This window comes from Prionailurus viverrinus, chromosome A2 (genome assembly GCF_022837055.1).
Source record: "Prionailurus viverrinus isolate Anna chromosome A2, UM_Priviv_1.0, whole genome shotgun sequence".
Classification (NCBI taxonomy): Eukaryota; Metazoa; Chordata; class Mammalia; order Carnivora; family Felidae; genus Prionailurus; species Prionailurus viverrinus.
In genome coordinates, this window is record NC_062562.1 from 34,442,507 (window position 1) to 34,507,875 (window position 65,369).

General features: G+C 40.1%; 1 pseudogene; it reads right to left on the reverse strand.

Annotated features, from left to right (window-relative positions):
* Positions 1 to 18,109: 18,109 nt before the first annotated feature.
* LOC125153108 (60S ribosomal protein L21-like) lies at positions 18,110 to 43,460 on the reverse strand (annotated as a pseudogene).
* Between the last annotated feature and the right edge of the window lie 21,909 nt (positions 43,461 to 65,369).

Below are 65,369 nucleotides of genomic sequence, written 5' to 3' on the forward strand. Positions count from 1 at the left end.
GTCCTCATTATTCAAGATGTTATAAGTGGGTAACATATCATGATTGATACATTGTGCACTTGAAGGGAAAAGCCCTTCCATTTGCTTCTATTCCTTTTCCTTCCTGAAGTGTTGTTACTCAAAGAAGCTCTGTAGAATGCAAGAAATCTGTGGGTTGTGTTTTTTAAAAAACCAATGGATAAAACCAAACCACTGTGGAAATTTTTGAAATAAACTGTGAGAAGTTCATGGTACAAGCAGAAGATATGTTTCCTTATAGACTATATCTAAATGCAGACAAATGAATACATTCCAACCAATGTAAAGTATCTAGAACTCCAAAAAAGCTGAATTCCACTGTCAGAGGGGTGGAGAAGTGAATGAGCAATCTGCTTACCAGGATTTCATTGTTTTCATTATTCCCAATGAGAATTCAGTTCCATAATATTTGTGGTAATTCTGCAGGGCAGGTGCTGAGTGTTATTCACTGTCATATCCCCAGTGCCTCAACTCAACACGTGCCACTTAATCATGTTCAATAAATATCAGAGGGATAAATAAATGATGGAGTAAGTGAATAAAGGAGAGGATGTTTTCATGAAAGGGGAGCGGTACAGATGGAAGTGGATAAATAGTACGAAAAGGAAACAATTAAAAGAGAAGAAGAAATAAAATTTGGCTACAAATAGATGCCTTAAATGAAGAAACAAAACGATTTATAAGAAGTAAGACAGCTGAATTATATGATTTTCTTCTGGTTTAAGGAGACAGAATTCTAATGTTTTGTGAGTTCCGATATTCTCTGAATCTTTAAACTTGGTTCCAGACTGCATTAAGAGTAGTTCATTGATAGAGATTTGGAATTCAGGAGGGAATGCCCATTTGGGAGAGGATAAAAATATATACTTTGGGGCCTATGGTATATGAAGATTGGATGTTGAAGCAGAGCTATCTGATAGAAATCTTGAGATGTGGGATAAACTAGAATAGATAGGGATTAAATGTGTGGTTCTCAAGTCCATTTTCTCTAGGCAAATACACTATTGTGGCAAGAGGTGATTGACTAGCTGAGTATTTTTGGTATGCCCTGACCATCAGTCATTATGTTATACACAAGGAATAGAGAGCACTGGTTAATTGGGTGAATTGATTACATGGAAGTCAGTGAACAGAGATTCTAAAATAATGACGATGATAATAGCTCACATTTACTGAGCATTTATAATGTGTCAGGCACATTAGTGTTTTCTTCTCATGTACTTTTATATTTAATTCTTCTAGCACTTCTGTGAGATAGATCAGGGATTGGCAAAAAATTTTCTGTAAGGGCTAAATAATAAATATTTCAGGCTTTGTGGGCCATATAATCCCTGTCATAACTACCCAACTCTGCCATTACAGCAGGAAAACAATCATTGACAACATGTAAATGAGTGGGAGTGGCTTAATTCCAATAAAAGGTTATTACACCAATAGGCGACAGGCCAGATTTGCTAACTATGGACATAGATCATCACTCCCATTTAATATCTTCTAATCTGCAGAGCCAAGACTCCAAGTCTGTGCCAGCTCTTGTTCTCTTAATCTCTCCATTATATTGCTTGGAATTAAGCCTCAGAAAGGTGCTCTAGGCAGAGGAAAGATGACTGGATTGGATAGGAAAAATTTGCAGCAGAAGACAGAGAGACAAAGTGGCAAAAATCTGAATATGATCCACCCACATCCAAAACCAGGGAGGTAAAGGTTGTAATGGATGGAAGAGAATGGGTGGAAGTCTACTGTTGGGATACAAGCCCCATGGTTTTGCAACGAATGGGAAAGATGATGTGCTAGAATTGGGAATGCATATAGAAGAGGTGCCAAAACATTATGTGAAATCAGCTCCTGATCTTGTGGTCGTATGTTGTGGCTATTAAAGAAGAGAAAACATCACTGTGTCAAGATGAGCCATCCCTGCCTTTGTAAATCAAAAAGCTGCTTCTTCCCAAGCATGAAGAAAATACATGGAGTATGAAAATCAGTTGAAATCTCCCAAACTCCTTGTCTTGCCAGAGCTTCAACACTGTGTCAATTACAGGGCCATCTTTCCTACATGAACCAGCCCTGACCTTGCAGTTAATCAGGGACTCACTTGGGGCACTGCTTGGCACTTGCCCGGAGGAGCTCCTTGTAAATCCGTGACAGACTGTTGCTCGCACAAATGCTCTCACAGCTATAGATTGTTTGAAGGGTCTAAAAGTACTTTTTGCATGTTTTCAGATTAGTGCTTAGGTTTTTGCTAGTCTTGTTGCTTATCACTGAGAGATGCCAGAGTCTGCAAATGGTGAAACGCTAAAGTTTTTTATTCTCACTGGAAACAAATCTTTCCTTTTCCCAGTTTCCTGACTTCGGTACCTATATTATAGCATTAGCCAGGGTCCTTGAATCAGAGCTATGTATGTGTATGATTGCTTCCATAACTAGATAGCAGACAAGTTAAGGACCAAAGGCAGTGACTCATTTGTTCTTCTAGGCTTTGGGTTAACACAAAGGGAGTCTGCTGGTTGAATCTAATAACAGACCAAACAGGCCATGGAAATCTCATGAGGATCCAGGAGGGAGCTGTGGTGCAATGAAGACTTATAAACAGATTTTTAGAACCACCACTGTAAAGATAAAAACGATGTTCACATTTTTACAAGATATTTACATGCCAGAGGAATATGAAGCTAGGTGTACTTTCTTCTGTTGATAAAAGAAATACTGAATAGGAGACATTTTTTAATTTTTTAGTATATATATATATATACTAAAAAGTATATATATATATATACTAAAAAGTATATATATATACTAAAAAGTATATATATATATATATATATACTAAAAAGTATATATATATATATATATATATATACACTAAAAAGTATATATATATATATATATATATACTAAAAAGTATATATATATATATATATATATACTAAAAAGACTTCACTTGCTTGGAGAATATAGAAAATAAGGATACTACGGAGGCAGAACTGAGAGGATTCGTCTCACTGGAAGCCGAAATGTCAGGCACCCAGGTTTCCAGTCTGCCTTACAGCTAAAGGATGGGCTAATGACAGCCTTAGTGAATTAGGCACACCTACCTCAAACTTTGTATGGTTTCGTAGTTTGGGATTTCCCAAGAGCACACCTTGAGATGTGGTTTTTGGCTTATTTGCTTATTTGGGAAGTAAACCTGGAAGTTCAAGTGAAGGAATGGGAAAAGTGAGGGAGAGGATAGATGAAAGCCCATTAAAAGGAACGTTAATGAGCAGGTTACAAATATAAACAAATGAATTTCAATATTCTTGACCATCATGTAAGGAGTCCTCTAGATGGCAGGTTAGAAGTGTCTCAAAGAGAAGTTTGGTGTCTACCAGCTTCTATACGACATTGGTTGAAATTTTCCCCAAGGCATGGGCTAAGTGAGCACCTGGGACACCAAAGGAATCCCAGATGGCAAAGTAAAAAGACACTCAAGATACAACGTGGCCAGGAACTGTCCACTGTAGCTGCAGGTCAGCTTAGACCCGGACTGCGGGGATATGGGGCAGGGAGGCACATCAACAGCCGCTGCGCCATGTTGGAACCTAGATGCAAAAGGAACACAACAGTCTGTGGTGGTAAAGCCCTAGTTGAAACACTCAGGGACTAGAGGCAGTGTGGGGCGGAGTGCAAAAGTCATCAGTGCTATGCTCCCAGGCTATTTCACTTGATCCCCACAACTATGTCTTCATATCAGCTGGGGAGGAAACAAAGCCTTCGAGAGGAGAGCATAACGTGTCCAAGATCATACAACTACCATGGCAAGTAACGATGTTTTCATGCAAAGAGAGCATAACAAGAGTCAACACGTGGTTGCCATTCTTCATACTTAGGGCAGATTAAGAATGTTATAATAATAGCAACAGTAAGGACAGTTCTTTGACTTTGTAGAGCACATGTCAATGTGCTTCCTCAAACATCTTGTTTATCCGCACGCATGCTTAGGTATCCCTACGCTCCTTTCACAGATGGGGAATCTGAGGCTTCAACATGCAATCGTTTGCCCAGGAAGCCATGGAATTAATTGCAGACCAAGTGCACATTGAGTCTGTCCAGCGCGCTTTCTGCGCCTCCCTGTAGGCAGCAGCAGACAAGCGTGCCATGCAGTTCATTTTCCTTGTAGGTATATGCCTCCCCCTATTCAATTCTCAGGAAACATTTCATGAGGTTAAAGGATCTGCTTGCAGAAGTTCTGGAAAACCCCACTGTTGCAAAGGTAAACACATAGTCTTAATACGTTTTCTAGTCTCCCTAGTTGCAGGATGGAATTAGCAAACAGTTAATGCAATCATCTGCCGTTCTCCGGAGGGAAGAAAAATTTAGAGGGCATGTGAGATCTGGAGAAAGGGTTCCATGGAGAATGAAGACACTTTGAAAGGAAGTCTCTCGTTGTTACAACCGGATGTGTACGAGTTTTTCCTCAGGGTTTAAAAGAGAACAGATACGATTTTACAAATATTTACGTAGTGACAGTTTGCTGATCTGTGCATTTGGATTTTGTGTGCTTTCTCTCATTTGGAAAAGACCAGTGGTAGACTTCTGAATGGTGTTACAGATGAACTGTTAGAAATTTTGACTCTGCGTAGTTGTCCCCATAACCTAGAGAAACGTGTAGCTCTACCAAGGCAGGTAATATAAGGCCAGAGGATGGAATGGGTCACAGACCCCAAAGCACTGAAGTACATTCAGTTTTAAATGCACATGAAACCATCAGCTTAAGCAGGTCATCACCTTTGTGTACTTGACAATTCCATTTTTTCTGATGCTTTTATGATAACAAGGGATGAGAAGTAATTAAATGCCAGGCCTAGATTATTTGACTGTCAGAACGGCATAAAAAACCAAAACCAAAACAAAACGAAAAACTCTTCTTGGGTTCTTCCCGACGTAAAAACCAAAACAAAAGGGGTGAGAACAAAATGGTAAAAGAAAATTGTTGTCAGAAACGAGTATCAAATAATGCATGTGTAATTTTTCACTTGGAATCGATATGGTTTACAAAGCACCAGATAAAAGATTGTGGGCTAGTTAAGGCTGTATCAGGACGAATGTTTCCACAGTCTGCATACGCGGAGCAGGGCTGGGCTATGCTTGGAGTTAGCTCTTTTGGTTATCTGTTGTTGCCTAATGAAATACACCAAACTCGGAGGCTTATACAAAAACTATTTTATTTATGTGTTCCCAAATCACAGTTCGGCTGCTCCAGGGGGGCTGAAGTCTCTACATTCAAGATGGCCTCATTCACATGGCTGGCAGGCCGGTGCAGGCTGTCGGCTGGGAATCCCTCCGGGGCTCCTGGCTTGGGGTCCTCTTCCACATGCCCCTCTCTACATGACTAGTTTGGACTTCTCATGGCATGGCAGTTTTACGGTGGTCATATCTTACCTGATAGCAGGCTTCCCCCACAGAACAAAAGCAGAAGCCATAGGCTTTCTTACCACTGAAGCACATCATCATTTCTGCTGCATTTTGTTGGTCACAGAGCTGGTCTAGATTCAAGGGGAGGGGCAACAAATGGGCGCAAATACCTGTAGTGTCCTTCATTAGGGGCCAGTAAAGTAAATTAGCTCTGTGTGTTATAACTTAGGATGAGTTTTTGTAGTTACCTTCGGGAATTCAATTTGTGCGCAAAGATGTAAAACTGATGCCCTGCCATAGTGATCGGGGATAGGGTGTGCACCCAGCCTCGTAGGTTGGAGAAGGATGCAGTCTGGGGAGAGGTGCAGGACTGGTCATGAACGAGCTGCTGAGCTAGCACTCAAGCACTTTTTAAAAATCCATAGCATTACCTGTTCATGTCCATAAAGTGCCATGAACAACATGAAGCCTATTAACTACTTGAAAGGAACATTAGTATAAATTATCTGAATCATTCCCCCCCCTATGCCTTCGAAGGGGCCAGCAATGGGATTTTAGGTGATCTGATTTAAACACACAGTACCATCTCCTCCATTGCTCCGGAGGAATTGTGGAAACCTGGGCAAAAATTTTAGCATGTCATTATCATGCAGCACATACACAGCATCCTTTCTTCTAGGTGGGGAACAAGTGTAGCCTAGGAACAGAGGAAAATCTCCTTCATTAAAATTCAGAGCTCAGCATTACCGCAGATACCTCCACCAAACATAGTTATTCTCACCAGCGTCATGAACATTGATAATTTGTTATTTAAGTCTCTGGAAACGTATCAAAGTTAGGGTCTCTACCCTTGCTCACAGAACTTGTAAAGCAAGTCTTGGAAGTCTGTATCCTAAAGCGATATACCCGTTGATCAAAGTTTCAGGACCTATGAGTTTAATGGTCATTCTCATAATTAAGATTTCTGCCTGATGTTAATTTCCCTGGGGACTGCCCAACTTCTTAGAAGGGATATTTCCTAATTTATGATACCTTGTTAGTGAGAGCTCTGTAGCACCAAGGAAGATTGCTAAGTGTGTGTGGTCTGAGTCATGACAAAATGAGGGTAACCAACAATTATGGAGCACTCTTTCTCTGCCATACACTGTTAAAGCTATTATCATAATCTCCGGTTTTTCCAAAGAAAAAATAGAAGTATGAAAGAATTAAGTAAACTTGAAGAGCCAGGACGCAAGCCCGTAACAGCTTTACTTCCAGATCTGAGTGCTGGATTCCCGTAGGACCGTCTGTAACAGAAGGGTGGTTCTGAACTGTTGGCCATGGGCCACGACTTGTGAGACTGCAAGATCTTGATCTACTCCAGATCTATTGGATCAGAAATTCTGAGGGTGGGGGCCAACGATGTGTGTTTTCTCCCTCCTGCTGATGCTCATGGATGCTCAGGTTTGAGAATCACTTATTTTGACTTTTACTTCAAGAAAAATGCTATAAATCACAGGGTTCACTGATTAATGGTATGACACCACGGACTTCTTGAGGCATCTAGTACTCAAGAAAGATCAATGGACTTCAGGGAAATGATCCACATCCAGTGAACATTCCAGCTATAGTGTGACTTAATGATCATGTCTTTCCCTTTTGGCTTGGAATCTGAATTGGCGGTATTTCCCGACTATCTAGTTGATTCTATGCTTCAGTTTCCTTCTCATATTAAAATATAGATAATGATGCTTGCTTTCTTTCCTTACAGAAATGGTCCAAGAATTAATGAGCTATATTAAACTCTTTCAGTTCCTGGAAGAAAGGCAGTATATAAACAGTATATTAATATTTTAAACAGGTTAACTTTGTCTATGTGAATAAAAGTCTTTTTTTTCTTTTGATGATCAAACATGTTGCCTTTTCCCAAAAGAATTTTTTGATTTTTAAATTTCTTCTTAAAAGGCACCAACGAGATTTCTTTCTCAACCCCAGAGGAAAGAGTAGCAAGATAAGAAAGCACTTTTTCTGAAAAGAGCTGAAGGTTTTGAATCCTGGTTTTACAAGTGCTAAGAGGCAGTGTGGTCCTATACCAGGAACACCAAGTTAGAGATCCAGTAATGCCAAGTTTGGGCTTTCTTTGCCGCGTTTTAGCATGAAAATTAGGGTGACCTCTTCCTCTTTCCTGGCTTCAGCTTACTGAACTGTAAAAAGTGACAATATAGCACAGAATTAAAAAGTACCGGCCCTGGTCTCAAAGCACTGGTTGCAAATCCTGACTTGGCCATTCACCAGTTGTGTGCCCTTAGGTTACTCTTTACCTGTTTACTCTGATCTGATACCCTCTGTGATTTTCATCGCCTCATGTATAAAATGAGGATTGGGGGGCGCCTGGGTGGCTCAGTCAGTTAAGCGGCCGACTTCGGCTCAGGTCACGATCTCACGGTCCGTGAGTTCGAGCCCCGCGTCGGGCTCTGTGCTGATGGCTCAGAGCCTGGAGCCTGTTTCGGATTCTGTGTCTCCCTCTCTCTGACCCTCCCCCGTTCATGCTTTGTCTCTCGATGTCTCAAAAATAAATAAACGTTAAAAAAAAATAAAAAATAAATAAAAAAAAATAAAATGAGGATTGGGATAGGATTAAATAAGGCAATAAATTTTAAATGCTCAGTTGAGTGCCCGGCACTCAACAATAAGTGCTGGCTGTTGTTACCATTAATGAAATTTGAGGGGTAGACTAGATGGTCCCAAAGAGGTCCTGCCACTTTGGAATTTTAGGACTCCTTCTGGAAGTTTCTCCCAGAATCTCCAGTTGCTTTCTTTCCTAAGGATTCCACATTCATCGTGTGTTTATTGAGGACCTACTATGTGTTGGGACCATTCAGAGCACTATGGCTACATTGAGCACAGCTAAAAAGTCTTTGCCCTTCAGGACTGTACATGCGAGAGAGGGCTGGCCTTTCTTGAACCATTTCAGGTACAGAGACGTACTCAATACATTTTGGTTCCATTGAGTGGAATTCTTTTTTTGGACTGAAAAATTTCCAGCACAGAGAGGACACTGTTTTTCTTAGCCATCAGCTATTCAACGAGATAAAGATTTCCCTTTGACGAATGCTCTGCTTATTTATTTACTTGTTTTTTATGACGTGATGGCTTACTGCTCCATACAGGTATAAAGAATGATGCGAAAGAGATAGGTGTCTCCATTTCATCTTGCGTTCCTTGGGGGGAGACTTGAAAAATTAGGGTAGACTGGGAAGGAGAGCATGGCAGCTTGTTTAGCAGGAAGCCAAAGGCATTTGGAAATCCATCTCTTCAGTTGCCGATGCCTGTTCGAAGGTTAAGAAGAAAGGGGTTTTGAAATTCAGCTACCTGGGTAAGGAGGGATTTATCTAGAGGTTTGGGACATCTGAAATGATGCGGCTCCAACCTGGTGGGAGGAGGGAGTTGTTGAACCTTTCTGGATTCAGACAGAATCTTCCTCCCGATACTTTGCCTCCATCGTACAGGAACAACGCTGGAGATCTCAGCGGATGTAAAGATTTTAAGCAGGAAGGAGTACGCTTCTTTCATTTCTTACAGCATAAATTAAACATCACAGCAGACATCAGGCTGGGAAAAGTTACAGGAAACCAAGGTCCTTCCAGCACTCTATTAATGCAGTCTGGCCAATGGGTTCTGAGGGGTGGTGAGATCACCAGCAGGTATGGGGCCCCGGGGCGATTCGCAGCCAGCCCCGCAGACAGGCTGGGGCTCGGGAGGCCAATTGTTCTGGCTCCGGATGCTGTATCATATCCAGTCCACTTAGGTCTGGAGACAGGAATCAGAAACATAGGCAGAAAGACGGGACCAAAGAGCTTCATCAGCAACTTGCAGCAGTACCAAGGCCTGGTCTAGACAAGCTGGGGAGCGTGAGGACCAGAAGCCAGGCTGGGCTGGAGAGGGAAGTGGCCCAAACAGTGTGCGGACTGGGAGTTGAGGTCATGCCGGCATGCTTGTCCACGTGCAAAAGGGGGTGTAGTTATGACGAGGCCAGTTGAAAAACTAAGGTCAAGTCCAGACAGCTAGGACAAACTGGAGACAACTTTGGTGTCCAAGGAGATGTATGTTTCCTAGGGCACCCATAAAAAAATCACCTGAAACCTGATAGGCAACAATAGATATTTACTCTCTCCCAGCCTGGAGGCTTACAGTCTGAAATGGGGTGTTGGCAGGGTTGGTTCCTCTGGAGGCTCTGAGGGATGGTATGTTCCATGCCTCTCTCCCAGGTTCTGGTGGCTGCATGGCAGTCCTTGGTGTTCCTTGGCTCGTGGATACATACATCTCTGCCTGTAATCTCTGCCACCCTCTTCCTATCAGTCACCTTCTCCTCTTCTGACAAGTACACTTGTCACTGGATTTAGGCGTCCCTACATTCAGCATGATCTCATCTTCAGATTCTTAATTATATCCACAAAAAAGCCCTTTACCAAACAAAGTCACCTTTATAGGTCATGGGGTCAAGACTTCCTCATATCTTTTGTGAGGTCAGTATTCAACCCACTATAGTAGATAGTCAGAAACCTGGGCTTTAATCCCAGTTGATAATACAACAATAACTGTACTTTTTTACCGTTTGTCAAGCACTCATTTATGATCAACAAACACTTATTGATCACCTACTGTATGCCCGGCACTACTCTAGATTCTGGGACTTCAGTAATAAACAAAAATGGCAGAAATCTCTGTCCTCATGGAGACTACACTCTAGTGGAGGTGGGTGGAGCAAAGATAACCAAATACTAAATAAGCTGAAGAATACGGTATATCTGATGGTGATGAGCACTAAAGAGACTATAAATGAGGCGAGGTGGGTAGGAAGTTCTGGGGGTGTTAAGAACAGTTGCCATTTTAAATAGGATGGTCCCGGAAAGCCTCAGTAAGAGCTACCATGTGAGCAAAATCTTGAAGGAGGGGAGGGAGTGAGCCTGGTAGACATCCACAGAAAAAGTCTTCCAGGTAGAGGGAATGGCAAAGTGCAAAGGACTCAGGGCTGCAGGCTGGAGAGTGAGTAAATGGCCAGCCAGGCAGAAGGGAAGTGGGCGGGGTGGAAGGGTTGAAGTAGATGAGGTGGAAGAGATAAGAGCAGTGAGACTGTGCACATTCCGCTGGCTCTCTAATGGAAGGACTGTGGCATTTGCTTGGAGCAGAGTGAGGAGCCACTGGGAATTCTGAGAAGAGATGTGACACGACGTGGTGTTCTGACTGGAGGGTCACTTCTGCATCTGTATTGAAAAGAGACTCCTGGGAAGGTGAGTGCAGAGCTGAGAGACCATTGGAACTACTGCCCTAATCCGGGAGGATAGCTGGAGCTTGGACCAGTAGGAACTGGGAAACATTGTGAAGTTCTGCATATATTCTGGGGCTGGAATGCTAGAATATGCTTGGTTGAATGTGACAAATGAAGGAAGGAGTCAAGGATCCCTCCAAGGTTTGGAGCCTGAAAAGTAGAAGCATTTACTGAGATTGGCCCATGGTAATCACTGCACATGCATTAGACAACCCACTGCTCAGCTCGGTTAGGCTGGGAATATCATTCTACCCAGTTTATAGATGAAGAAACTGAGTTTTTCAAAACTTAACTCTTAGGACCGTAAGTACCTGAAGTAGGACTTGGACCCAGATGTCTGATACTAATTATCCCAGAGTCCAAACTCCCAAAGCCCCAGTTTTTTCCCCTCTAAAGAGGCTCTTATGATCTTAACTACACCCACAGAATTGTAACGATTGTATGAAAGGGAACATAAAAATGCTTCATAAACTGTAATGTGCTATACAATTCTGTTTGTTATCTATTGCCAAGGAACAAAATATCCCAAACTTTGTGATATGAGATAACAACTTATTATTATTTCTTTTGGTTCCAGAGGTGAGTAGGGCTCAACAGGGTGGTTCTTGCTTGGATGCCTTGGATAATCGTGGTCAGGAGTGCTGGGGCCAGGGTCCTCTCAAAGGCTTCCTCACTTACATGGCTGCTGGGTGATAGTGACTGTTGGTTAGGAGCTCAGCTTGGATTGTCAACTACAACACTAACACACGGCCTCTTCATGTGGCCTGGACTTCCTCAAAGCATGGTGGTTGCATCCCAACAGCAAACGTCCTGAAGAAGAAGAATCAGGTAGAATCTGTATGTTTTTTTTCATGATGGAGCTTGGGAGGTTACATAGAATCACTTGTGCCTTCCTGTATTGATTAAGGCAGTCACAGGCTTCCATTAGGTTCTAAGGAAGGGATGTAGACACCATCTCTTTTTTTTTCTTCATTTTTGAAAAATGTTTATTTATTTTTGAGTGGGGGGAGGGCAGAGAGAGAGGGAGACACAGAATCTGATGCAGGCTCCAGGCTCAGAGCTGTCAGCACGAAGCCCGACGTGGGACTTGAACTCGTGAACCGCGAGATCGTGACCTGAACCGAAGTCAGACGCTCAACTGACTGAGCCACCCAGACGCCCGTAGACACCATCTTTTGATGGGGGAATAGCAAGATCACAGACAAGTCCTATATGAAGAAAAGCATGTGGCGCGAGAGAAATGCCAAATGACCTTTGGCAAATACGACCTACAACAAAGTGGAAGATATTATAAGGGAAGTTCGGCAAGAGGTTTGACAACATTAGACACACTGGGTTTCAGCCAGGCACATGTACCCAGAGAAAATCAGAGCAGGTCCCTAGAAACAGCCTCCCAGGGCGGCCGCAGAGTAGACAGACAGCATCACACAGACGATGGTGGATGTCTGTGCCCAGATCAGGAGAATTCTGCTCCTTGTTGCGTTTTTTTCCTTTTTTTTTTTTTTTTTTTTAATGATTCGTTCCTAAATTTATATAAGGAGCCCCAGGTATTAGTGTTATAGAAAAAAATAAAAGCTATAGGGAAACATATCAGGAATACAAGTACTCATCTTCCCATCATACAGTCAGAACCAGTGTTAAGACTGGCGTTGGGGCTGATTGTCTGCCTGGATAGAGACCCAGGGCAGAGCACAAGGGCTTTGGGCCTAGAAATCCCACAGACGTAGGTTTCAATTTTCTTTTAGCTGGAAGATATTGGGCAAGTGACTGAACTTCTCTGTGCCTCAACTTCCCAATCTGGACAATGCTGATAATTATGAAATAATCATGATGTGGCCCAGGCACTAGAAACTAGTAAGTTCTCAATTGAGATCAGCTTGTAAAATCAGTATTAAATATATATATATATATATATTTTTTTTTTTTTTTTTTTTTTTTACAAAATATCTCACAAAAACAGCCTGCATGCTCTTTTGTATCTGCTTTTTTCATGTAACAATTTTATTTTGCACATATGGCTTCACGACTCTGGAAACAGGCACCTATATCGTTCATTGTCTTTATGAGATGCACACCTCCCCATTGTATACATGAACTGCAATTCATTTAGCAGTGTCTTTTTTTTTTAAATTTTTTAATGTTTATTTTTGAGAGAGAAAGAGAGAGAGAGACAGAGCGCTAGTGGGGGAGGGGCAGAGAGAGAGGGAGGCACAGAATCTGAAGCAGGTTCCAGGCTCTGAACCGTTAGCAAACCGTAGGGCTTGAACTCACGAACTGTAAGATCATGACCTGAGCCGAAGTCAGATGCTTAGCCGACTGAGCCACCCAGGCCCCCCACCGTTCAGCAGTATCTAATTGTTGGACATTTAGCTTTTCAAAAAATTATTTTTTGGGGGGCACCTGGGTGGCTCAGTCAGTTAAGTGTCTGACTCTTGATTTTGGCTCAGGTCACAATCCTGCAGTATGTGAGATCAAGCCTCATGATCAGGCTCTGTGCTCGCAGTGCAGAGCCTGCTTGGGATTCTCTTTCTCCCTCTCTCTTTGCCTCTTCCCTACTCATGTTTTCTCTCTCTCTCAAAATAAATAAATAAACTTAAAAATTTTTTCAAAAGAAAAAATTAGTTTTTATCTATTACACATAACACTGCAAAACTCAACTTAAATACTTACCTAATTATTTTCTTACTGCTTGGCACATTTGTTTAATAAACACATAAATATCGACAAATTTCTAGAAGTGGATTTGTCGGGCTCAAAGTGTCCAATTCAAGGTTTTTTTATTTGCTTTTTGTTGTGTAAAGTTGCAAAACAAGAAAGCCTTAAAATGGATTGTATAATGAATATCATTGTATGACTAGCATCTACATTTAGCCTGTTTATGTTTAGCCAAATATACTTAATCTATATTTTTCTTAAGCATTTAAAAATAAAACTTTCATCCTGACATTTTGGCCTAACACTACATCATATGTTTTTCATAAACATGAGGACATTTCCCTATATAACCATCAAATTATCATACATAACTAAATTAAATATAATTTGCTAATATTACCTAATACTAAGTTTAGTCGGAAATTTCTCAATTGTGCAAAATGCTTTCATATTCTTATATAGTGTTTTTTTTTTCAAATCAGACCCCGAGCAAGAGGCTGAATCACCTATGGCTGTTACTTATCTCTTAAGTGTCTTTTATTTATTTTTTTTTTTTTTAAATTTTTTTTTTTCAACGTTTATTTATTTTTGGAACAGAGAGAGACAGAGCATGAACGGGGGAGGGGCAGAGAGAGAGGGAGACACAGAATCGGAAAGAGGCTCCAGGCTCTGAGCCATCAGCCCAGAGCCCGACGCGGGGCTCGAACTCACGGACCGCGAGATCGTGACCTGGCTGAAGTCGGACGCTTAACCGACTGCGCCACCCAGGCGCCCCAAGTGTCTTTTAATCTAAAGTAGTCCCTACCCCCTCTATTTCCCCCCTTTAACATTGACTTGTTGAAGAGCTCAGGCTGGTTGACCTTGTCCCCTTCTGACCATTAAACCCCCATCTAAAGAAAAATCTCAGAAGTGATATGGTTGGACCAAAAGGCCATCCTGGTTGCAGGCAGTGTTCCTGGTGTGAGCTCTTAACAGCCTTCAGCTCTTAACTACGGCTCCAAAGTGAGGTCTTACATGCTAGACAGATGCTTTCAATTAGAAACGTTGGCTTTGGCAGGCCCCACCCACCCTTCTAACAGACACCCAAGGGTCTGCCCTTCAGCACAAAACTTCCTTAGGATAAAGGGGACCACCACAAATTAGTGCCAGAAATGATGCTCTGGTTTAATGGAAAAGGTGGCCTGACGTCCAACACGAGTGACGAAGATGTTCTGAGAGATTTCATTCCACTCCATTTAGAGGCAGGTGAGTTTCTCCCGGGTACATTTTTATTCCTGCTGGTGGGGTGGCTGAAGCAGGCCTTAAGAGTCACAGACATGCATTGAAATTCTGGTTCTATTATTAGGACGACTTGTTAGCTTGAAAAGAACCACTTAAAATTCCATTTTTTTTGGCACTCTGCTATATGCCAGGGACTGAGTTCTTTCTGGAGGACCCACCTGTCTTTCATCTGCTGGTCGGCGAAGATACTACCACTGAGAGATGAGCAGGTCTCTTCTCCAAGACAGGGCTTCTCAAACATTTATGTACATAAGAATCACCTGAAAGGCAAGGAGGTCTCGTAATAACCAGAGATTCTCCTGAGATTCTTTTTTTTTCTAATATGAAATTTATTGTCAAATTGGCTTCCATATAACACCCAGTGCTCATCCCAACAGGTGTCCTCCTCAATACCCATCACCCACCCTCCCCCACCTCCCACCCCCCATCAACCCTCAGTTTATTCTCAGTTTTTAAGAGTCTCTTATGGTTTGGCTCCCTCCCTCTCTAACTTTTTTTTCCCCCTCCCCCGTGGTCTTCTGTTAAGTTTCTCAGGATACACATAACAGTGAAAACATAAAGTATCTGTCTTTCTCTGTATGACTTATCTCACTTAGGATAGCACTCTCCAGTTCCATCCATGTTGCTACAAAAGGCCATATTTCATTCTTTCTCATTGCTACGTGGCAATGTTTCTCCTGAGATTCTGATTCAGTAGATAGGCGACCCAGGAATCGCCTTTTTTAACAACTACCCTAAGAGATTTTGACTCAGGTGGTCCAGGCACCATCTTTGAAGAAATCTGATCTTGGAGCCTCAGTTTACTTTCACTGATAGGTAGCACTTTATAGTGATTGCGAACCAGACATCCTTCTAGCTACTTGAAAACCATTGGCTATCAATCCTCATGGCCACCCTATTAGCTTGATATTCTTTGTACCAGTACTTTACAGATAAGGAAATTGAGGCCCAGAGCGGTTAAAAAATGTTCCCAAGGTTCACACTGATACTAGGAAGCAGAGCCTAATATGCTAATACGTGTGGAATATGCTGTTATAAATCTTAATTGGTTTGTAAATTCAAAAATTCGTAGAGTAAAAGGTGACTACCACTTGGTGGTGTGCGAAGAATATTTCCCACGATGATTAAAGAAGAATATCTGAGGTACTCTGTTATTCTATTGAAACTGAGGTCGGCTCTCCAGAGAGTGGATGAATGCTTGGCAAATAGAGAGCACTCAATACTGGCTTGTTGAACGAATGAATAAATATGCTCTAATATGTTCCGATACTCTGCAAATGTTAGCCCTTGAGCCCTTACACAGATGCTATGTTTCTATGTGTCCTTTCTTGATTTTTTTTTTCTTGGTCCAGTCCTGCTATAGCCATGCAATACTATGAAAGTCCAGTTGGTCAATCATGGCAACCGTGGCTTGTCACGTGACCTACCTGGATGCCTTTGTTTTCTCCTACCCAGCTGCCATGTGCAGAGGGTGGGAACATTTTTGAACTGAAGCTCTTCAGGGTAGAGTCCTGATACTGACTGAGTCACTGGTCATTATGAGACCATAGCCTGGTCCTTTAGCCACGTAAGTTCTCTACTTTGCTCACACAAAGGATAGTTCTCAAAATCACAGGTTTTTATTTAAATTTCAGCTCTGACAAGAGGGAGGTGGGTTAAATTCTTTGATTTTGACTTGCCACCTCTATCAGGTGAGGTGATGTCAGTAACTAGCAGTGAAGCCTTCAGAGATTTTTTCCTGTGTTTGAGTATCTGCTCAATTGCTTATCAGCTCTGCAAACCTTGGGAAAATAACTTGCCTTATCTGTAAAATGGAGTACATAATATCTACATTAGAGGCTTAAGGTAAGTCGGAATAGAATAGTACATTATAGTACAGTGCCAACCATATAGTAAGTTTGCAGTAACATTAGCCAAGTTATTGCTATGAAAAATGAAATCATCATACCTACTCTTTTCGAAATTTGAAAGAATGTTTGTAAATTACTCTGATGTTTTGTAACTGCTCTGTAAATAGTGATTGTTATGACTACTAACACTATACCACGAGGTTAAATTCCGAGATTTACAATACTTTTTTCCAGCGCTAATATTCTGTGATTTTTAAGAAATAACAAAATTAATGACCTGCCATTTTTACTTTGAGAGATACGACACCACCGTAAGAAATAATCACGTGATGTTTCTGAGACTGCTTGGGTTATGAGGAGCTCTGAACTCCGGGCTGCCTTCCGGAAAATAAGTTGTCGGCTTTAAGGGCGAGGGTTGCTACAGATGTTTCCAGTAAGAAATTTCACGACCTGAAGATTAGACAAGATCATTGAGATTTGCTATTCTTTCAGCTAATGGAAATGTCAGCCCTTTGGAGTGTTGTTATACTACTCAATCTGAGGACAAGAAACATGCAACCATAAAGGAGCTTTTAGAAACCAAAGGTGAGTCTTTGTCCTGTTTTGACATCATTCTGGTGAGCCTATCCACTTTCTCCCCTGCACTTCAGGATGAGCTGTTGTGATAGGATTGCCAGATAAAATATAAGATGCCCAGGTAAATTTCAATTTTAGGTAAGCAGTGACTTTTTAGTATAAATATATCTTTATATGAATGTATGTATGAACAGGCCCCAAATACCACAAACATTTACTGGCTAAGTATGGCAACCTTAGAATGTACCCCAGGACAGTGTCTCTCAACCTTTATTATGCATATAAATCACCTGAGAATTTTATTCAAATGTAGATTCTGGTTGAGAAGTTGAGATGCGAAAGCTACTATTTTGAAAATCACATCCTAGTAACAAGGGTGATGGGTTAGAGTCTCTGAAACTTGTCAGAGTAGAAGAATCACCTGTGGTGCTGATTGAAAATACAGACACTTTTGGCTTAACAGCACAGTACTGACTGGGTGGTTTAAACAAGGGCACGTCTGGAAATCCAAGATCAAGGTTAACAGCAGGGTTTGGTTTCTTCTGAAGCCTTTCTCCTTGGCTTGTGGACTGCCGCCCTCTTGTTGCCTCTTGACATGATTTTTTTTTTCCCTGTCCTGTGTGCCCTTGGTCTCTCTTTGTAAGTGTCCTAGTCTCTTCTTATAAGGATGCCAATCAAATTGGACTAGGGCGCAACTTAACAGCCTCATTTTATCTTAATTATTTCGTTAAAGCGCCCGTTTCCAAATACAGTCACATTCTGAGTGAGTCGAGGTTAGGTTTCAACAGAGGAATTGGGGGAGGACACAGTTCAGTCCTTAACTCCATCTGGGACCCCCTGAGACAAAATTTCTGTGGGAGGGGTTTTCGGGGACTCATCCATTTCACCGGCTAGGAGTTCTGGTTGAAGAATAATATCCCAGGTAAGTTTTATCAAGCAACGTTTGACCAAGAATCAGAGTCACCTGAAGAACTTGTTAAACCCCCCAAGTTTGTGATTTGAGAAGCACAGAGCTCCTGATTCTGCCTTTCTAACAAGCAGCTATTCTTAAGAACCACCACCTTAGACAAATCCCTAAAGTCCTCTGGGAAGCAGGGACAGTGGTAGCACGCTCCTCGTGTGGCTGTAGTAAGGATTTCCTGAGATCAGGAGGCAAAAGTTCTTGAAGATCTAGAGCCCTGGATTAGGGGAAAATGAGTTATAGCGATGCATTTTCTACAACCCGTGAAACAGGAAACAAAGTCAATGTCTTTTCATAAACAGAAAAGCACTGACTTAAAAAAAAAGAACATTCCCCTGATTCTGTACTTGACAGTCCGTGAAGTGTACTTCTTTCTTGTCCCCATAGTGGTCTTTATGGAATAGGACCGTATTAGATCCCCTGAGGCTATTTCCCCAGATGTGTTGGGGGTTGAAGATCAAATCTACATATTTTGGGGATGGAATGGAGTTAAAAGAGCCCCAAATTATGTGATTAAGCCTTCATTCTCCCGAGAAAGTGCTTTCTTTTTCTTGTTACAACTAAAATTCCTGAGCCATGAATTACTTTGATGCTGGTCATGTTAATAAACATGTAAACAAAGTCTTACAGAAAGAGAAATCAATAGCTTGTTACTTTTTTTTTTTTTTTTTTTTTTTACAAATCCCTGAAGCACTTACATGACTCACTCTTTCTGGCATTAGAAATCTAGAATTTAGCCAATCCAGATAAATGGAGAAGTCCTAAGAAAACGGACCTTTCTTTATACAGCAGTTTCATAAGGGTCTCCCCTTAAAAATCAATACTTGGTAATTTTCTTTTTTTTCTGAAATCAGATGTAAGTGATTGGTCGGTAAGTGATTTTAAAGGTCTTGTTTATAATAATGGGACCATAAGCTAATGATTTTATTGGCTTAACTAGCAGGTTGGTACATCACTTGGGAGGCCAAGAAATTACCTGGGAGATGGTTTCTGCTGTTGTGTGCTCTTACACATGTTATTTCAGAGCTTCATGTCTACTTTAGTGCTCTGCCTTTAAAAATGCTAGCTGCTAGGACTTAGGTGAGCACTAAATGTGTGCAAAGTCACTACTCTCCTCTCAGTGAAACATAATAGCTTCATATGTGGTAGGGGTTTTGTTACTTATGTGATAACACGCTGGAATGTGTTGTCATTATTTTTTTGTTCATTTTAACTTTTCCTCTCCTTTTTTCCCCCTTGCTTTCTTTGGTCTTACTAACTGAACAATCAAAACATGAGGTCTGTTTTCACTTAGGGTATTTTGTCCATCAACATTGGGAGTAAGCTTTTTGTTTGCTTTTTAAAGTTAGAATTTAAAAAAAATTTATTTTGAAAGAGATAGAGAATGCAGGGAAGAGAGAGAGGGAGACAGAAGATTCCAAGCAGGCTCTATGCTGTCAAGCACAGAGCCTGATGTGGGACTTGGAACTCATGAACCGTGAGATCATGCCCTGAGCCAGTATCAAGAGTCAGGCGCTTAACCGACTGAGCCACCTGGTCACCCGTGTTGTGTTTTTAAATCCTGAAATGATAAGAAAACTGAGACCCAGACTCTAAATATCCAGACCAAGGTCAACCACCTGGTTGTAACAGAACTGAACTTGAATGCAAGATTTTGACTGCAAATGCCATTCTTTTGGGTTTATGCTCTTCTAGTTCTTGGATTTAAGGTTAACAGTTATTGGGTTCAGTGTTGAAAACTGGTACAGGGAAAATGCACAATGGTATTAATTTAGGGACAAAGCATCCAGCTGCCTAGTAGGTTTCTGTGTCTCATCAAAAATAGTCTTTGGCTGTTGGGTTTATTAATAAATCTGCCAGAGAGTCATCAGATTTACACGTGAGCATTCCTGGTTAAGAGGGAAAGTATGGTGGAGAAGGAGAATAAGTTAGTTGAAAACTGAGATGTGGTATTCAAAACATCTAATCAGACTGGACCTTGGGGTGTTAACCCTTTAGTGGCTGTATTGAAGAAGTTCTGGACAGCTCGCGTAGAGGTTGGATACTTGGGAGCTTAGAGCAATGGCTATTTGCCAACTAATAGGTAATTAAATAGTTTAACCACTGGCATAGCAAAAACCATGTGAACAGGGTGGATATCTACCCAGGTTGAAAGCTTGGGTCCCTAAATAGCCCCATTCCCTTGGATAGTTGATGAAAATTGATGTTTGTGGTGCAAAGACAAATTTGCAGCACCAAAATTGTTAATTTTCCTGGGCTACCAAGAGCTGTGAAATAAAGGTTAAAATTAGGGGTTTAAACTAAAAATGTCAGCTATTCTTAACCATAAGTATGCATCATCATTGCCTATGCAGTTTTCCCAAAATTCATGTGCCTTTGAATTTTGCTATGACTCTGATTCAGTAAGTGTGGGCTGTGGCCCTGGAATCTACGTTTTTAAGAGTCTTCCCTAGATGCGTCTGCTATATTGGATATCTCCTGTTTTACCCTCTAGATGTGCACTCAACTTTTTTTCTTAGTCATGCTTTAGTCTCAGGAGGCCAAGCTCTGAACTGCCTTGGTGAACTCCCTTGATATCTAGCTTCCTGTTGAGAGGAGCCAATGGGAAGCTGTGGTGGAATGTGGGAGGAGGCAAAGAGAGGGAGGCTGGTCTATTTTATTTCCTTGTCTCCTTACTTAAGGGATCATTTTGGACTGGCTTTCTCTTTGACCAAAGATCATAGCTCCTTCGAAGGGGGGCCTCTTCGTATGTCTCTTTCTTTCCAAGTTCTTGTAACTGTTCTCTCTTTTGGCCCCTTCCAGCAAAGGGGCGGTGACAACTCTGTTGGCCCTAACATCAGGGCAGTCTCACAGCTTTTACCATTTTCTTACACCCTTGTAAACATTTTCTTTAGTAAAACTATCCCCATTATTCTATTTGGACTGTGCCATTTATTTCCTGGTGAGACCCTTTCTTTTTTTTTTTAAATATATGAAATTTATTGTCAAATTGGTTTCCATACAACACCCAGTGCTCATCCCAAAAGATGCCCTCTTCAATACCCATCACCCACCCTTCCCTCCCTCCCACCCCCCATCAGCCCTTACTTTATTCTCAGTTTTTAAGAGTCTCTTATGCTTTGGATCTCTCCCACTCTAACCTCGCTCTCTTTTTTTTTCCTTCCCCTCTCCTATGGGTTCCTGTTAAGTTTCTCAGGATCCCTGGTGAGGCCCTCTCTAATAGGCTCTTACTTATCTATTTCCCCAACCTCTCATTGAACTTAGATGACCCTTAAGAAACCTCCCATTACCAATATTCTGACTCTATCCATAGCTCAGATAAGTCAGGTGGAACTCTGCCATGGTTGATCTCATACAATGAGAGGTATGGAAAACCAGCTGGAATTCTAACATTACCTTCTAGCATCCTGCCCGCTTTGTGTACAATGTCTGAAGAAAGTCTGGCCAATTCTAGTCTGGCAAAGAACAAATGAATTGAGGATGATCCTAGGGAAAAAAAAAAAAAACCTTAAGTGAACTTTGTAAGTTTTATTCAAATAATACAATATGATTAAAATATAAGGGAGTTTGCTCCCAAGGACAAATACTTACAGAGGCCTTAACTAGATCTCTGTTTGGCAGCAGAATTTTATGCCTCTCAGTATTTGCATGGTCAATTAATCCCTTAAAGTGATGACTAGTAGGCAATTTATTTGGACGGCACAAGAGGCTAATTGGTAATATTGTTACACAAAATCTTGTGGGCAAAAATTATGCCTGTCTTTTAAAAAAATGTGCCTTTGGTATTTGAAGGGAGAGCTCTAGTGCCTTGGGCCTCAGAGGAATTCAGCCTGCTGATGTCAGAATTAATGAAGAATATGGAAACTTAAGTGTAGGATGGATGGAGTGAAAATGCATTAAAGATTAACGACATTAGACTAGTAGGAGAGCCACATTTTCTGGTGATCAAAGATTCTGAGGCTTTCATCTGAAGTGCCTGGAAGAATGTGGGACATCTTGGAATTTGTCATATCGCCTTTGGTTGGATTTTATCAGCCTGTTATTCAGCAAGACGCTCCAAGATATAGCCCCCTACCCTCAAGCTCTGATCTGTTCGTTCATTCAACAAATGTTTTCTGAGTACCTACTCTGTGCTGGGCGCTCGCAACAAAACTGATGACAGTGATGAGTCAAACACAGACGTTGCCATGCACTAGGGTGAAATGGACAAGTTTTCTTAAATAATGGCATAAGTACACATTTACATTCTGGTGTAGAGTAATTACATTTCTTGTGATATTAAGTCCCAGGATAACAAGAAATCCTCCAGTTGTAACATACTCCAAACGCTGGATGAACTATATGAAGAAGCATTTGAATGTAGGAAAAAGTGAGGGAGACTCTCACAAGCTAGAAGAAAAAACCCTGAAAACACACCGGACAGTAGAATATGGAAGCCCCACAACTAGGGTAGTGTTCTGAAGGAAAGCAAGATGGTACTCTGAGAGTATCCAGCTAAAAAATCTGGCTAAAGTTGGCCAGGCATGTGTTATGGCAGCTTCACTGGAGACCCTGTGTTTGGAACGGACTCTGTGGGGCTGAGTTGGGCTGCTGCAGGTGCCGGGTGAGCAGTCCTCTCAGAAAACTGACCATGTGGAAAGTTTCATGGGCCAGAGCGGTCATGGTGTGTGGGAGGGACTGAAGCCAGGTGATGACTACAGGGAGGATGAAAGGGAACTCTGTGCAGTGCCTGCCTGGCAAGCTAAGCTCATGAATGTTCCATCTTTATAGGCACCCACATTTGAAAAGCTGGGCAACTATTGAGGGTTTTAAATGGTATGATAACATTAGAAATGTTATTTTAAAAATCTCCTTCTTTCCACTTTGCATAGTAGGGGATGCAACAGGGTAAGCGTGGAAGATGATCTGGTGAGAGTGAGAGGGCCCATGTCTTAAATCCTCCTGGGAACCAGAACATCATAAACAGAACATCATGAGCGGTAGGGGTGGGGAGAGAGCCCCTAGCAAGGGATGTAGGACTCTGTCCAGTGCTTCTCTTTTGAGCCTGGTATTGCTCCATCATGAGCAGAAAACCTGCACTGTGCACGTGCATGGATTTTTCTAGTTGAAGTCTTTAAAAACAAACATGAAATACAGGATAAACACCATAACAAACCATCACTACCATCAAAAGTGCATCTTTATGGAATGAAGAAGAAAAGTTTAGTTGCATGAAGTTCTAGAACAGAAGTAATGATGTATTATAGCTAGAAATCGATTTCAGAATTAATGTAGAGCAAAGGTTTTTTTTGTTTTGTTTTGTTTTGTTTTGTTTTTAATCATTCCTCCACCCTGCCCTAATTAATTTTTCACCATTGCTTCTCCTGGAACCATTTTGCCTCAGCCCCTAATGATAGAGATCCTTCCCCTCCTTTCCATGTTTTCATTTGGCTGATTGTTATTTCTTTCAGACTTTAACTTAATAACAAAACTAACACCATCGGGGGGTTATGTCACATGGCTATGCCAAACGCTTCTAGGCAGAACTAATTTTTTAGTTCTTAACAGCAAATATGAGATAGGGGCTTACATTCCCAATGGCAGATGAGAAAGCAGACTCAGGCAAGCCGTATCACATGGTAAAAGTCCAATAGTTAGTAATACTAGAACAAAGATTTAAACCCAAGCATTCCACACACACACACCAAACAAACAAACAAAGAAAAACATTAGTTGATTTAGGCCAAGTTTAAATTGAATATGTATCAGCTGGGATCTTGTTAAATGCTGCTTCTGTGAGCCTTTGGCTGAACTGTGGACCCCATTTCAAGTCGCACTCGTATGTGCTAGGCTTTCTGTGAATATTTATTAAATAAAGCAAAGAATGAAAAAGACCAAGGAAAGAAAATGCTAAGATATGTTAATGATTTCTTTGTTTGGAGACCCTATTTTTGCCTTGCACTTTTAATTGTCTGAGTTGTAATTTTTCAGTTAAGTATGGATAGGGCACCATGGAAGATGCATGAATGAGATGTGACCTCTCTTCTGGGCTGGAAGCCCGAGATGGCAGGCAGGCAAGGACTCTGGCTCAGCGGTAGATTCCTGGAGTACAGTCGCTCCCAGCCAGCTTTCCCTACCACTAGTCATCACGAAAGTAACTACCGGTGCCAATCTTGGTGCTAAGAAGTGTTTTACATGTGCCATTTCACTTGTTTCCCTCAATATCCCCACACTCAAGATGATTTTGCTTTCCCCCTTTTACACATGGAGACACTGTAGCAGAGAGCAGTTAAGTAGCTTGCCCACATACACAGCAAGGCTGACATCGGAATCCAAGTGGTTCTAATCCAGAGCCCCATTAATTTACCATTATGCTCATCTTGGCATCTGGAACCATAAAGTAGCAAATACAGAGAGTTGTTTTTTTTTAATTTTGAGAAATACTGAAAATTTAAAGCACAGAAAACTATATAAAAACACTGGGATATTGACATCGATAAAGACTTCCTTTTGTCAGTCTTATTTCCCATTTTTTAATGTAAAAGAAACAAAACAGAACAGGCAATGTTGACATTCCTTTTACCCCTCCATATTCCCTTTTCATCTCCCACTGACTCCTAACTTAGGGAGGCATACTTGGAGTCATTGTTTTCTATTTCTAGAAATTTTTTTTTCTATTTTCTCTATTCTATTTCTAAATAATATATATAGTACTGTTTGGGTCCGCAAAAGATTCAGAAAGTATAATGTGCTGTATGTACACTTTTTTCATGTGGCATTATGTTTTTAATATCTGTGCTGCGTATTATAGGTATAGCTATTTCCTTTTAAATTCAACTGTACTCCCCCTTAATTATCTATTCTACTATTGGAAGATGTGTAGGTTTTTTAATACAATTTCATGATTGCTGGTGTAAACATTCTCAAACAGTTTTCTGGGATACAAGTGCAAGAATTTTTGTAAGGTATATACTTAGGAACGGAACCGTTGGGTTGTAGATTATGTCCTTTTTAGAAATTACTGATATGTTGCCAAATTGTTCTCAAAAGTTGTTGCAGCAACTCAGTTCATTCCAGAAGCATACACTGTTATCAGCACTTTATGAAGTCAGACATTTTTCATCGTATTTGAGTGTACGAAATACTATGCTGTCGTTACTTTCATTCGTAATACTTAGGTTGCTACTTGAAGTTGAGCTGTGTGTACGTGTGTTTGTGGCTGTTGGGTTTCTAATTTGCCTGTTTGTATCATTGGCTCATTTTTTTTTCTAACTCATTTGTAGAATTTCTTATTTTTTCTGAATACTGTTTCCTATTTTTGTATGTGTTAAAAAATATCCATATCCTGTTGCTTCTTTATATTAATCTTTTAAAAATTTATTTATTTATTTTGAGAGAGAGAGAGAGAGCACGAGCAGAGGAGGGACAGAGAGAGAGAGAGGGAGACAGAGAGAATCCCAAGCAGACTTCACACTGTCAGCACAGAGCCTGATGTGGGGCTCGATGTCATGAACCATGAAATCCTGACCTGAGTGGACATCAGGAGTTGGATGCTTAACCAACTCAGCCAGGTGCCCCTATATCAATCTTAAGTTATTCTTAAGCTTTTCATTTGGGTGAATTTTGTTTTTTCTTTTGCAAATTGTATTTTCCCTATATTAAGGTCTTCTTTGTAAAGGCACAATAGCAGAATGTTTAGGAGCTTTATTTCTGGAGCCAGGCTGCCCTGAGAGGCAAGCTAGGTTGTCACCTCCTGTCCTAGCCCATCCATCTGATCTTACCCATTGCATTCATGAAGACCTTCAGTAGATGTTGAACAGTAGAAGTGACTGGAGGCGGAGTCAGTGGATTTTCTTGTGAAGTAGAGGTGTTGTCATGATCGGGGATTATAGAATTCTTTTTTAGGCCTGCTTTGTGTAGCAGGTGCTACGGTAAGAATAGCTTTAGGTGCTGGTGCTTCATCCTCATATGGGTTTTGGTCAAGTGATCATTTGCAGGGAGAGTCACACTTTTGTGAGTATAACAGACTCATGTCTGAAATGCTGTCCACTATTTTAGGTCTGCCACTAACTTGCTACTTGATTTCATAGGTTTTTTGTGGTTGTTGTTTGGTTTTGTTTTGTTTTTTAGTTGCAATTATAGTTATCAGTGTCCCTCACTAGGTGCATGCGGATAATGCCAAAGTCAACGTTATTGTTCCAAAGCCCAAAATAGTATCTGGCATTTTTTAAGGTAGAGGTTTAGGAGATCCTAGAATGATTAAATTAATGATCTCACTTTACCTCTCTGTTAAATAATATCTATAAAATGAGGTTAGTGGAAGTTGGTCTACCTTCCACGATGAGTTGGGAAGTTTATAACAAATAATGTGTTTGAAAAGCTACCCACGGTTCATGACAACCACGGTTCATGGTGGATAACAGCAGGCAAGGAATCACAAGTAGGTGGTAAGTTTGCCTGTTTTCAGCACTAGAATGTGAATTCTATGAGAACAGCGATCTTGTCTGACTTGTCCGTGGCTGTGACCCAGGCACCTAGCATCCTTCCTGGAACACAGATATTTGTTAAATAAATGGAGCAGAGTATAATGTAATCAAGATATCTTTAGGAGACTCCGAGAAAGTAAAGGAAAATAGGAAGTTGAATTCATTGGTCTGCTGTGTGAATTGCAAGAGGAGTCAGAGTTTATATGGGAAAAGTAGAAAAGAAGAAAGTAGAAGAAAAAAATAGATGTGAAAACTGTAAATGAGAATGAAGGAGACGTTGTCTAGGACTTAAGAAAATCCTAGACTGAGAGGTCAATTTGATGTTTGGGGTTGTCTTTCAAACTTAATAGGATCGATTAAATGACCAATCTGATTGCATAAAACTGGTCATTAAGATGGTAAGGGAACCACAATTTAACTGTAAATGCTTGATTTAGTATTTGTAAGTCTATGAAAAGAGATGAGAGCCAAAAGTCTGTATCTCTCTGACCTTTTGCATTCTGCAGAAGTGTTTTAAGAGTTGGATAGTTGCCTATTCTCTGAAAACAATAATAATGTGTACTGAAGAACTTTGAATTTATACTTGGATTTTGTCTATCCTGACACTCTGTATTCTCATAAAACTGGCTTTAGTAGGCATCTGTTGTTTTTGTTTGCCTTACATGCATTTTTTTTTCTCTCCTAACAATATCCCAATTTATTCTGGGGAATAACCTCCTAGTCTCATACATTTGATTTGTGTGAGGATGGACTACTTTTTTATCTCCAGGAGTGGCCATGTGACCCAGGCCAGGGCAATCAACATAGACTCAGAGATGTAGCACAAGACCCAGGATAGGCAAATACACCCAGTCTTGGAATTTTGGATCTGATTGTTGTGAAGAGAAAGTCATTCTTCAACTAGGTCTCCTGCATTGACTCTTATTCAAAAGAGAGAAACTACCCAAGAGAAGAGGACCCAGAGGAATTGAAGATCAAAGAGAAAAACTAAATCCTGATGATGTTGTTGAGCAGCTGAATTCTTTCTTGCTTGAAGGTCTTCTAGTCATTGCATTCAGGTCAGCCAGGAAATTCCTACTTCATTGAATTTCAATGGGGGTTCATTTGCAATTCAGACGAGTCTTGATTAATATATTTTGATTTCAAAAAAAACACAACTGTTCAATGGCATTGACTCTTGAGAGCAAAATCTTCAGACATGGGCTAGTGAAAGTCAGGAATATCTCTCATACACCTTATTTTAGATGATCAGTTATTGAAAACATATCTGTAGAAACTTAACTTCTCATCAGTGTTTGTGTATCTGTAGCTAGAGGTGATTGCATATGAGTAATTGGAATTAGATAATCCCAAGGCTGTTTCCAGGTCAAAAAATGTAAAATTCTGAGACAGCTTTTCTTGTAATGACCTCGTGTTCTCTCCTGTATTTTCTGGCAGCTTCTGATGACCAAGGCTACCTCTTATAAAGTTCCCGACTCTATTCCACCATTTATCCCTCCTCTCTGATCTCTGCCGAAGCTGTCTAAGGTCCTGATAACACAAGGAGGCACTGCTACTGTGATATTGATGATGAAAGTAGCTACCATTTTGAATCCTCACAATACCAAGAATTTCACATAAGTCATTTCACTTAATCTTTCTAAGAACGCAGCGAGGCAGGAAATAATATATAATGTGTAATCATTGATCCAGCATGAGAATCTTGGGTTTATTCAGTTTAACTTACCTACCCTGCGAGCACAGGTAACTTCTCCATCATCACCCTAATTAATGTCCAAAGTCTCATTACCATTGGAGGAACATACAGATTCCTACGTAATTGAGAGGTATGTTCATGGGGGTTCACTGGGCCCAAAGAATTGAAATCTACCAAGTGTTTTACCATAAATACATATCACTCCTGCTAGGTGTTTATAGGCGATGCTTTATTTGTTTTGCTTTCAAGGGAAGATTACCTTACAAGTTCTTCCTTCAGTGATAGCTGGGTAATTAGTGATGAGGGTCATGTGATTAGTGATGAGGATCATCTATGTGACCCACTAGTCTGTGTGAACAGTGCCACTCCAAGTGATCATTCCATGAGTTTGCATACCTGGATCCTTCTGGGTAGGTGATCTTCAATCTTTTAAGGAAGTTGTTCCTAGGATCAGATTCTAGCCTCCCAGATTCTAGCCTACTTTAAAAAAATTTTTTAAGTAATTCTTCCACTTTCCTTTGATCCCTTTGCTGCCTCCTCCTTCTCCGCCTTCTTACTCTTTTTGCAAATGTTTTCTCTTCTTATTCTTTCACAGTTGACAGGAAGGAGTCAAACTCATAACACAAATTGTTAGCAACCACAAGAAAGATGTCTTGTCTTGAAAATCAAGAACATAAACTTGAAACCATGCCAGAAGGTGAAAAGAAATTCTTAGAATTAATCTTCCAATTTCATAAAAAAAAAGAAAAGGGAAGGAAAAGGCGTTGACTTTCATTATTAAAACATTGTGAATGTTCTTCTAAGAGCATTTCAATCTTCATTTTACAGATTAGGAAACTGAGGCTCAGAGAATTTAAGTAATGAATGAAAGATTACAGAGTTAAGAAGCTATAGAATCAAACCTAGATGGGACTGAGAATCAAACCCTGCTATTATCCACTAAGCTTACCGGAAGTGGAAGGATGTGGCCCATGTAATTTTTAGGAAAATGATCCTAGAAAAATTTTACAAACAATTGGTTTTGGAAAAAAATATTTTTTTAAAATTTTTTTTTCAACGTTTATTTATTTTTGGGACAGAGAGAGACAGAGCATGAACGGGGGAGGGGCAGAGAGAGAAGGAGACACAGAATCGGAAACAGGCTCCAGGCTCTGAGCCATCAGCCCAGAGCCTGACGCGGGGCTCGAACTCACGGACCGCGAGATCGTGACCTGGCTGAAGTCGGACGCTTAACCGACTGCGCCACCCAGGCGCCCCTTGGAAAAAAATATTTTAAAAAATAAATCAGGATTTGTCAGATTCTCTCTTCCACATGTTGTTAGGGAATCAGCCAATAAAACGTTTAGAAGTCCATGTAAATCTCTAAAATATATATAACCAACCCATAATAGTCCCTCATGGTAAATATTGTTCTCTGAAATTCTTAGTTTATAGCCAAGCCCCTAGGCATTTGTTTTCACTCTAAGTTTAAAAAGGACTTTGATATGTTCTGTATGTAACTTTAGTGATTAAACTTTGCATCCAATACCTGTTTATAAACCTTTCATAGCTTTATTTCTCAATATCTAGTGGGCTATGTGGTTAACTATTTTAAATAATTTTAGTCCTTATATATAGCTACGAACATACTACCTCGTGATCCTGTAGAAAATGGAAATAATTCTTCCCATATGAACGCTATTGGCTTTTCACATTTCCTATGAAAGTTTTGGATGAATAGGAAGTTTCTCCTCATTGCTCTTGATGTATCTTTCTGCTTCATTTCTTGTGTCAGGATATAGGAAACAAAGGGATGTGTATTTAATATCATAAGAGAATATAGCCACATCCAAAGTAAAATAGTTAATTGTACAAGGTTCAACTTGCACAGGAATGACTTACCAACTTGATAGTGAAATCTGCTTTTAGTTAAGAATTTCCAGCTGCAGAAACTGAGCATCACTTTGTACAGAAAGTTTGATTTTCAAAATACGGGAGTGCCTGATAGCTTGTTGTAGAACTACGTGCCTTTTCTAGCCAGTATAAATTGTCACTTCTAAGTTGCTAACATTTCTTGTGCTGTACATTTTCTTTCATGGCCTGAGAACTAAGGCACCGGCGGGATGGAGGTGCAAATGTTACATATTGGAGCTGGATGTAGACAGTATGTCAGTTGCTATACTCTGGATGTTAGAAATAGTATGGACAGGTCAGGTTCAAAGCGTTGGACTCCAGCTGGCATTAGAAATGTGTCTCCATATTCTTTCCACAGAGTGAAGAGGGTTTTGTCTTATTTGGTTTTGTTTTGCTTCAAGTCCGTCAGAAAAGTGTCCTTATGATATAGTGGTTGTCCTGAAGTTAGGGGAGAGAGCTAATGTGAAGAATGCCAAAGTGAAAATGAGCATCTAACGTGACTAGCTAAAAAGGTAGAGAATTCCTTTAAGATTAATTCTGATGACAATTAATGTTCAGAGGTATCAAAAATCCAAGAATGATAACAGGATGATTTGGATTAAAGTCTCCTCAGAAGGGCAGAAAAAAAATAGACTTAGGTGACAAGGACAGCTTATATAATGTAGCTGCCTAAATAGGTGATACAACCCTAGGTAAACGCCTTGAGCCACTACATACAGTATTGTTAGGTTATATTTAGAACGTGAACTCATTCCTACGGCTGTTATTGGCAAGTGGGAATAGTCTAAAATTCGGCGTGGTTTTATCCGGAGAGCACCTGGGGATGAGGTTCAGAGATGTGGAGGCCATGTTTTCTCCTCCAATGGCCTGCTGATATTTCAAACTCAACCTGTCCCAAATGCAATTGAGTATCATTCTCCCCCAAATTTGCTTCCTCTTGAGTATTCTCTATAAAGTTGTAGGGAAAGGGAAACACCACTGTCAGGATCAGTGTGGGTAATGTACCCCCTTAGCTTTGAGCCTGGCACATAGTAAGCGCTCAGTAAATAGAGAACTCAGAGTGATTATGATTACCATATATCACTGCTTTTACTCTTTTAAGAATTTTATGAGGTGAGCACCTGGGTGGCTCAGTCAGTTAAGCATGCAACTTTGACTCAGATCATGATCTCATGATTTGTCGTTTTGAGCCTTGTGTCGGGCTCTGTGCTGACAACTCGGAACCTGGAACCTGCTTCTGTGTCTCCCTTTCTCTCTGCCCCTCCCCCACTCATGCTCTGTCCTCTCTGTCTCTCAAAAATGAATAAACTTAAAAAAAAAAAAAGAACTTTATGAGGTAAGTACTACGATCACTTCCATTTTTAGAGGAGAAAACTGAGTGTCACCGAAATCAGGTGGTTGAACCAGACAATGGTTTGCAGGCTTCAGACTAGGTGGCAAGCTGAGGTCTCTCTGAGTGCAGAGAAAGCCTGTACTGTTAACCAGTAATCTCTACTGCCTCTCAAGAGTGTCTAATATGATTGGATAGAGGCAGTGAAGTGGGAAGAGGTTATGATTTCCACATTCTTTTTAACTGGTCCAAAAGACTTGCTACTATGCTTTGGGTTTTGAAAGTTTCCAACACCACTCTGCTGTAGTTTGAATGTTCTTCTCAACTGGAGAGAGAGGGGACCGCGTTAGCTATTAAGTCGGATACATGGCCATATTATATTTTCTGAGTGAACTTTTTAGCACTTCAAAGACTTGAAGTACAGTTTAATGGTGTTCTAGCTGCCAGTGGAATTAAAAGTCGAGTGCTATTGTGTGCTGGTTTTTGTCCCCCCCTTCGGCTGCTCTTTAGAGAAGTAATTATTCTACTTGAGGCTTGCAAGGATGTGTGTACCATGGAACAAACAATAAAGATAGACCTCTTGAGGGGTGCCATGTATTATTTATTTCCCTTTAATATTTCTTACTGAGAACAACTCACTGCCTATGTTTTCTGACCCACTATAACTTTTTCTTCAGTAGAAAGGTAAAAAGACCTTAGATCTAACTCTCTGAAATTTATACCATCAGTAAATCATGCAGTAAACAGCAAAAAATATCTTCTAGTCCTTAACATTGCCAGTACAGGGAAGCAAAATCAGAGTTAGCTATTGCCAGGCACTGATTAAACACCCCCAAAATGGTCGTGCTCCATTGAGGCTTATGGGATAGACCAAACGGACTAACAATTGCCCAATGAGGAATTTATCCCCGTTCTATGGCCCCACCATTTGGATATACGAAGGGGTAGACATCTTTCTCCTGTTTAGATTTCCCACGTAGTTCTTGCTTGTCTTTTGCCAATTGAGATGTGGGCGTTGTCCTCACCTACGTTTCTGCTTTCTTCCTTTTAATCACGTGTGCTGAGTAATCGTTACGTGCTAGGTTCATGCAGGGAGGGGACTAGGGGGTGGATAAGAGGTAGAGGTCCTGGCCTTGAGGAGTGAACTAACTAGTGTTCTGTCTTCTGTATTATTATTTTTTAAATGTTTATTTTATTTTGAGAGGAAGAGAGAGAGAGGGCGTGAATGGGGGCAGGGCAGAGAGAGAGACAGGGAGAGGGAGAATCACAAGCACAAGTAGGCTCCGTGCTCTCAGTGCAGAGCCCCACACAAGGCTGGATCTCATAAACCATAAGACCATGACCTGAGCTGAAATCAAGAGTCAGACACTCGGGGCGCCTGGGTGGCGCAGTCGGTTGGGCGTCCGACTTTAGCCAGGTCACGATCTTGTGGTCCGTGAGTTCAAGCCCCGCGTCAGGCTCTGGGCTGATGGCTCAGAGCCTGGAGCCTGTTTCTGATTCTGTGTCTCCCTCTCTCTCTGCCCCTCCCCTGTTCATGCTCTGTCTCTCTGTTCATGCTCTGTCTCTCTCTGTCCCAAAAATAAAATAAAACGTTGAAAAAAAAAATTTTAAAGAGTCAGACACTCAACTGACTGAGCCACCCAGGCACCCCTGTCTTCTGTGTTATTAACACAACTCCTGGTCTGAGACCTTCAGGAGATGCTTAGTAGGTCTTGATTAACTTGATATGGTTAAGAATGAGGCGAGAAGGTGATGACACCGATTTCTTCCCGGTAATAACCAGGAGCAGCTTTCTGAATTATCTCCACCTGTGGCATATGGAAAGGGAGCTGCCGCAGTTTTAACTCCTAAGTCAGGAGTATTGTGTTCTGGGAGACATCAGTCAGATAGGTAAGAATGGGTGACGGGAACTGAGCTATAAGACAGCAAGATGTTGTGGGATTTGTGGTAACTGAAGATGGCAAGCTACGTCCAAAAGCATCCAGAAACAAATGTCTGAAAACAAAACAAAACAGAACAAAACAGCATCTACAGGCCTGTAGGCTGCTGGATCATGGGCTCTGATTGTAAGAGAAACTGGGGCAAGTTCAGAGGAAAGCATCGTGGATATCAGGGGATCAATCATGTCTTAAGGGAAATAGTAGGAGCTGGATACGTTCATCCTATGTAAGTGAGATCTCAGACAGAAGATACTATTTTCTGCAGATATCTGAAAGACTGATCGGAGTGGCATATGACTTACTCAGTGTCTAAGGCTAGTATTTGGAATTCAGAGGGAGAGAGAGAGATTTTGTTTGAATAAATTTATTTGAGTTTTTCAATAGATGGTGATAAATAATGAATTCCTGTCCCTGAAAACGTTATGACTTAGCCTGAAGAACTTACAGCTGGCATGTTGAAGAGGGGACTGAAATTGAAGATATTTATGATCTGTGTCAATTTTTCTGATTAATAATTGTATGAAGGTCAAGGTGCAGAGAAACATACTGCATACATGGATAAGTGTGAGCATCTTTTTACAAACAATTGCATGGAAATAGAGTAGATGGGTAATTTGTCCACTATGCCAATTGTGTACTGGATAGGTACTGAGTGGAGTTACAGATGCCTTCAGTCTTAGGAATCCGTTACGTCTCAAGATTGACATGTGTAGACGACTGGAAAAATATTATGGACCTCATTTCTTAACTGTAATCAGTATTGATGAATATTCAGAAACACATTCACCCTATTATTAAATAAATAATAGCTGTAAAGTCTAGAGAAAAAGACATGAGTAGGTTAACTGCCTGGTGAATTAGTTATATATCATAGCCTAACAAATTACCTCAAGCCATTGTGGCTTGAAACAACAATCATTATTTATTATTTCATGGCTTCTGTCTGTCTGGAATCCCCTGAGTAGCCTGGCTGAGTAGTTCTGATTCAGCGCATCTCATGAGGTCATAATCAACATATCCGCGTTGGTAGGCTTGACTGAGTCTGGAGGACTTGCTTCCAGTGTGGTTTCCTCACATGGCTGGCCCGTTGGTGTTAGCTATTAGTGGGAAGCCTCAGTTCCTTCCCACTTAGTCTTCTGCAGAGGTCTCTCTCGGTGTTTTCACAGAATGGTGATTAGCTTTCTGTGGACTGCCCTATTCAAAAGAAAGCAAGACAGAAGCCGCAACATCTTTATTGACCTCAGAAGTCACCCTCCTTTATATTGCATTATCCTATTGACTGAAAAGGCCAGTCCTATCATTGTAGGAAGGCACTACACAAGGATATAAATGTAGAAGGCAAGAATCACTAACGACTGTCTTGAGCCTGTCTACCACATTTCATCAGCCCTAGTCTCGTGGATTCATGTCTCACATAGGCCTCCGCATTTGAAATATCTTAGCCAAGGAAAGCTTCATCATTTTTAATTCCATTTTAGGTTTTTGGGGGGGCTTTGTTGTTGTTGGTTTTTGTAAGTTTTTCATCCTGACGTCAGGCTTTATAAGGGTGTTTTGAAGGACGTCTTGACAGCTTCCATCCTGGATCTCTTGTGGTGCAATTCCTCACAAAGTCTTTGGTACTGAACAACCAAAGGACACATGGGTTGGGAAAAACTCCCAAAAGCAGATGCTGAACAATCTAATATTATTGGTCCTTTGTTTTAAAATTTTAACTAAGCGTTGAAAATGTTCAGCTCTTACAATTTATATGTGATTAAAATATATATACACTTAGAGAGAGAAATTAATAGATTATCCACCCAGCAAATTATACATACATGAAATTCATGTTGTCCTTCATTGGCTTCTGATAATTAACCTACTGTGCAAATCCTGACCAACTCTCCTATTTTCTCAGTAAGAGAGTCCTAAAAGGAAGGTTTTACTGAGTTCATTCCATGAGCTTTTTGATGGGTTTACTAAACCTATCAAAGAATTGCTGTGTCAGAATATATCATTTTTTAAAAATAGGTACTTGGATGAGATATTTTTGTTTTCCTGGTTACAATTCTGCAGCCCTGTTGGTGGCTAATTTTTTTTCTCTTCTACCACAGATTGTTATAGTATTTAACGTTTATGTGTTCTCTCTCAGTACCAACTGGGGCCATGGCCAAAATTCTGATTGGGAGTGGGTGGTGGGGTTGGAAACTATATATATGATGGCTGAGCAGCTGTGATAATCTATGTTTTTGAGGCAATAATCATGAATAATGCAAAGTTAGCTATTAAAATAGAATGGGGTATGACATCTTGTTGGGTGGGAATTTTAAGGAAAAGCTACAGTTTTAGAGTTATAATGATAATACCTATGGCTAGGTGTCAACGTTATTACTCACTGTGCACTCAGTTTGAGGATAAAAATGTAACATCTTTAATTTAACCCCTGAGGAGCAGGTGACAGAAAATCCATATGATGTTGTCTTCTTTGACAGATCTTCCCTAAATTGGGTCAGTGCTCTTGCTGAGTGGTCCCATAACTCCCTGTATTTATTTGCTGTTAGCAGTTATTATGACTCATTGACTCATTGGTATCCCTCACAAGAGTGTTGACTCAATGAGACAGGGTCACTATTAAATTTCCAGCAACTTCTTTCCTTTGGGTATCAACATGGCCACCAGAAAGCCCCAGGATTACTGAGAAGAGAGTTTCTTTTCTTCAGTGTTTCCACCACATATATTAGGCACTAAAGCACTTTGCTGTGATGAGACCCTCTAGAGTCACATGTTCTCCCAGGCAATTCTCTCTCGGTGGAGGGACAGAAGTATAGTAATTGACATGAGCTGTTGATAGGTTAAAGATCTGCCAAGGATATGGTACTTGACTTGGCTTGTATCAGAAGAGAGAAGGGGGAGGGGCGGGCATACCAACCCAGCAAAACGTAGGAGCAAAGACCTTTGTCTTTGGACAAATGGATATGGAGAAACTAAAGAGGCAAATAACTGTTTGCTAAACATGAATAGCACAACTTACCATTATGCCACATTATTCTCTTATAAATGCTATTTTATGCCATTCTTTATACCTTTATATACTAAGGCAATTTCAAACACTGGGTAGGGTAAGACATCTCCAAACCATCTGGAGAAGGCAGAAGGAGTCGATGCTTTTAGCATTGCATATATTGGTTGAGCAGATTCTACCCACCTGGGTGATAAACTTAGGTATAACAATAAAGCTGTTAAAGCAACAAAAGAAAGATAACAAGTGACTCAAGCGATTTCTGAAAATAGAAACCAGATATATTAATCTACAAAGGCAACGATTTTTCTGAAATGAATCTCAAAACAGAAATTCACTTAGGGTTCTTACACAAAGGATATTGAGACAAAGTAGTATCTCATTGCTTACTCCATGGTCGTTCAAAGATTCAAATGTTGTTGGTTCATTGGCTCTACATTGTCCACAAAGGAAATAAGAGGTATGTCACATATCACTTTAATTAGATAATCATATGGCTTTCAACCCCTCACCTCTATAGATGCTGGTGTTCTTTCTGTCTTTCCCAAACACAATCATATATGATATTCATACATGTGCAAAAGCAGAACACAGCAGATGGCTGTGAGTTTCTGTCCCTGCCAGATGTTTCTGGCCATACGCAGAGATGGGCAAATGTGTCCAGTGGAGCGGTCACCACTTGTACTGGTGGCTTTGTCTTCAGCAGGTCAAACTAGCCTCACTGAGCAGTCGGGAAATTCTGGAGCTGCTCCCTGGTTGGGATAGTGGTTAGGGGCCCTCACTTAACACAACGGTTTAAAAAAGAAACAATGAGGAGCACCTGGGTGGTTCAGTGGGTTAAGCGTCTGACCTCGGCTGAGGCCATGGTCTCACGGTTCATGGGTTCGAGTCCCATGTCGGGCCTATGCTGACAGCTCAGAGCCTGGAGCCTGCTTCAGATTCTGTGTCTCCCTCTCTCTCTACTCCTCCCTTGCTCACCCTCTGTCTCTTTCTCAAAAATAAATAAGCAGTAAAAAATTTAAAAAAATAAAACAACAACAACAAATGAATTTTGTTCACATTTTGGCCGTAAGGTGAAAAAGACCCAAATACTCAAAGTTTCTGAATCATAGATACTGAGGTAATAAGTGGTAAATAAATTCTTTAAAGTGACCAAAAACTGGTCAAATTTGGAACACTAGGTATCCACTTAAGGAATATTTCTTAGGCTACAACACAAATTCCCATTTCCCAACTGCCAGTGAGACCTCAGAACCATAACCATCCTTAATTTGTGTATGTTTTTATGGGTTAATGGCACTAAGGGACCGTGGCATGGGTTTCATATTAATATTGATGTTGTAGCCTCAGCCGAAATAATTTTCATTCTATTTGGTCAGATATATTTCTGGTTATGTTACATAAATGTTACACCTTTGAGCATAGAGAGATGGCATGCTAAATGTTCATCAAATAAAAGAAGTTAAAAAAAGCCCAAAGAATTACCAGTCTGGGATTTTCACCTAGAAACATAATGATCCACGTCTCTGACTTGGCTTGCTCCCCGGGAAGGTAGAATCACTTCTGGCCAGCTGTTGCTTCTGCAGCATCTTGTCTGTCGCTGGCAGGAGAAAATGCTTTTCCTTCCCCTCAGGCAGGAAAGAATTTGGAATTTGGGGAAGCAGTGAAGAAAAGGTCAAGCCTGATGGGAAAGGGCATATGAAACAGCTGGTGAATTCTACTTTTGCGCTTATGAATCACTGGCTGTTTCCTTTTCGAGAAAACATTTGTAAAAGTCTCTGCAGTTTGCGGAAAAGTATTGGTCTTTGTTACTCAAAATTCACAATGTGAGTTTGCACTGAGGACCTCAAAGGTTCGTAACAGGTAATAATATTCAACTTTGTCAAATAAGGTGAAAGAATGAGTCACTGAGCTAGTGAGTGAACCTAGCTAACTGCCCAGCATTAAGATCTCAGCGGAGCTTTGATATTTGACTATTGGCTGTATTTAGTAACATTCACCAGTTGATTAAAACAATAACAGTAATGTTGTTTCTTTGGAAAAAGGACTCCCAGATGAAGGGGAATGGGGTAAAAGTTGAAAGGTGGGTTATTGGTGAGGTGAAGATAGTCTGAGGAACCGTGTTTCTTGATGTGATTGGAAAGGAAGCACTCAACCTGTATTCTTCAGCTTTAGCATCTGTGATGGTCTCATTATGTATATTCTTCTCATCATCAGGACATGGATGTCATTTAATGTATGTGCTTTAGTAGACAGCTTTATTTTAGTGTAAATAACAACATGGTTAAGTGGAGTAATCACCATCTGGGATGGGACAAAATTAATAAAAATGATCCTCAAGGATCATTACCCTTCAATGATCCTCATCTTCTCAACACTTACCAAATCTGACACCGGTGTCTCTACCCAACTATGATACTTGGTATTTTCCAGAGTAAAAAGAAGGGGCAGAATTAAAAAAAAAAAAAAAAAAAAAGAGGAACGACTTAGCATAGTGCTGGTTAGAAGCCAACCTTGCACTTAGAGACAAAGAAAGAAGGACAGAGGGGATGTCATTGAAAATGAATAAGGACTTTTGAAAGTTCTTTTCTTTATAAAATCAGTGAGAAAACTGGACAGCATTGTCCAAATAAACTTTTTCAAAATTTTAAAAGCTAACAAAGGCTTGCAGCAATCTGGAGAATTTTCGTTGAAGAAAAACAGGTAAATCTTCCTAAGAAGAGTGAGCTTTGTTGTATTTTAACTTGCTCCCCTCCCATCTCCCTCTCTACAGCTCCACAGTAACACTGAAAAGCAGCAGACCACAATCTTGAGAGAATAAGGAGACAGAATATGGCCGGAGTTGCCTCACAGCCACATTCCTAGAGAATTAGCATTATTTCACCTGTTTGATAGTTCCTAGGACGACCCCAGTTATGAAGCTGGCTTTCTTTGACCTGACTTACAGCTCACCCACTGAAGAAAGCCTTAGTGAAGACTTTTTCCTGAGATATTTGTCAAAAATCTGTAGGGGTGATTGTTTAATTTTGTGGTTGCCTGAGGCACTGGATGATGGTTGCAGCAAACAATAGACTACACCATCCCCCCCCCAAAAAAAAATTAATAGAAAGAGCTGGGAAATGAGGAGTCTATTAAGGCTTTGGAAAACTCTCCCATATTTCTGAGAATTTAGGAAGACATGCACATAGGTAGGGCTGTGCACATTCCCAGGGCTGCATGAATGCTTACGAAAGACCTATGTTACATGTCCTAACCTCTTAACTCTGGCCAGTCTTGATGTTCCTTGCAAAGCATGAAATAAAGACAAAGGTAAAGTTGTCAAGTGGCTGACTGAGTATTAAAATGTGACCCAACATGCACATGGAGGTCCCTAGCAAAGACTAGGATGCCTCTTGGTTTCCAAGTTAGCAATGACTAAGCTAACTAAGCAGAAATTTGATGGCCAAATAAGGAAAAGAATGCAGATTTTACAGAATTAGTTCAGAAACATTACAGGATAAACAATGATCAGCAACAATAACAAGTCCTGGTGGGGGGGGCGGGGGGGGAGATGATGGTTTTCAGAGTTTCTACAATACATTATTTTAATGTCAAGCTTTCAACAAAAATTACAAGACATGCAAAGAAATAAAAATGTCTAGCTCATCAACTCCAGTATAGCTCAGCTCCACTGATGGATGGATAAAGAAGATGTATACATATAGTGCAATATTACTCAGCCATGAAAAAGAATGAAACTTTGCCACTTAGAAAAACATGGGTGGAGCCAGAGAGCATCATGCTAAGTGAACTCACTCTGTCTGAAAAAGACAAAACCCATGCGATTTCACTCATATGTAGAATTTAAGAAACAAAATAAGCAAACAAAGAGAAAACGAGAAGGGCAAGCCAAGATGCCTCTTAACTAGAGAGAACAAACTGATTCACCAGAGGTGAGGTGGGTGCGGTTCAACTGTTGATGGGGATTAAGGAGTGCATTTGTAAAAAAAAAAAAAAAAAAAAAGTGTAGCTCAAACACAAGAAAGAAGCGATTGATTAAACTCCCTAAGGAGCCCCACATGCCAGACTAAGTAGATAAACATTTTAAACTGGCTATTTTAAATAAGTTCAAAAAACTGAAGGAAACCATGCTTGTGAAAGTAAAGAAAATAGAAGCACCACTTCTCACCAAATAGGGACTACCAATAAAGATATAGAGGATATAAAGAAAGAACCAAGTACGGGGCGCCTGGGTGGCTCAGTCGGTTAAGCCGCTGACTTCGGCTCAGGTCATGGTCTCGCGGTCCGTGAGTTCAAGCCCCGCATCGGGCTCTGTGCTGACAGCTTGGAGCCTGTTTCAGATTCTGTGTCTCCCTCTCTCTGACCCTCCCCCGTTCATGCTCTGTCTCTCTCTGTCTCAAAAATAAATAAACATTAAAAAAAAAATTAAAAAAAAAAAAAAGAAAGAACCAAGTAGAAATTCTGGATTCGGAGAGTACAATAACTGAAATTTAAAAATTCATTACAAGGGCTCAGTGGAAGAATTGAACAGGTGGAAGAAAGAATCTTTGAACTTAAAGGTAGGACAACTGAAGTTATCCAGTCTGGGGAACAGAAACAAAAAGGAAGAAAGAAAAGTAAACAGAGCCTTCGAGACCCAAGGGACATTCAAGTATATTAATATACACACAATGGGAATTCCACAAGGAGTGATGAAAGTGGAAACAGTAGCTGAAGAAATAATGGCTAAAACTTCCAAATTTAATGAAAAACATTTATCTACACATCCAGGAAGTTCAATAAGCTCCAAGTAGGATACCTCAAAGAGATTCACACCTAGGTAAAACATAAATTGTTGAAAGGTAGACACAGAGAATCTTGAAGGCAGCAAGAGAAGAGTGACTCATCATTTAAAGGGATTATCGATAAGGTTAATCACTGATTTCTCCTCAGAAGCCATGTAGGCTAGAAACAGTGTGGTGATATATTCATTGTGTCCAGACAAAAAGACTGTCAAGCTTATTAAAATCCATCAAAACTATTATCTCAAAATTTCCATCAAAATAAATATCTCAAAAAAATTGAGAAATTAAGAGCCTCTGAGATAAATCAAAGTGGAGAGAATGCTATATTTAAAATTTCACTAAAAACAGATCAAAAACCTAAATGTAAGAACTAAAACTTGGAGGAAAACACAGGTGTAAATCTTCATGACCTTGTATTAGGCAATGGTTCTTTAGGTATGATACCTAAAGTACAAGCAACAAAAGGTGGGGAGAAAACATAGCAAAGGATACCATCAAGAAAGAAAAAAGACAACCTCCAGAATGGAATAAAATATTTGTGTGAACACACACACACACACGCACACACACACACACACACACATACGATAACATACTCTTTTCTTATATATGAGGAGTTAATTTTTGTATATGAGATGAAGTGATGTCCAGCTTCATTCTTTTTCATGTGGACATTCAGTTGTCCCAGTACCATTTGTTGAAAAGACTATTTTTTCCCAACTGAATTATCTTGACACCCTTGTTGAAAGTCATTTGACAATAAATGTGGGAGGTCTTCTGGATTCCTAATTCTGTCCCTTTCATTTACATGTATATCCTTATGCCATTACCACACAGTCTTGATTATTATAGTTTAATCATTAAGCTTTGATACTGAGCTTCAGACGTATTTAAGATGTGGATTTGAGAGAAGTGATCATCAATTTGAAGGCAGCTGGATACTAGCCCTTTATCCGACATCATTTGCAAATATCTTTTCCCATTCTGTCAGTTGCCTTTTAGTTTTGTTGATGGTTTCCTTTGCAGTGCAGAAGCTTTTTTTCCTGATGAGATCCCACTTGTTCATTTTTTGCTTTTAATTCCTTTGCCTTTGGAGATGTGTCCAGTAAGAAACTGCTGCAGCTGAGGTCAAAGAGGTTGTTGCCTGCTTTCTCCTCTTGGGTGTTGATGGTTAGAGGATATTTTGCTAAGTAAACATAAGTCAGTCAGAGAAAGACAGATACCATACGTTTGCACTCATATGTGGCTCTTGAAAAACTCAACAGAAGCCCATGGGGGAAGGGAAGGGGGAAAAAAATTACAAACAGAGAGGGAAGGAGGCAAACTCTAAGAGACTCTTAAATACAGAGAACAAACTGAGGGTTGATGGGGGGGTGGGCGAGAGGGGAAAGTGGGTGACGGGCATTGAGGAGGGCCCTTGTTGGGATGAGCACTGGGTGTTGTATGGAAGCCAACTTGACAATAAATTTATATTAAATAAAAATAAATAAATAAATAAATAAATAAATAAATAAATAAATAAAGGCAGGTGACATAAAGACAGAAACTGCATCTTTACGTCCAATGCCCCAACTGGGAAATTCCCAAAATTTGCATTCTGCAAATTGGATCCGTGTGAAGACATACAGCCATCGATGCCAGTTGGTTTGACAGAATGAAGAAAGAAGCATCATGTGGGAGTAGGACATGTCTGAAACTTGAGTCACCCAAGTACCACTGCAGTATTTTTCGCTACAGCCACTTACCAACTCTTCTGTCATTTTTTTAATGAATTGATTCACTCACGTGCCTAATTGTTTATTTTCACAGTCCTGAGCTATTTTATTTATTTTAACACTTACCATGCCATGAGCTCATAGGAAATGGATTGCAGCAGCTCAGACCCGTTGGCATTGGTTCTCACAAAGTGTGCTTCTCTGGGTGGGGCAAGCTGGTGCTTCCGTCGAACCCAAGTGCCTTTCTCTTTGGCTTCCTTCTTCTTCTGATCATTTTCCGTCACACATTTCACAAAGCTGTCTTGGTTCTTTCAGTGCTTAATATGGTCAATATGTACATTAGTTCTCTTGGCAAGAATCTTGCCCTTAACTTGTTTGTTTACAACAATGTCAAAAGCATGCTGGGTAACAGTGTAGACTCTTCCAGTTTTGCCATGATTACATGTGTAGGGCATTCCTTTCTGAACAGTGCCCATTCCTTTGTCTACGGTATCATCTTTCCTGTAGATTCCCGTGAACATGGCCCAAGAAACAACTCCATGTTTTATAAAAGGCCTGGAGAGAGGGGTGCCTCTCCTCTTGCCCTTTGTGTTGGTCATTTTGGTGAATTGCAAGATGGCAATTCTGGCTGAAAGGCAAACACCTGTTTTAAATGACAGCTCTGTATAAAACACATTGAAAGAAATGTTATTTGTGAAATCGTGGGTTTTAAGTGCTAGTAATATTTCTTCTAATGCATGTTAAATACATAATTATTAAACATAAAGATTGTCCTCTTAATACCTAAAATTTTTTAGAAGCCGTAAGGCATGTGAATAACCAATTTTGGGAGATACTGCTGTTTATAGAGACCCTTCTTTGGATTTATTTTATCAGATTTCTAATTCCATTGTATTAGTTTTCTGATCTTTGATAAACAATGCAAAATTCACCAAACTTACCTGAAAAAATGTGACCAAAATATGTCACCCCATATTAGCTATCATTTACTGAGGGCTTCCTGGAAGCTTGATCCTAGGATGGCCTGCCAAAAATTATGTGGCCAAGTTGTTCATTAACTACTTTTGTGGATTGAATTGTGTCCCCCGAAAAGATCAGTTGAAATACTAACCCCCGGGGCATGTTAATGTGATCTTACAATAGGGTCTTTTCAAATGTAATAAAGTTAAGATAAGGTCATAGTGGATTAGAATGGGCCCTAAATCTAATGACTGGTGTCCTTATAAGATGAGAGAAATTTGGACTCATACACATTAGGAGAATGCCATGTGACAATGGAGGCAGAGATTGGAGTGATGGGTCTGTAAGCCAAGGAACACGACGATTCCCAGGAGCTAGAAGAAGCAAGGAAAGATTCTTCTCTAGAGATTTTGGTGGGAGAATGGTCCTAGGATACCTTTTCTTCAGTGTTCTAGTCTCCAGGCTGAGAAAATAACTTTTGTTTTAAGCCAGGTTTATAGAAACTTATTATATATCTCTAGAGAAATAATATAGCTATCTTTTATGTATAAGATTGAGGAAGGTAGGGGTCTCTCATTTTTGTTCACTGCTAATTTTCAGATCCCGGACCAGTTTCTCACATTTGGCAAATACAGTTGAACCTTGAACAACATGAGTTTGAACTATGAAGGTCCACATGTGGATTTTTTTTCAATAAATACAGTATAGTAAGTGTATTTTCTCTTCCTTAGGATTTTCTTAATAACACTTTCTTTTTTCTCTCTTTATTGTAAGAATCCAGTATGTAACACATATAACAAAAACTATGTGTCAATGCACTGTTTATGTGACCAGTAGGGCTTGTAGTCAGTAGCAGGCTATTAGTAGTTGTTTTAGGGGAGTCAAAAGTTATACATGGATTTTCAACTCTACGGGGTGTTAGCACCCCTAACCCTTACATTGTTTAGGGTCAACTGTACTCAGTTCACACATTTTTGAGTGAATGAATCCATAGGCTTCTTTATAATCCTAAGAGTTAGACATTCGTTGTTTTATTGTATAAACCAAGCCTAAAAGAGTTTGAGAAACATGTTCAAGGTTACAGAGCTAGTAAATAGTGAACTACAATTCAAACTTAGGTAGTCTAATCCCAAAACCTGTATCCTTTTCACCATAGTCTCCTACTGTAAATTATAGAGCTGGAATCAAATGATCTCATAAAGTCCCTTGAAGAGAGCCATGGTTCTGTAATAACATATAAGGTTTCTTAGAGATTATTGCTAAATATAAGGTCATTGCTTAGAAAAATATTTATTGAGGTTAGGAGCCACAGAGAGAAAAGAAATAATAATTAGTTTTCATTTTTTTGTTCAGTAGATATTTACTAAGCACTTACTATGTACCAGAACCCATACATATTTTACTTGATAGATCACATCATATGTTTTTCACATTAGTCTTGCCAAGTTGAAATAATTATCATTTCCATTTTACACATGAAGCAACTGAAACAAAGTCATACAACTTGCTGAATGTCACAACTAGCAAGGAGCCAAACGTTGATTCGATGCGGACTTTGAAATTACAAATCTCTATTACAGGAACGGCTTGTGCCCTCTTATTCTGTACTGTACCCTTTCCACAAGCCCTAGTTCAGCGTCGTGCAGCCCAGAAAGCCTTTCTTTAATGTTACACTTCTTGTGGTATATTTCTTGTGTGTACCACTCATTTGGAACTTCTCTCTCCTTGGTCTACCTCGAGAGCTACCCCATTATGCTCCCATGCTCACACACAGCAGATACATAATCAACATGACTTGATTTAGTTATATAAATGGTGCCAAGAAAGGTGCTGTGCAGATTCCTGAACATATTTTCCAAAATTTCTAGGATGACCACATGCGAACTGTTTCAAACTACCATGTTGCTTCTGACTTTCTTTAAACGTTTTTAATCACTTGCATTAATAGTTCTTGGGGTGCCTGTTAACAGTACATTGTCCTGGGTTTCATTTCAGATTTACTGCATCAGAGCATCTCAGGGTTGGGTCTTCCCAAATTCAGCCTATGTTGTTCCCATTGTCTGAAGTGTCTTCTCCCAGTTCAGTTATTCATTAGAACAACTCTCTTTGTATTTCTCATGTTGGCTTAGATGCCCCCATCTCTAAGAATATTTCTTTTTACCCCAGGCTGAAGGTGTGCCCATCGAACTCCATTTACCCCTTTGTGTGCCCGTTGAACTCTTCAGTGTTTAGCACTCTGAATGCTCTAATGTCCTTGTGCCTTTACTTATATGTCTATTTTTCACAACCCAGTGAGCAAGTTGGGACGAAGGACTTTCACTATCATATCCCAAGTTCTTACACAGCCCCTGGCATATAGCAGTTGGTCAATAAGAGACAAATGCACAAATAAAAAGAGATAATGGAATTGATGAGCAATTAGGAGCAGTTAATTACTCCTCAAATTTCTGCCAAGAACACACAGGGACAGAATATGTCTTTATTCAGTGTTAGTGAGGAGATCACATTTTGTACGTCCCACCCCTCCCCATGCTCAGCCATTTTCTCCATTGCAGGATTTGAGTTACAATTAATAGTCATAGAAAAGCAGAAGGAAACCACAAGGGTTGATGGGGTTGTTTGTCTTACTCATCTCGTTTGAAAAGGACACAAATGCAGTAAATTTAGATGTTAATGGGACAACAGCTTAGCCTCCTAAATAGTTCTGGGCAATGTTGACATGGCTTCTGTTGAAATGCAGGAAGAAACCAGTAATGACAAACACATAATTTTGCAAATCACAGTATTTCAAACAAAACACACCCTTTTGGCAATACAGGCTAACTACAAATTGAGGGAGCCACCGTTCCTTTTTTTTTTTTTAATGTAGGATGTTTTTGATTTTGGTACCATGTAGCGGGTGTTCCATTCTCTTGCAGGCTCTTAATAAATGCTTCTAGATTAGACTTAAATAACTAGTAGCCTTCAAACTCATGTATGTGAAAAAGAAAAAAAAATGCCTTTGGGATTCCTTTTCTTTGTTGTCCACATAGTTAACACAAACCTGCCTTTGGAGAGGGCAGGAAAATTTGCTTGTTCACCCAAACAATGGGTTGGGTGCTTTGGTGGGTTGGTGGTTTGTGGAAAGATTCTTGATTCATGATAGGAAATACTCTTAGGTTTCGTCTTGAGTTTGTCTGTAACTAGCCAGGTGACCTTAGATAAGACACTTGACTTCCATGATTATTATTATTATCATTATTATTATTTATGCCCTTACTTGTCAGAGGAACAAAATTCTAGCTTCTGTGTTAGCTCATATTTTTATTCTGAGGATTTAATGAGGCAATGTTCTAATGAGGTTCGTCTTCTATATAATAAGCAGTCACTTAAAAAATACCAAGAATATTTATAAGTAAATGAACCTATTTGTATAAAGGTGTTTTGGAGGTATAGAATTACCCAAGAATATGAAGGCTGTCAAAAGGTCAGAAATTTCCAGAGAAAATTATTTCTGAAGGATTCAGGCTTCCTCCTTCTTATTCAGAATCTGTTAACCTCATCATCTGAGCACTGTTTTCTGTCAGATTAGTCCTGAGAGAAAAGGGCCACACCCTGGATACATTTTGATAGAAGGAGAAATAGTAAAGACTTACCACAGGAAGGAATGATTGAAGTCCAGGTGGAATGTTCCAGGGTGAGCCCATGGATTGCCACACCTTAGGATCTGAGGCAACAAAACATGGGAAGGGAGAACAGAGAGAGACCTAAGCTGAAAAGGCAGCATCTTGTACTAATTGACAAAATATCCAACTTGTATATAGAGTTTTGTGCATTGGGCTTTGGGGTCATGACCAGTGGTGTGGTGATTAATATTTTCCAATCAATTCTTTGGGTGGTGGGCAGGGGTGGGGGTGGGGGGCGGGGAGGCGGAGGGGAGACTTAATTATAGTACGGTTGAATTCCATGATGGAAACACATCCACTCTGGCTGATTTCTAGCCACTGATGGTTTAACAACAGGCTGGAAAATTTCTGAAAATTTAACAATCAACTCTCATGAGCCAGTGTAAGCCAATTTAGGCAAAATAGTGGATAAGATAACTATGAGGTTATAAGAACTTTTGATAAAAAAATTTTCAAGAGAAGTGAGAATTTGCTAACCGACTCCCATGTTCCCAATACCTGGCTTCAGTAATTATCAAACCATGCAAATTCTTGTTTTATCTGGATCCCACCTGCTCCTTCCATCCCCAGATGGGTTATTTTGAAGCCGTTCTTCAAATGTGTCTCTAAAAGATGCAAACTCTTTAAAAATGCAACCACAATACCAAAAAAAAAAAAAAAATACCAAGAATAATTCCTTAAAACTATCAACTAACCACTAAGATTCAAATTTGCCTGAGTACATAGAGGTTTTTGGGGGGAAGGGGAGGATATACAGAGCCTATCCAAATCAGGATCCAGACAATTGTATTTAGTTGATACATCTCTTAAATCTCTCTTAATCTATAGGTTCTCTCTTCGTCTCCCCACCTTCTTTATTTTCTTTGCAACTTATTTGTTGGGGAAACCAGGTCACTTAAGTCTTAAGTTTTCCACAGTCTGAATTTTGCTGATTTTACTTCTATAGTGTTGGTAATGGGTTCTCCTGTCCCCTGTCTGTTTTCCATAGAGCATAATTGGATCTAAGCGCTTGATCTGATTTAGGTTTCTCTCTCTCTCTCTCTCTCTCCCTCTCTGTGGGGGGAGGGGAGACTACATGCAACCACAAGGGTCTTTCATGGGGAAGGGTAGAACTTTTTCTCATTGCCTCCTTTTAGGGGACACATCGTGTCTGGTTCTCTCTCCTTTAGTGATATTAAGATTGATCAGTGGGCTCAGCCTGAAATGGATGACATTCAACATTGCCAAAAAAAAAAAAAAAAAACCACCCCAAATCCGAAATACATATTTTCTTTCTGAGTCTTGAAGATGCCTTTTTACCATAAAAACATAAATCAATATACAAGCATAAACACTTACTAAATCAACCCACCCATTTTATTCATGATCACTTCACCTCTGAAAGCTCTTGCTGTGTTTATTTTCTCTGCACTGAATCTGGTGCTTTGACTAGGAAGCCGTAAATCCAGTTTTTGATGAAATACAACTTCACCACTAACGCCCGGTCGGCAAGCATTCCTTGCCAATGTTTCTTCTTAACCTTGGTTTGGTAAGTGGTGAGCGTTCCGTTACATTACTTTCAGGACATCCCAGCCAGAAATTTCGTTTCAACCTTCTAGAAACTTTTTCCTCGAATGTTTAATTTCTGATGGACACAGTATTACCAGGACACTCACATCTGCCAGGTTGTACGGGCAGGATGTGAGGGTGCCTAAGGTGTGGGCAGATGAACAAGCTCTATCACCTGGAGTCTGGCTGGTTATTCTAACTTTCTCTAGCTACTGGTTAGGCCTTAATACACTTAGAAGGTTGCTCTTCTAATTTGAACTGTGTGAGACTTTGGCTGGAGGGTAGTCCTGCGTCCCAGTGATAAAAGAACACATAAAACAACCCAGTGCCTGATCATTCTCCCTGGCTGTCAGTGAATCATGTGTAATAGCATCTCCATGCAGTTTGCGCCAATTTGCTTGCAATGGCATCCTTTTCCGTGGGCTTGCTGCTCAGCAGGCCCTGAAGCAATCTATGAATAACTTCCCAACAGATGCTGTTTATGAATTGAAGCAAATGGCTTCCCTGTTTCTCTTTTTTCTCACTTCAATAATTTTCAGTTACATTACGATGAATATTTATAGTCCTGTAGCAGTGCATAAAAATGGAGAACAAGCAGACCTGGGCATTGTTTCCTACGTGAGTGCTGTTCTAATGGGTTTTGGCTGACTGGTTTTAATAATGTTCTGCTGATGGACCGAAAAGAGAATGCAAATTGTAGATCAGTCATTTTCGTTCAGTGTTTTAGCAGGGTGGGCACTGATGGAGCGCTGGCCGCATCCTCGCGCCCAGGCGACACCTTCGCTCGCCGCAACAACCTGTCGTGTCCTGTGTGTCTCCTCTTTCTCCTTCGTTTGAGTAATTTCAGATGCATGACTTCAACAGAGACTCTGACACTAATGTAAGGGCTCATTAGGTTTATTTTACCACTCTCTGCAGGTATTACTATTTGTGACTCAGGTGACTAAGTGCATTAGAAGCCGGGGCCCAGCTCATATAATATTCCTAGGAATTAAAACGTAAAATCACAGCGACTAGATTGGTTTTGATTTGCTGGCTGCGGCTGTAGAAAGGGACTGGTCCACATTTTACTCTAAAAGGGATTTTCTAAGATGCTTCACAATTCCATGTTTTCTTAAATATCACGAAAAGGAGAGGACTTCTATCTAAACATACCTCCTACATTTGATTCTAAGGGAAGCAACTCTGTTTTCAGTGGCTTATGTTTCAAAGAGCTGATATACCTTACTTGCACTTTCTATTTACAATAATGAGTTAGTTAGCTAGCCTATATTTTCCAAACCATTGACTGTGTCATATTGGCCCACATGCAAATAATTGCCTGTTTGGCTATTTGCTTATAAATAAGAATGTTGAAAATTATATGTAAATATGTATATGCATGCACCGTGAGTATATATTGAAGCCTCCCAAAATATTCAAATTGTCCCATTTTCCACTCTTGCGTTATGAAATGCTCGCCAACTCCTGAAATGAAACCACATTTATTATGCATGCAAACCCACAATATCTTTACCACCTATCATTTGTATGCTACACACTCTTGGTTGTGCTGTAACACAACAATAAAAAAATAAAAAAGGCAATTTGAAGAGGAATATGTTTCTTGCTCTAACTGCAGAAGATGCCAAGAGTGATTTTCCTTTGACAAGAAATATAACCTGCCATCCTGAAATATTCTAAAAATTAATGAAAAGCTGAAGAATTTAATATTTGATAGAGAAATGTTATTTTTAAAGGAACTAATATACAGCATTATGTCCCAAAGTGATTATTCTGCCACAAAAATACAAAAAATAAGACACTCTGGAAAGGTTTCCAGGCCTGGAACAAAAGTACTAAGAATAGGCTACTTTTACACAACAATTCGCCATAGTGCTTTCTTTTTGTTTTAAATAATAGTAATACATTATATAAGTAACAAATGTTGAGAGTACATGAAGCTAATGAGAAAATGGTTCTCCTTTCTAGATAACTATAGTTAACAGAGACTTGTATATAATTTTAGATGGTTATATTGAAGATGTGGCATTTACACAGAAATGCCTCTCTTCAAGGGAAACATGTTCCCCTTCTCTGTTGTAAATTTCTTTCTTTTTCTTTTTCTTTTTCTTTTTTTTTTTTTTTGGCTAATTCCTTAATGATCAACAGCTGTGCTGGTTTCTAGGTGGGCAAGACTGTTGTTCAGGTTGTTTCTTCCATATTATTCCTTCACCCAAGAGTAACTTAGAGTTTCCTTCTAAATATGCCTTTTAAAAAGCAAGAGGAGGCTTTGGGGGACATTGTTACTTGCTGACGACCTTTTCGGTAGTGGCCACAACTTCCGGAAATGAGTCTCCTTCTTAGTACAGAGGTGCTGCAAAAATGTTATTTGGGTATGGAAGGTTGTATGTGAGAAACTTAGGTCTGGAATGTTCCTAGGTTACTGAGGCCCGGCAGAGCTTTGAATCTAGGTCTATATGACACAAAAGACCATCCTCTGGACCAGTGTGTTCCATCAACCTGTCACAGCATCTCCCTAGTGGCTGGAGGTGGACAGAGCTCATTGACAGAGGAGGCCATCCATCCCATAGGTGATGTGCTCTAGATTGATGAGACATTCCAGATCAACCTGTTACTATCAACTAATCCCCCTCTTTATGACCGGAAGGGCTGCAATTGTCTCCACATCAGATGGAAATTGGGGCAGTAGGGATTGTAAAAGTTATGTACATGATACTTACATCTGTAGGTGTCCACAAAATCTCGAAATGTAGGCAAATATATCACTATTATTATATCATATCATCAAAGAACTCTTCAAATTATAGGAAATAAAATATTATCTTTGTTTCCAGACTTCGTAGACCTCCTGTTTTCCTTCAAGACAACTTGAAGAAAAGATTTTTTTCCCTTTGAAAATGTGCATACATTTAATACATGGTGGTATTGAATATATTATTCTGGGGTGCCTGGTGGTATTAAATACGTTTTTCTGGAGTGCCTTATCTCAGTCGATTAGGCCTCTGACTCTTGATTTTGGCTCAGGTCATGATCTCACAGTTGGTGAGATTGAACTTCACGTCGGGGTCCACGCTGACAGTGTGGAGCCTGCTTGGGATTCTCTCTCACCCTCTCTCTCTGCCCCTCCCCCACTCCCATGTGCATGGTCTCTCTCTCAAAATAAATAAATGTAAAATAAAAAATATGTTTATATATATATGCATATATAAATATATATATTATTTATATATATTACAATATATAAATAAAATATATATATAAATATGTTTATATATATAGATTTATATAGAGATTTATATATAGATTAAATATATATATATATATATATATATATATATATATATATATATTTCTTTGATTTATCCAGTGTGACTAAATTGCTTGGTCATGTTTTTCCTGTCTATCCTTTCTTATCCTTTCTCATCTGTTCTGTCATATCCACACACCACAGAATTCATTTATCCATCCATCTCTTCATCAATTTGACAAATTATGTTTGTTGGGCAATTACTGGCAGGCACTATAGTAAACACTAGGGATTCACTAGCAGATAAGATAGAGCCTGAACCTACCCCAAGGGAATACTGCCTTTAAAGGGGTTTCTAGACCAACATGAAGCCTATTAGAACACCGTGAGATAAATGCTAGAATAAGTAAGGGAGATAACATGCAAATGTACCTGGATAGGTAGGTTTGGGGTAGAGGAGGATGGTGTATAAACAGAGAACCAAAGGATAGTAAGAGTTCACAGTGAAATATGTAAAAATGGCATAAAAATGTTCCTGGCAGGGTCCAGGATATGTAAGGGCCAAGTGAAGAAAAAAATGATGGCCTTGTAAAGAAACAAAAGGTATGTGTATCTGGGGTCAGAGTGAAGTAGGTGATTGGGAAGACTGAGTGAAGACAGCGGCAGACAAAAGACATCATTAGAGGTGAAGGCTGGAGGGGTAAAAAGGTATGGTGGGATGTGATTTTGAATAGGGTGTGGAAGCCAGGGTAAATATCTTAGGTTCCATTATTCTGAGGGTAATGGGAAGTTAAGATGGTTTTCAAGGGGAGTAATGACATGAAATTTTCATTTTGGAAAGAACACTGTGGGCACAGCATGGTTGTGGTCCATTTGAGAGGTGAGGGTAGTCTGAACCAAAGGTGTCCAGAGAAGTAGACAGAATAGCATGTTTAGTGGGAAACCACTGTCTTGCTTACCAACATTTTCCTCAACTTGACGTTCAAGATGCCTCCCATTATGGAGCTTGCTTCTCAGTTAAACATTAAAACCCAGTAGGAAACTACTGTTGGGGCCAATAGGAATTCTTTATAGTCTCCTGAAAACTTCTCCTTTTGTTCTTCCAGCCTTTTCGTACTGTTTTTCCTTGTTGTCTTATCTATAGTCTCTGGGAATCTTTTATATAAATTTGTATAAATTTATAAATTTCGTATGAATTTGATGTACGTTGAAGCACTGTGGGGAAGGGTATAGGCTTTGGTGTGGGACCCACATGGGTTTATGTCCTGGGCCTACTAGTAAATAGCTAAGTGACTTAGGACAAGTGTCTTAACCTCCTGAGCCTCAATTTCTTTACTGTTAAAATGGGCATCGACATCATCATCTTCTTCATTTTCCAACTTTAAAGCCAAAGACTCACCTACCACAATAACCTTTGTGGTGTCTGGTTCATTAGGCCCGGAGGCAAGTCCATGATTTATAACAAGCACCTCCAGAGAATTCTAAATTGTATGTGAGAAATGAAGCATTAGTCCAAGTTCCTTTTCATTCAGTGTACATATAAATTCAAACATTTGAGGCAACCTAGACTAAAAATTTAATTGTTGGGAAAATCAGACTTTGTAAAATATTAACACCACTTGGCAATTACATGTAAACCTTGTATTATTTTACTAGCATAACCCAATAACTAGAGGTTAGATGTAGTTAAAAATGATTGCTGCCCCAGTCATTGTAGAAGCATGCATTTTTAAAGAGCACATTTTAAACACCACAGAACGTAACCCATGGCAATTCTCATGGAAATTAATTTTTTTTTTCTGGACAAAGAGTTCAGAGCCAATCAAAAACCAATCAATATAAACACTAATGTAAATCATAATTAAGGATGACAAATAGATGCTTGTAGCATGTTAAATAATGTATTTAAAGAAACAAAAATCCAAAGTAACAGTTCAAAACCAAACCATCAGTTTTTATGGGATCTATGATGGTGATATTTCTCTTAATTTCCTCGGAATTTTTCTGGTTACCAGTAACTGGCTATAAATGCCTTCTATGGTGTTGCAAATGCTGGCAGGTGGGAGTTCCATGATATTTTAAAGGGAGTTTAGGTTTTCACATACAGATTCATTTTAACCAACTCTTGATATTCATTCGCTGCATCGATAGGGTCATATGGTTCTGAGATTTTTCCGTGGGAGACCTCTGATGTGTACGGGACTCATAACTTGAAGGACTGGTGGGCATCTCCCATGTGTTTGCTGAAGTCAATACCTACAAGAATTCATGCAAAGCAAGAACATAGATGATGTCCATTTCAAAGCAAGGGTTTATAGGAAAAAAAAAAAAACGGGCAACAAAAGCCCAGCATACTTTTATCTTATTAAATCAATTTATTTTTGAGAGAGAGAGAATGCGTGTGAGCAGAGGAAAGGCAGAGAGAGAGAGAGAGAGAGAGAGAGAGAGAGAGAGAGAGAGAGAATCCCAAGCAGGCCTCTATCAGCAGAGAGCCCACCACGGGGCTTGAATTCACAAACCATGAAATCATGACCTGAGCCAAAATCAAGAGTCGGATGCTTAACTGACAGAGCCACCCAGGCGCCCCGAGCCTGGAATAATTTTAGATAACATGTATAGTAAGGAGCCATCAACTGGGTGGCAAAGAGGGGTGTCAACCCCACAAGGAGTGCCAGCTCCACTGTGATCCAATGAATACGGTTCACACCTGGAAGTAACTGTTGCCATAGTACACAAATAGAAAATGAAGGTGAAACACCAGCGCATTCAGACCTCATAGAGATGTCGTGAAAGTCCATTTGCTGGCAAAGGGGCTGAGCATTTGGAAGGAAGGTATAAATTTATTATATCTCTCTACAGGTAGTTAGTTATATTTAAATAGAACCCATGCATTAGAAGTACAGCAACCCTTCTAAGCTTTCAGTATTTGTAATGAGTTATTTAATTTTTTATACTTGTAATGTGCTGCCCGATCAATAAAGCCTAGATAAAAGGTACTTTACCAGGTTACAGCTTATATTATTAAAGAACACAAATTTAAGATAATGACTCTAGTTTGTACTACTTCAAAGTAAATTTTTGTTTCAAGTCACCAGCTGTTTGTATTTGGCTCTTTGAAGGTAATTTTCAAAGGGATCTACATCTGTAACGGAGGTACACAGAGATCATTGTCTTTAAAATTTAGTCCATAAGGTATCTTCATGTCTGAATCTGAATTTGTCTGTATAAATGACTTGGCGGGCTGTGGGTTCTTGGCTTTCAGTGGGCATCTGGGGAAGCTGAGGACATGTGTGAATCAGATCTTCTGAATACAAAGCATGGCTGTACCGAAATCAACTGGCAAAATTTACCTTGTCAGCAACAATGGTAACATACCTGTTCCTCTCTACCACGTAGAAAGTTAGGTGGCAGGATTATCTGATCAGTCTAGTTAGTCTTTTGCACTCAGTTAATCCTCAGGCTAAGTTTGCTTTGTTCCTTGCATTACTTGGGTTGGAAAAGGTCTCCTTGAACAAGTTGTGATTTAAATTGTAGACTTCTTGGGGTACCTAGGTGGCTCAGTCGGTTAAGTATCTGACTCTTGATTTCTGCTCAAGTCACGATCTCATTCACTTGTGAGACTGAGCCTCATGTTTGATTGAACCCTGAGTCCGGTTCCTCCCTGGGCTTGGAGCCTGCTTAAGATTCTCTCTCTCCCTGTCCCTTTGCCCCCCCCCCCCCATCATGCTTTCTCTCTTAAACAAACAAACAAGCAAGCAAACAAACAAACCAACAGTAGACTTTTTAGGTGTAGTGGTAATCCTTAGAGGCATATACTTCTTATGGGCTTGGTAGATTGACCTGGAAAAACTGACAGTGTTCCAAGATCTAGATTTCTTTGACTTTCTTTCTCTTTTTACTATACTTGCAGAAATAGCTCACTATAGTCAACAGGCTCTGTGGACTCAAGCTGATATGAAAAACTATTTACTGTATCTGCTAGGAGTAGAGTGTTGTGTCCTAGCAATTTAGATGTGTTATCTGATTTAGTGTATGCAAGAACTCTAGAAGACCCCCCGTTTTGTAGATGAATAGACTAAAGCTCATAATTATTAAATAATTTGCTCAAGCCCATAAATCCAATGTTCACTTACTTCTAAGGCTTCCTCCAACAGTATAAAATCTTGATGCCATGAATTCATTACTCTTCTGTAGAATATAATTTGGGATAATAACTGTCTTTTTTTGGTCTCATCCCTATCCAAGGGGTTTAGTTAATAAATTACTAAGCACCTTATTACTCCCTGGTAGAGAAGGGTTTTTGCCCACTACTTAGGGTTTCTCATGGCAAAAACGTGGAAAACAGCATTTTTTAAAGTCTATTTTGAGAGAGAAAGAGAGCGAGCATGAGTGGGGGAGGGTAGAGAGAGAAGGTGAGAGAGAATTCCAAGCAGCCCCATGCTATCAGCACAGAGCCTGACATGGGGCTTGACCCCACAAACTGTGAGATCATGACCTGAGCCAAAATCAAGAGTTGGACCCTTAAGCAACTGAGCCACCCAGGGGCCCCTGGAAAATAGCATTTTTGAACGTTTCTGATGTACTGTTGTTCTTCTCTGTAGAGGTCAAACAAAAAAGTCCTTCCAAGCACTAAAAAGTTAGATTCATGAATTATAAAACTTTTAGTGCTTACATTTTATTCCAGGAATTATCATGGCAGCCTTTTTTTTTTTCAAGTAGGCTGCAAGGACTGATTTGCAGTGAGCTGTAACAATCAGCTAAAAATTTATTTTTAAATGCTACCTGTTGCATTTCCAGGACCTACCCTGGGAAGATAAAAAACAGAGCCCTTTCTTAACTCAATTAAGAACACCACAAGTGATATCTCCATTTCCCTGTGTTTTCTCCCAGCATGAGATGACTCAGCCAGAAATAGCGTGATAATATCACAGATGTTCCTTTGCTCGGATAGCTGGTTATTGCTTATCTCAATGATATTTTAATACAAACACACAACTGTTCACCCTGTTTTATGGCTGTCAGAATTTTGCTTCATATTTAACAAATGGAAGTTTATGAGCAGATGTATCATTGACTCAGATTTACTTTTTCCCTCATTATGTTGCATGGAAAAGCTAACTGCTGGAGAGGGTATTAGCCATATCTGCACTGATAGACTGTTGGAGTCAGGTTGTTCATCTGGTCCGTCACTTCCCAGCAGCTTCATAGCCCTGTGAGCTTCAATCCCTCTTGTTAGGACCAAAAGATTAAAATCTGAATCTAGGATCATGCAAAAATTTCTTCTGTTTTTGACAATGAACTATGTTTAACAGCACCACATTCTCCCTTTGCTCCAGGTACGACTTTGCAGAAAAACCAGACATTTTCCTCAACCATCGTCATGCATAAATGATGGTGTGTGTCTGACTCAGTGTATTCAGCAGGGCTCTGGAACCAGACACACGCGGCTTCAAGTTCTGACTCCCTAGTGATTTGGTTGTATGACCTTGGTCAATTCACTTGCACTTTGACCTGGTCCCTTTCTGTTCTCCAGCCTCATCCTGAGCCTCCATTTAAACTCACTTCTGTCACATCAGCCTTTTAATTGTTTTATTGAAACGAGATGCAGGATCTGTCTTCTAATGGGCCTGACGCCTCACCCAGGAGGAGGAGGATTTCCTTGGGAAATTCATCTCGAGTGGCGCTGAGCAAGGTGCTAGGCTGTTGGCAATCACTTCCACCAATTGGAAAGTCGGTCTCCAAATCCACGGAGATGAGGTAGAAGGTTATCGAAAACAAACAAAGCAGACAAGCCAGACTGGAAACCAGAGAGCCATCCAGGGAAACGGCTGCAATTCCTACTCCAATTACAGGGTGATCAGCAGCTGGGAAACTTCATAGGGACAATTTAAGCCAAAACAATTTACAGCTCTAACAGAATGTTGAGGAATCTGGTTCCAGGTTAAAATTCTCTCTGTGATCTTTAAGACCCAACCACAGGCAAATCCCAGACTTTCCCCAGCAGGTCTGATCAGGGGTAGCTGCCCTCCCCACACCAGACTGGGCGCACGGGGAGTGCATTGCAATTTGCATTCCTGTCCCAGACCTCTCTGATGAGACCTCCTAATCAGGGGTCATGGCTGAGGCATTTTTCCCTATTTTGACCTGGTACCTTTCCCCACAGACCCCTTTTTTTCCCCTGCATCTTCCTCTCCCGGTCCATGGGCCCATGGGAACTCAGGAGACTTGTTCAGGGCTCCTCAGCCATGAGAGGAATCCCCCATCCATGTGCATTGCCCACCCCTGCCCCTTGCCCATTACACTTCCACGGGGGGCAATGGAAAAACGGGGAAACCACACCTCTCTTGTGTCCTACTCTGTCACAGTACTACCTAAATGCTTGATAGTTACTGTCATTTTGCTCATTGTCCTAATTGCCCACCTGGACACCCGAATCAGGTGTCCAGGCATATCAATAGATATGCCACTGTGTTTCCTGTTCTGTGCATTTTAATAACAATACTAAGAAAAGCTAAAATTTACGGAACAATAATTCAGCACTAGGCACTGTACTTTAAGTGCTTTACAAAAATTAATTAATTTGGCACAATTTGAAAGTCATTATCGTTTCTAGCCCCATTTTGTAATGAATCTTAGACAACAAGGGGTTAAATTGCCTTATTTTATTCGGATAGTAAGTGAGAAAACCAGGATTGAAGCCGGATGATATGGGTTGTGAGCCTGTACTTCTAACTTCTAGGCTAAATGACTTCTCCTTTACTTCCTTTGAAAGTACCTGAGTCCTTCCCCTGATTCTGACATAGTCCCATTGGTCATGTAACTATGCTGCTATGAAGTCAGGGCTGTCCTTTCCCTCCTTGGACCTTTTTCACTTCAAGTCCACTCATACGTTCATCCTGCTACCTTCTACTCATCTGGCATATTTCAACTTAAAGATGATTTTCTCTAAGAAACTCTGCTTGAAACCGCTCTGCATTTATTCTCATAGCATCCTGTGTCTCTTCTTTGAACACTTCTCACAATTGCATTCAAATAATTACGTGTTAACTAATCTCCTCTGCAAATCTCAGGCTCCCTGCAGGTAAAGGTCATGACTTTCCTGGTCATTATTGTACCTCCACAGTAAGGTGCAATGCAAAGCTTATCACCGACCTGAATGCAAAAATTGTGGCTGAATATGTCAAAATTTTCTGTGTGTAGATTTCTTCATTTATAGTGAAAGAACAAAAGAACTGTGTTACAGGGCTTTTGTGAAGATATATCCAGATATTATTGAATTGTAGGATATTACATATCTATAATGTGTCTCAGAGTATGTAGAGCAATGCTTGGCATATAGGAGTTGCTCAGCAAATTCTAGTTATGTTTGCTGTGGTAGCCATAGTAGGCTTCAAATTGTTTTCTTCTTTTCCATGTGGGATGATTGATTTTCCTTGATCCTTTGAAGTTAGGCTAGCCATGGTGACTTGCTTTGGCAAGTAAAAGTGATACACATCACTTTCGAGTAAGAAGTTTAAGAGTCCTTGGTGGTTTTTCAATGCTCCCTTTCCCCCTCTGTCATGAGGCCAGCCAAGACGTGGCACGAAGGACTGCTCCTTCAAAGAGGAGGCATGCATGTGATGACATGCAGCCTAGCTTTAGATGACACACTTGTGAAACTCAATCCAGAAATAAAACTTTGCAAGCCAATGAGATTTTAGGGTGGTTTTGTATAGTAGTAAAAGTTAGCATACGCTAACTGGTATATTTAGCCCAATGGCAGGGCCATTATAGCCATGTGCATATAGTGATTCTTTTGGGAAGTCACTTTGGAGGGCCCTTATTTCAGTATCAAATATGCCCTTAACAATTCAAGACACACACTTGAATGAAATACAAAATGAAGGTCATATCTTACATTTATCAAACACACAATAATTTAGAAGCTTTTATAAGTGCTTTGTATTACCCCATTTAATCCTCAAAAACTTTGTGAAATCAAGTAGAAACTATGACTTCCTTTGTACACACAAAGAAATTGAGGAACAGAGAAGTCAGATGAAATGTTCTAGTCGCTGACAGAGCCAAGATTTGAGCCGAAGTGTTCTGATTTTAGAGCCTGTATTTTATCACCATGCTACATTGTGTCACATATAAATTCACAAATGTGCAGACACAAGTAGAAAGACAGCCATCGTAAAATGCTAAGAAGAATGTGTATCATTGATGACGAGTTAATCTCCTAATACAGAAAATGGAAGAACAGGCTGTATTGAGATTTTTGTCAGGTGTCAAGTTCTACCACTTCAACTTTATTTGCTTGCCTTCTGTAAGATGAGTAGTACGATTCAGCCAAGGAAAGGATCAGTCCCATTTATTGGAATCTTCCACCTGCTGCCTTATAGGCAAGTGTGAGTGGATCCACGGTTCACTTCCGCAGATGCTTGGAAAGCATAGCTTCATGAGAGTTGTTCTCAAAGGGGTTATTCAAACTCCCCCTTATTTACTGACTTCACAAAGATTCTATACCGTCCCAAGTAAACACCCAAACAACCACTCTGACGTTGCTTAGATGGCCAAGGGTTTCAAGGAAGTTAATATCCAAGTGATATTTCTGAGTTTTCCATGATACCTCAGGCAAAGATTTGGGCTTTCATTTTGTTGAAAGTATAAAAAATAAAGATAAGCACATTTTTAAATATAATTTATTGTCAAATTGGCTTACATGCAACACCCAGTGCTCATCCCAACAAGTGCCTTCCTCCACTTTCCCCTCTCCGCCCCCCCCCATCCACCCTCAGTTTGTTCTCTGTATTCAAGAGTCTCTTCTGGTTTGCCTCCCTCCATCCCTGTAACCATTTTTTCCCCTTCCCTTCCCCCATGGACTTCTGTTAAGTTTCTCAAGATCCATGGTGAGTGAAAACATACGATATCTGTCCTTCTCTGACTAACTTATTTCACTCAGCATAATTCCTTCCACTTCTATCCACATTGCTGCAAATGGAATGATTTCATTCTTTCTCAATGCCAAGTAGTATTCCATTTAAACCACCCCAATGTTTATAGCAGCGCTTTCAACAATAGCCAAATTACGGAAAGAGCCTAAATGTCCATCAACTGATGAATGGATAAAGAAGATAAGCACATTTTGGATCATTTAGGAGGTGAATGGAAATCCAAATGTTGGAGTCCTTGGAAACAATGAGTTTTGAGTTGTCTAGGTCTGGCGTCAAATCCCAGCTCTGCCTCTGGGTGATGCTGAAGCATGTGGCTTATAGTCCCCAAGTTCTAGCTTCTTATCTATTAATTGAGCATGATGAATTCCTAAAGTATGTGGTTACTATTAAAACTAAATTTAATTTTGTCTTTATCTAACATATAATAAATATCCAACAAATGAATAAAGTAGCTATTATTTATAATTAATTATTAAGTAAGGAACAGATTTCTTAAAAGAATAATTCTGCATTATAATGGACTGCCCAGGTACTTATTAACACAGATATCTCCCAGAGGACTTTTCCATGGATTGATAGTATCACGAATGCTACCGCAGAAATACTGGCTCCTTTTAAAAGATGTTAATGCTATTTGGCAAACAGGTAAAGCCCAGCATGCCCCAACTATGATTCAACACAGTTTGTAACACAGGCCCTAGATAAGTGGATATCTCAAGGAAGAAATTGTTTTAGCATAACAACAAAATCAGGTAAAGCAGAGACAATAAGAGAGAGCAAAACAGATAGATTTTATAAATATAAAGTGAAAACCAAGCCACTCTGGCAATTACAGCTTTCATATGATTTATGCCTTTAATTTGTCTAAATCAGTGACCCATGGAGTATTGGCATAAAAATTTCAAATTCAGCAAAAACCTAAATCACTCTAAGGAAACAGTGAATTTTTATTAGTTATCTTTCTTTCATTGACTTCTCCCAAACAAAATGAATTCTTCCTGGAGTGAGGCAAAATGAAGTATTATACTTTATGAAGATATTATCGATCTGTGATTCTTAGCATCCAATATGTCATGGAAACACAGAAACACAACTTGACTGTGAAATCAACGGTGCAGAATTACTATTCAAAACCCTTTCCCCTTTTCTTCTGTGTAACATTAACACTAGATATCATTTTTATCCGGTAGAGAGCAACAGAAATGGACTCTGGCCAACTTGGGTTAAAAACGAAAAAAACTTCTTGGAAAGATAAGGTGTAGCTCAAAGAGTCAAGAGAATAGATAAATAGCCAGGCATCAGAAAGGGCAAGAATCAATGCCATGGATCTAGGAGACATGGGCAAGTGACTAGTCACTGCAGGTCCCCTCAGATGTGATGAAATAGCTCCAATGGATTCCAATCTTGAATGGCTCTACTTAAAATTCAATTACTTGAGGAAAACTGTCTGTCCATCACTGGCCAGAGGGCAAGGCACCTTAACAGTGTTCACAATGAAGAGATGTTTCCCCACGTTGGGGATATCCCACCAGCTTCCAGAAATGTTTGCAGTCCTGTCAACTAAAATCTTAACTTTCACCCACTGGAACCCATGTTGGATTCCTAACCTACAGAGCTGTCCAGGATAATACATTTGTCGTGTGTTAAGATACGATATTTGTGATAATTTGTTATGGTATCAATAGAAAACTAACACAATAATACTATTTTAGTATAAATGTGCCCCAATTATTGCATGTGACATACCTATATTAAAAATACAATAAAGTGGTGCCTGGGTGGCTCAGTTGGTTGAACCTCTGACTTTTGATTTAGGCTCAGTTGTTGATCTTACAGTTCATGGGATCAAGCCCTGTATCTGGCTCTTTGTTGACAGTGTGGAGTGGGCTTTGGATTCTCTCAGTCCCTCTCACTCTCTGCCCCTCCCCTGCTAGCACTCTCTCTGTCTATCAAAATAAATAAATAAACATATTTTTTAAAAGACCATAGATACTAACTATCCTTGTATCATAAAGTAGAAAGTTAGATCACTAAAGCAAGATCTGCTAAGAAATGGTTGTTCTGTGTTTTTTAAGATGCCATATTTGTTTGTTTGAGATTAATTCACCATATGGCTAATTAAATTAACTATTTTACTTATTTTCTGTATTATTGATGCTCTGGCATCTGGGGGCCTTACAGACCTTGAAAGAGAAGTCCCTCCCATGGCTGGCCAATTCTTAGAGATAGCAAAAGCTCAACCAGGAACACATCCCTTATATGTAAGCCAACCAGTCCCAAGTCTATAGCTCCAGCCACCTCCTTTATCTAGAACTTAACACACAAGCCAATATTTCCCCGCTCTAAATCACCCCAGGACCAGGTCCCAGACAAGAAGGGACAGCCCCTGTGCCCCAACTATGTGTCTGAATTATTCAAACTAGCTAATTCTAAACTGTTTGCTCTGCCCTGCCTTGCCTCTCTTAAGGAAACCCCTGTGAAATCTGGGGCTTAGATTTTCCCCTCACTCTGGTCTTTAGCCTTCTAACCATCCTGGTGTTTCCCCTATGGCTCTATGTGGCATGATGTGTCCCCTTGTCTTAGGAAATATAGGTAATAAATTCTTCTGTTAACATGGACTTTTCCGTATCATCATTTGGTCAGGCTACTATACATTAAATCCTGGATATCAGTTTAGAGCAATTGCAAACCTGATTCTGCCAGGTTTTGATAATATCCACATCTGGCTTATACTGGCTCTCAAAATTAGAGGGAAGTACACCAAAAAGTGTTGGTGTGGAGTACCCTGTTTGCACACTGTTCCCTCATGGGGAAGAGAAGGGCTGTGTGTCTTTCTACCTAAACCCAAGTAAGATGTGATATAAGAGGAACACTAAGGGACGTGGACAGGTGTCCCTTCTTGTTTAGGTCTGTGATAGTACGGGAAATAATAAAAAATGGTATATAGTTTCACAGAAGCATTGTGAAAGAGATTCCATCTAGGATAACTCCCAGGATGAGTCAAATGACCCAAAAGAGGAATAAATAGCAGTAAGACCAGGAATAGGAGGAGAGTTGAAAGCAGCCATATAAAAAGGAAACACTGCTCGTATCGTGGGAGCTACAGTTAGAAGCTCCCCCTGGGAGAATGTCCCAGGCTCAGCCACTAAACCGCAACATCTTTCTGGGTTAAATTCTTCATGCCTCAGAGACCTATCTGGGGAGGAAGCTGTGGAGGATGGGCAGGGGAACAAGAGAAGCCAACCACAGCTCCTTTATTCACTACAGACTTCTCTGTTTTAAGCGGATCTAAACTGGGCAAGGAGAGCTAACTTCCCTGCCACCTTCATTTTATAGTGCAGGCTATGACAGTAAAGCCTTCCTTTCCCAGCATTCCTTGATTTAGACTTTTCCAACTGGATGCTCCACAGGAAGATTCCACAAAGCAGAAATAAAATGTAGGTGCACTTTGGCTTCTACTCTGTCTACATGCATGACCCTGATTGCAAGCCTTGAGTTTTCTGTTGATGTGTTCCAGTGAGTAATCCTGAGATTATGATTTCAGGCTGGGGCCAAGGGCACGCCATTTGCCTTCTTGGGAATGTGAATCTAGGAAATGGGGTATTGGCTGTGAAACCAATAGTTGTTATGGCAGTGGCTTGTTGGTATCCGTGTTGTTTCCAGCCTGGAGTTGGCCCTTCCAGGCAGTTTCTCAATGCTCCACCTTCCTGACAGTGGTGGAGGCCATTAAGTCTCATTTTGAACCCATTCTTTTCTATTCTAAAGCAGTGTTTGTATAATGTTCAATAATCTTCGATAATGTTGACGTTTTGAGTCTAATGATTCTATTGTGAGGGCTGTACTTGACGTTGTGAGATGATGAGTCTCTGTGAGGTGCCCACCGCACCTGTCCTATTTCCCAGTTGTAATAACCCAGACTGTCTCCAGACATTGCCACATGTCCCCTTGTCAGCAAAATCACATCCTGTAGGAACCACTCACCTAAAACCATACATTCTGTTTGTCCTACCGCCCTTCTGATTCTCTTGTTCCATTCTGTACTGTGTAAGATTTGAAGCACAGATGGAGGTTTCAAATTGTTCCGCAAAGCAAGAATTTGGAACAAAGAACATGGCATGGCTTCCTATCACTGGAACAGTACGGCTCTTC